This window comes from Rhinolophus sinicus, linkage group LG10 (assembly GCF_036562045.2).
Source record: "Rhinolophus sinicus isolate RSC01 linkage group LG10, ASM3656204v1, whole genome shotgun sequence".
Classification (NCBI taxonomy): Eukaryota; Metazoa; Chordata; class Mammalia; order Chiroptera; family Rhinolophidae; genus Rhinolophus; species Rhinolophus sinicus.
In genome coordinates, this window is record NC_133759.1 from 1,451,273 (window position 1) to 1,523,361 (window position 72,089).

Here is a 72,089-nt window from a genome sequence, read left to right on the forward strand (position 1 = left end):
TAACTAAAGATATAAAGAAGAGGCCACATTGAGACTTGGAGGAGGGGCAGAGATGTGAAACAGGCTGACCCGCAACCTACAGATAATGATTGAATGCCAGGAGAGAAATCTGGCAGAGGTCCCCCCTGAAGAGGGGGGGGGTCCCAGTCCCACACCAGGCTCCCCAGCCCAGGGGTCCTGTGCCAGGAAGAGGTCTTCCCATGGCATCTGTCTCAGGCCCACTACTTGTGGCAGCCAGCTTTAATTCACAGCAAGCCCATGCCTCCAGGTCCAGCACAGGCAGCAGTCAACTACATATAGCTGTGTAGGTCCTACCAGGTAGCCCCGAGCCAGTCACAGGCAAAGCTGAAATTGGCCTGCATGGGAGCTCCTCTCAAGAGACACCAGAAACAACACACTCAGAAGCCAGCTTCAGACCACACCAGAGCACTACCTGGTTAGCCCACAAGTAGCACACCCAAATGGGGATTGCAACAGGTACAACTGCTCATGGGGGGCAAAGCCTACTCTGAGGGGTCAGTCCCCCCCACAGCAGCTCAGATACTGTGGGCATAGCCAGTCCTCACAGTCAGCCTGGGAGTCAATACCACCCACTGATGTGCCAAAAGCAATCAAGGCGCAACTACAGCAGGAGAATGCACACAACACACTCATGGGACACTCCTGGAACATGCGCAGAGGAGATAGGAAGACTGTGCCACTGGACACATGACACATATTACATAAATATACCCAGCAAAGCCTGAGAGACGTAGGAGATCTACTTAACACACAGAAGCAAACACAGAGTGGCAGCCAGAATGAGAAAACACAGAAACATGTCAAAAATAAAGGAACTGGAGAAACCTCCAGGAATAGAACTAAATGAAATGGAGGATACTAACCTACCAGAGACAGAGTTGAAAAGAGTAATTATAAGAATGCCTAAGGAACTGAGTGAGAATTTCAACAAAGAGATAGCAAGCATCAAGAAGAACATGGAAACCATGAAAAAACAAACAAACAAACAAACAACCAGACAGAAATAAAGAATACAATAACTGAAATGAAAAATACACTAGAAGGAATCGACAGCAGATTAAGTGAAGAAGAGGATTGAATCAATGATTTACAAGACAAGGCAGCAGAAAACACCCAATCAGAACACAAAAAGAAAACAGAATGAAAAAAATGAAGATAGTTTAAGGGACCTGTGTGACAATATCAAGCATGACAACATTCATATCATAGGAGTACTGGAGGGAGAAGGGGAGGGGGAAGGGATCAACAACCTATTTGAAGAAATAATGACTGAAGTCTTCCCTAACCTGGTGAAGGAAACGGACATACAAGCCCAGGAAGCACAGAGAGTCCCAAACAAGATGAACCCAAATAGGTCCACACCAAGACACATCATAATTATAATACAAAGGTTAAAGACAAAGAGAATCCTAAAAGCAGCAAGAGAAAGACAACTAGTTAGTCACAGGGAGCTTCCATAGGACTACTAACTGATTCCTCAACAGAAACTTTTCAGACCAGAAGGGTTTGGCCGGAAATACGCAAAGTCATGAAAAACAAGGGTCTACAACAGGGGTGTCCAAACTGCGGCCCGCGGGCCATCTACAGCCCGCAATCCATTTTTAATTGGCCCGCAGCAAATTCCAAAAATGTATTTAGTTTACTTAAAAATATATTTAGTTTACTTAAACCAGGTGAGGCAATACGTACTTTACCTCGAGTGAGTGGCGCAGCTGTTTGTGTATTTTACTGCATGTGGCCCTTGGTGAAAAACGTTGAAAAAATTTGGACACCCCTGATCTACAACCAAGACTAGTCTACCTAGCGAGGCTATCATTTAAAATTGAAGGAGAGATAAAGAGCTTCCCAGACAAGAAAAAGCTAAAGGAATTCATTACCACCAAGCCAGTATTACAAGAAATGTTAAAAAGACTTCTTCAAGCAGAAGAAAGGAGAAAACAAACAAATGAAGACAAAAAATATGTATAATAAAATAGCAATAACCATGTATCTATCAATAATCACTTTAAATGTAAATGGATTAAATGCTCCAATCAAAAGACAGAGTAGCTGAGTGGATAACAAAACAACACCCATGCATATACTGTCTACAAGAGACCCACCTCGGATAGAAAGACACACATAGACTAATGGTAAAGGGATGGAAAAGATATTTCACACAAATGGATATGAGAAAAAATCTGGGGTAGCAATACTTGTATCAGACAAAATAGACTTTAAAATGAAGACTATAATGAGAGACAAAGAAGGACAATTGCTTTTGCACCAAGCCTATATATACACATACACACATACATACATACATACATACATACATACATACATACACACACACACATATTCACGGATGTAAACTACAGAATAGGGAATAGAGTCAATGGTATTGTAATAGCCACATACAGTGTCAGAGGGGTAGTAGACTTGGTAGGGTTATCACTTTGTGAGGGGTGTAAATGTCTAATCATCATCTTGTTTTGTACACCTGAAACAAATACTAAAATAAAATTTAAAGAAAAAAACAAAACAGTGCCCTTGGAGGATGAAATGGATAATCCATGCCTTTGAGTCCCCTTGCCTCTCGTTGGTGGCTTTGCCACATTTCATGAATTAGTAAAAATAAAACATTCACAACGTACCCCGTTTCCTGAAAACAAGACCTAACTGGAAAATAAGCCCTAGCATGATTTTTCAGGATGACATCCCCTGAACATAAGCCCTAATGTGTCTTTTGGCACAAAAATTAATATAAGACCTGGTCTTATTTTTGGGGAAACACGGTATCATGTACCTATTTTCCAGGGCATACTTCGCATGGTTCTGTCTTTTTCTGAAAAATTTATTGCAAAAAGTATGATTATGACATAACAAATATAGCCAAATCCGGTATAAGGGAACTAAAAAGTAGACATAAGTAGTTACAAAATTTTAGACATTATAAAAACTATTTCTTACTGATAGTATTGTGATTTTTTTCATGTTACCTTGGACTTTTGAGATATTATTCTATGCCCATAAGTTACTTTCACAACTCCATCATGCTCATGACTAGAGCAGATTTCCAGTTAGCTCCGTAACTAATCACCCTTTTTTGTGGAACCTCTAAGCTAGTCGCTTCTGTCCTTTTATTTTGAGATAAAACACATTTGCTTATTTCTCTGCAACAGAAAAACACCCATATTAAGCCCAAGTAGGAGAAATAAAAGGAGAACAACTCAGAAAACCACAGTTTGGAGCTGGTTAGAAGATTTTGCAGATGACCTTTATCGCAATGTTGGGAAAACATAATGCCTATCTTGGAATCAACAAATAAATACATTATGCTCATGGCAAAATTCTAAATTTCTGACTTTAGAGGTTTATTATACATGTCAGTTGAAATATGAGCCCCAGGGTAGGAGATAAAAAGCAGCACTCGTATTTGAACCCTGTTTATGAGGCTTCTCTGAGCTTTAATTTCTCAATCTATGCGATGAGAATAAAATATGGACCTCATAGGTTATTAAATGAGAAATGAGATAATGTATATAAAATGCTTACACGATATCTACCAAGCTGTGTAATAAATACGGTCGTGTTCCTATGGTAACAGAGCTATTCACCAATCTCTACAGTTGCCATGACAGGCATGATACACAACTGGTCATGATGGGTGTTGTAAACTCAGTCCAATACCAAACATTATGGGAAAGGCCCTTATTTCAGCTTTTTGGGGGCATGGCATATTTTTTCTTTCCCAAACACCTGTTTAAGTGATTTCTATTTAACCACTAAATGGGTCAGTAATCCCCCTTCTATTGCAAAATTCCATCTATGTCATCAGTAAAGGAACATGTGCACGTACACACATAAGAAATTCAGCTATGTGGCGCTTTAGTGTGCGATCATATGTGGGCTGTGTGAATTTTATCACATAGAAATTTTCTAGCCCAGCCATTGAGATCCTGGAATTAACTCTAGATTCTAGATCCAAAGTTTATTGTCATTGAAAATTCACCGGGCAATATATTTCAAGTGCATTTTCCATTTTTTATTATTGGTCTCCCAAATTTTAATCATGCATAGGATAAATAATAGGAATAAAACAGAATGCTTCAAAGCACAATATTTATGCATATTCCCCATGAAAAACACAACTGAAAGGTTATGAATAAAGTTGACAACCATCTAAAAAGTTGTTTGAATCTGGCTGGTACAGTTAAAGTATAGTGAAATCTATTACTGAGGGAAGAAATCCAGCTCACTTTAATACTTCTGGCATGTTTTCTTTCTAATAGAAAGAAAAATCATACATATTGAAAACATGTCGCCTTTATCCTTCTCTCTGTGTAGATGAAGCTTCCATGCTTTCTTTTCCCTGTTTTGAAAATGCCAATGAACACTTTAGAGAAGTGTGTTCTGTATTAGAAATTTACTAGATTTAATCAACTGGCAGGTGGATATTAATTTTGTTTCTAAAAAGAATACCTGAGGGATATTCCATATTACAGGCACTATTCCATTTTGGTAGAAACATGCAAATCATATTTTCCTAAAAAACATCTATGAAACATTTCTTATTGCTTCTTTTGGGAATAACAATTCCCTGTGATTCATAATTGTAAACGCAATTGACATTTTGAAGTTTATGTTCATGAGAATTATTTTTGGACATTTTAGGGATGTGAAGCCAGGGAAATCTAGTTTTCCTTTGTAATTTTATGTATATAACGCATGTTAATTGCACTAACATGGCAGCCATTTCAAAGGCAGCTCTATTATTTATCTTTTTTGGGGGGGCCAAAGAAGTTTGGGAAGTGAATTTAACCAGCAGAGCAACTGAAAATACGACACAGCAGAGAATAGACCACGTATGCTTGAAGAAACAATCTGTGAAGTAAATCATCATGAAGTAGAATCTATCGCCATCATCAAGTAGGAAATGTTTGAAACAAGAAAGATCTGTACCTTCAGTTAAAATGACAACAAAATGACAAAAAAAAGTGGGACTCTCCATGCAAAGGTGGCTGCTTTCGTGGTGTCCTCACCTTTATTCACCTGCTATGTCGTCTACCAGTGCTGACTCCGCTTGAAAGACTGGAGAAGGGGGCACCTCTGAATCCCTCCCAGTCCACCAGCTCTCTCAAGTGAGCTCTGGATGTTTCACTGGGAAAAAATCCTCTGCCTGTGGGGTAGAGTGTGAATCAGACAAGTACTAAAACCTGTGACTCATCCTAGTGCCACTAAATAATTGGTTAACTCTGGCCACCTGTGTTCATAGCTTGTGGGTGGTTGGTGCCACACGTTCTATTGCAGCTGCCTGGAGTTGCAATAATAATAAAAATAATAAATAATAATAATAACAATAATTGCAGCATGGTGAGACACTGCTGCTTGAGCACTGCCAAGGTCAGGGATAAAAAGGAGGAAGAGCAGTGAAAAGTAAGTGGAGACTACATTATGGTATGAATTGCACCTGGGAATTCACTGTAACCAGCAGAACTGGCGTGCAGACAGTACTTTCGGTCCCTAACCTCGTTTACTCCAGCCCCAAACACACACCCCGGGTGAACAACCACAGAGCTGAACGGCGCTTGGCAACTCTCTCCCATTTCATTGTTCGGTGGTTCTGGAAGGGCACCGAAGGCAGCTCTGGCCAGGAAACACTTGGACAAATAATACTGTTCGTGATACCTTTGTTTTTTCCTGAGTGACAGTTGAAGGTGACTTTTCCCTATACAGTCCTGCCTGTCGTTAGCGACTTTCTAAAATGATATCCCATATTTTTGTGTTCGATAGGCACAGCTGTGTCTGCCTCCAAGGGCAAACCCACCTGCACACACTGTCTGTTCATTTCTATACTGAGAACTTTATTTAGAACCCAGTGTTACAGGAGGAAAAATCAAATTGTGAGAACCAATTTTGAGGGCAATGAATTATTGAATTCTATGTGGAGTTGTGAAAAGGGCAAATTCATTTCCTTCTGATGGAAGAAATATAGGCCTGGTCAGAGTCTGAGCAGTGGGGCTGGTGGGATGTCCATCTACCTGTGGGAACTGTGTGTTCATTTGCTTCTGATTTAGTTTTAAAAAATCCAGAATTTTCTCTACCTGATATATGCCAGTGGGAAGTGGCCTGTCCAAGTGTAGAGATTGGTGTGAAAATATTCACTGTGGTATTTGGTCAGGTGACTTCATTTCTCCACGTCCCCATTATTTTATCTGACAATTTTATTGTTGGGGTGCACAAATACCCACGGTCATTTGGAGCCCAAGAGTTGTACTGTTTGGTGGTTGGGACGTGGAGTCGGTGACACCTACCAATTAGGAGAGCATCTCTGCCAGCAAAGTTAGTTTAATTCCTGAGGTGACATCGAGGGACTCACTATTGATGAGGGGCCAACATTCTCCAAAGGGTGTTCCATGGATACGGGCCCCTCAAGGTGTTCTGTGGCAACAGACGGTTGTGTGGTAGGTTCACTTGGCATGCTCGGCACGCTTTCCCCCTTCTCCTGGAGAGTCGTCATTCACATTAGCATTTAAAGGCTCTGAGAAATCCTGCAGGAAAGGAAGTCCCTTCACTGCATTTCACCCAGTGTATGTGACACTTAGTGGATCTCACGTAGCAGGTGCTTGCCCTTCGCCTCTGCAGCCTTATCCATATGGCTCTGTGTTCACGGAACTGCCCTGTGTAACATTGGGGTTCCTCCCCTCTGGCTTCTGGGGGTACAGCCGTGGTGGCCACCCTCTGGAGAAGGAGGGAGGGAGAAGGTAGCTGAGGGAAGAGAAACCCAGGTACTCAGCCCCTGGTTCTTCCTCCCAGGCTGACAGTGTCCTTCCGTCAGAGACCACACTTCCTGTCAGGTGGCCTGCTCCACACACTCTCCCTCCGGGGTCCTGTAAACCCCTCTCCCTGCATCCTGTCAGGAACAGCCTTCAGGGTACTGGCTCCCCTTTTTATTTTGCTACAACTTGCTCACGGCTTTTTACACAGTCACTGTTTTAGATGCTCCGTAAAATGACCCTTTTTGAGTATGTGTTCTGCTTTCTGCTGGAACCCTGAGTGACAAATGTCGGATCCTTTTTATGATATTTTGACGGAAATATAAATTACTGCATTTAAAGTGAGGAAAATACTTGTATGTGCAAGTACCTGGAACATTGTTGTTTGATCTAATTTACATAGGTAACTATAATTATCCAACCACCTCCCATGTGTAGACATATCCTAAAGCCATGTTAGTAAAATCAAATACCTCTAAATCCTGTGTGAGTTTATTCCACCATCGCCAGCTTTCCTTTTGTTCTTAAGAGATATTACTGTTTTCCAGTAGTGATAATAATCTAGACAGTTGAACATGAAGCCGTGCTATTTATCTATGTAGCCTACAAATATGTATAAGCAACTTCATTTGTGTGTCAAGTATTGTACTAGGTGCTGGGCATAAGAAGGTAGAGAAAATTTAATATGATCATGGAGCATCTCAGGGCAGCCATATTCCCACCACCACCACAATAAAATACCAGCCTCAGGACTAGACGGAATAATAGCGAACACCTAGTTCTAAGTGCAACAAAGCATTTATGTCCTCTGAGTGCTTTAACTCTGTTAACTCATTCAATCTCCCCAACAACCCCATGAAAAAGGTACTACTATCTCCAGTATTGTACAGATAAGAAAATTATGGTAAAGACAGATTAAATGAATCTGATGTTCAAGTTTACACTGCAGGTTATGATGGAGCTGTATTTTGAGTCTGTGCAGTTTGGCTGCAGAGAAAACGTAATTAATGACAGGTGATGAGAAGGCAATAGGAGGTCTTGACTAAGTTGAGATCCAATGGATGAAAAGATGAACAGAGAAGAGCTTTACAGAAGGCAAGGACTGTGCAAAAGTCCTCAAAAAATTAAAAACAGAACTACCATATAACTCAGCAATCCTGCTTCCGGGTATTTATCCAGAAGAATTGAAGTCAGGAGCTCAGAGATATTAGCACTCCCAAGTTCAATGCAGCACTCTTCATGATTGCTAAGATGTGTAAATGTCCACCCAGAGAGGAGTGGATAAAGAAAACCAGACAGACACATACAATAGAGCACTATTCAGCTTTAAAAAACGAAGAAATTCTGCAGCATGTGACAACATGGATGAAGCTTGGGGACGTCATGCTAAGTGAAATTAGCCAGTCCCAGAAAGACAAATACTGCGTGAGGTGCCTGCAATAGTCAAACTCAGAGAATCACAGAGCAGAATGGAGGTTAACAGGGTGGGGAGGGAGGAGAAATGAGGCATAAAGTTTCAGTTAAGCAAATACATAATTCCTGTAACATTGTACCTTAGTCACCAATAGAGTTAAAAAGTTGTGAAGAGGGTAGATCTCATGTTAAGTGTCCTTAGCACAGTAAAGTAAAATAAATTGCCGAGATAGTGGAAGGTACAAGGAGAGGCGGGTCAAAATGGAGCAGCAGCTTGGTGGTCCAGTCACCTCTACACAAAGAAGGGTCATGGGCTTGTTGACCCAACATCGGGTGTTGGGAAATGATTTCAGACCTTCAGTCTCAACCTTCTTATGTTATATTTTTAAAAACTGGATTTCATTTGATGGTAGCGTTGAGATGATTAAGTAAAAGTAAATTAAGTTTAAGACTATTCTAAAAGCACGTCCACAGTTTTTGAAGAATGTGTTTGTGACGTATGAGGCACCAGAGAATCCTTACTGTCCTGAGCATACGCGCATCCTTTTGCACGAGTCATTCTCTTGTACGCGTCCAGCATGCAGAACACCTCTCCAGCATCGGCATGCCTTTCCAGTAAGCCTGTCGCCTCTGTGCAGCCCTGAGTGTGTAGTGTCCTTCCTACCAGAGAGACAGCTTTGTCCAGTGGCATGTCTCCAAAGCAGCCCAACTCGTTTTTGATGTGGTGTCAGGTGGGACGTGCTTTGGAGGACTGTTTTTTGCTCTTTTGACCATGCTGACAAGCACAGTAAACTAAGTGTCCCCGGTTTCCGGTTCAGAAAATGCCAGTGGCAGTGCTGGCAATGCAGGGCCCACTGGCAGAGGGCACGACAAAAGAACCACTCCGGACAGGCACGGACACAGAGGACCACCGAGGGGAGGCGGAGTCTGAGGCGTTATCCACACTTTTACTCCTTCCCATGCTCAGCGGGGAGGAGAGGCATGCATTGTCCCCCACCCTGCTTTTCACACATGGCCCTGGAGTGTGGAGAAGGCCAGGAGAGAGAAGGCTAACTCAGGTGCCAGAGGGAGTGCCCAAAGCAGCCTGCCTTTCCTCCAAGGTCACAGCAAGGGCAAGGAGTGTCCCAGGAGGGGTGTATGTCATGGCAGTGAGCTGGGGTTACACCATCTTATCCCAGCCCCACAAGACCACACCCACAAACAAAGGGACCCTGGCAAAAAGAGGGTGGACCAGAAATTGCTTTGGGGGCCAGGAGCCTGGGACAGAGTGATGTCAGGCTTTGAGACAAGAGCAGAATTTTAATACTTGGATTGTGTTACCAGAATAATCGCACCGGGCTGCATTTTTCACTAAACATGAATGAAAATGATGTGCGCTGTGGCAGGTGGAAGCTCTCCCAGGATGTTCTATTCAGGTTTATAATATAATAAGACTCCACATGTCTGCATCCAGAGCCCTGGTCTGACTGGCTACCCACACAAAGGTCAAAGTTTGGGAAGACGTTTGTAAGACGGCATAGCGTGATGTACTGCTGATGGGCAATTAAGAACCACTGGTCTGGAGTCTTCTTGGAGGAAAAAGGCGTGTTGTTTATCTGGTATCACTCCGTGTAAGAAATTCCACTCAGACACGGTGATAAAAAACCTACCTCCCCCACCCCAGAAACAGACATATTTCCTTTTATGTCTAATAAAATTCTCTCTTTGCCTGGGCTGCTCTGACATTTTGATGCAGGCTTGCTTTATGCTGTCTCACAGCTACTGTTATGGTTCATATGTATGCTTCTTTTTATTGTAACAGCTTTCTCATATTTTGTCTTAATTCTCCTCTCTCTCTCTCTCTCTCTCTCTCTCTCTCTCTCTCTCTCTCTCTCTCTCTTTCTACCTATCTATTTTATTACACCAAAAGCTTTCTGGAAGTTTTCATGTCTAAATAAATTTAATAATCTTTGTTAGATTTACTTTATTTGTTCTTGATTTGTTCATTTCTTCTACTATAAATATAACTTGAAAATAGAAATTTGTAGGTAGAAGTCACACATTTATATATATACTCATATAGATTATGCAGTTATATAAATTATGTATACATATATGAAACATTAATCACATATACACATACACACAGGGGACTTTTAGTCAATTTCTTTTGTCTTTTTACTTTTAAAGGTGAACGGAAAGAGCTGGCGATGATGGCATCTGATCTGTTATCCCAATTATAGTCTCACAACACTGAGCTCCCAGCCCAGTTGGAAACACCATTTATTTGCAGTTCTTCTGCTGGTGTTTTGCTCCCAGGAAGGCAGAGGAAATAAAGAGTGCACTGCTTTTCATGTTCATCAGAGAGCTCTTCTTTTAGCAAACACCCCGCACATGAGACGTTTGCTTCATGTCTGACCTCAGGACCTGCTTTTGGTAGGTCTGTCCTGAAAGCTTGCCCCAGAATTACACAGCGCCATGAAAACACCTCTTCTGCTTCTTTTTCTTTCTCTCTGTTTTTCCATTTCAACTGAAAGTACACTTCCTCTAAAGTGCACATTTGCAAGAGGCATGCATTCCTGATGGCGGAAATAAATTTCAATGCAAATACATATTGTTCTGTGCACAGTGAAGTGACAGCTTTTGGAAATCATGTGCTCAGGCTATCCAGGGAATCTCAGATCTATTATTGATTTCATGCTTTGTGAAACCTTTATTTCAGGGCTCCCCGCCCCTCGATTTTCAGTGGATTTTTTTAGCCTCTCAGGATTACCATGCCTTTTGGGTCACCCAGGGGTTTGTCACAGAAGCTTCCTGAGTAGATGACATGTTAATATGTGACCATGTAATTGAATTTTTGACATATGTAAAAAAAAAAAAAGTTGTAAAGTAGATAAGAGAGAAAGCACTGTAAATAGATATTTAAAGGAAGGGAACAGATGGTCTCTTTGTGAAGATGTTCAGATAAAGCCAAAAAATAGCAAGCAGATGGTTTGTGCATATGGAGCAGGTGACAGTGAAACCTGAGGCTGGTGGGCAGAAGGGACAAGCTCCAACAGTTCCTAAAAGACCCAGGTTTGAATTGTCAGAAGAAAGCATCACGGACTACATGGAAACACAGAAACGCTACTAAAATGGGGCGCAGTCCATTGCAGCTTCCCAGAAACCTCCATTTTCATTTCATTGTTCTGTCAAAAAATAAATGACTTACACTTTCTGTTGAGGAGGGAAATTCTAAGTGTGAGGATAGGGCAGATAAAATACAAGTATCTCAACTTGTACACAAGAAAATTCACGCTGATTTAGGTTTAATTTTTTTCAATATTGGCTTAGCCTGGTTTATTTAATATATATATAAATTATACATTAACATATATTAATTATATAAATATATTAATATATAAATATAACTTTATATATTAATATTATGTATATGGCTAGTTATTTCTACCTGTAGGGAAAATATAGACTTTTTAGGAGAATAAAGAGTCAGTGAGCTCTTTTATCTCTTAGGTAGCACTTTCCATGATAGATAATTCTCAAAACAAAGAAACAGACAATCCTATATTTATAAAAAAAAAAAAAAAAAAAATTACACAGGCAATGCTTGAGTGATATAGCTTAAACTATGCAGAATTATATAGATTTAAATTCTCCTTTTCCTATTTAAATCTACATTCTGATCATTACCATTTTAATACATATTTTCTCCTGTTATTATATGTGAATTCACATGTGTGTATATGTGTCTGAATTTACATATACGGATTTTATCAAAACATTAATTTAATAACTTCCATTCAAGCTTTTTTTTTCTTTCTTTTTTTCTGTTAATACTAGCTCATTCTGATTGCATGGTATTTCGTGGAATGGAAGTGCCATAACCTATTTGTGGAACATTTGGCATATTTTCATTTTTGAAAATCTATTACCAGCCGTGCTTTATTGAGCAAATATGAGAAAATGTATTTACCGCCATGTGTGGAATAATGGAAGCAGAGTTGCTGGGTGAATACTGAAAAGTATAACCATTAACATTTTTTGTAGATGCCACCAAATTTCATTTGACAAATTACAGTCCCACCATGGTTATATGAGAACTCCATAACTTGATCCCCTGTCAAAAGTGGGTAAAATTCAAACTTCATTCGTTTGCAAAATATGTAAGAGTACTTGTTTAACAACAAGTATAATTTGAATTTTTATAAGATTCTTTCTTTACATCTGAGCTGAAATCTTCCCTTAACTTGGACCCATGGGTCCTGGTTCTAACATAGTGTTTCTACTTTGTTTATGTAACAACATCCCCACACCTTCCAGACAATCAAGATCTCTCTCTGAAATACTCTCTTCTATAAACGAAACACCTCTAGTTCCTTGAGTCATTTTATATTATATTGATCCTTCATCATTGCAATGTCTACCCTTTTCATGCTTTCTGGGTTTTTTTTAACAGGCAAAAGTAATAACACTGAGAAATTACTCAGAAAAGTAGTCCCATGGAAAAAGCCAGAGTAGTTCACAGAGGCCTACACAAAAGTCTGTGTGCGATAACATGTACTCATCTAAAAAGAACTTGAACAATACAGAGCAAATTTTAAGGAGTCGCACTTCTTTTTCCTAAAAACGGATCTATGTTTTCATGCATGTGACCTGTGCAATTTGAGCAAGACGGCTGCCACTCAGGGCTGTCTGTACCTCCCCCTGGACACTTGGTACATTAGTCACATCAGTTGGTCAAGGCCACCAGATTTCACTGCAGCTCTACTGATACACTTGAGCTCGATAGGCACAGCTTTCCTTCCTTCTCATCCTTTTGGCTTCTTCCTCCTAGCCACTGTGGCTTGCCTTCCAGATTGTTTTCTGTTACTCCCCGTGTCTCTTGCCGTCTTCATCATGCCAGTCCTCTGCAATTAATTTATTTGGGGTGTAAAGGAGAGCAGATTTATGTTCTGTTTCATTTAGATGTTCTTTGCCCCTGAGTAACACGACCCTTGAAATGATAGATTTGGTTGAAATTTTTGGAAATGAGATCCTTAATTCTTTGCAGGAAATATGCCTGATTCTAATTTGTAAAACTCTTTTATTTCAGAAGATTCCAGTTGTAGCCTCAAAAAGACAGATTTAGGTTCAAAGGACATTTTGGGGAGTGTGTGCTTTGAGGCAGGCTCAGTTCCAGGAGCTTACACACTGCATTGTTTTGTTAGTAACATTGTTTAGTATAAGAGTGAAACTGAAATGAGAGCTGCACTTTATATCACAGAAAGAAGAAACAACCCATTTTAAGGTTCAAACTATAAAAAAGAATACTGATATTGTACATACACAATGCCTTCCCATTTTGAACCGCTTGTATATGTCAGTTTAAATGATACTAGCCACAGGACGATGGAATACTAATATCTGCCTTTTTAAAGAAGGGAGAATTGAGTGTACAACAGATGCTGACGTCCTCGCCACTACCTGCAGCCATGCATTGACAGAACCTGGTTAAGATTCGGGTGTTTTCCTTTCTCTCTGGCTTCCAAGAAGCTGACAGGTTATTTCTTAGTTTAATTGTTTTGTCCCTGGAGTCTCAGTAATTAGAGGAAGCTGCAGTGCTTTCTCCTTATTGGTGCACATTCATGTTGTTTTGTTTTGTTAAACCAAAATGACTATTTGAGCTTTTCCAGCTTCTTTGTAGTTTGGTTAGTAAGTCAGTAAAGGAAGCATGTGTGCCTTTGTCTGCCCCAAAGAATCCTATATGTGTTTCCATGACACTGGCTTCTTCTCACTCTTTATTTTGTTTATCACACATTCTATAAATCTTTGTTTAATGAAGGAATATAGGGCTTCTACAGTACTTAAATTATTTTGTACACGGTCTCTAACTGCCCTATCTATATGTTTTCATCATCTCAAGATCCAATATTTTGATATTGTCTATTGAATACTCCTTTGAATATAGCAACCTGTTTCTGAATAAACATTTTGACTTAAAATGTTGTATTTTAGGAAAAAATGAATATGCTAAAATACCAATGGTTTTATTTTTTTTCTGAGGTATCTTTGTCTATACTGACAGAGTCTGTGTCCTTGTAAATTCTCACAGCTACATGCTTTTACATTCTATTGGTAGGCCATGTTTTGATTAAAAATTTTGCAATCGTTGAACTTCGTAGTTGGTTTTCAAGGCAGGGACTGTCCTAAGTTTTGCACCTCCATTATACTTCAAGGGTACCATAGACTTTTTCCTCTTTGCTTATTTGTAGTTCTTTATGTCTCTTGTTATTCATATAACCTCGACAGACCTTTGTGTGACTAAAGTATGTTTATGTAAATGGTGCTGTCATTCATGCTTTTAGGGCAGAAGACAATATGAATCCTTAATGCCCCCCATTATTTGGAGTTTTTTAAAAAATGCTTTCGAAAAGTAAACACTTGGTCAATAGATCTCAAGTCATCTGTACTTTGTTTGGAATATCACTTCTGAAGGGCAGGGCGTGCAGTTCCATTCATTCCGGGCACCTGTCCTCAGGTGTTTACTTTAATTATGGTTCCTGTATTGATAGTGTCCTGTTTCTTCAGATATATATATATTAGCCACAAGTAGAATCATCTAGTTTTGAGGTCTATCAGTTACCTTTGCATGAATAAGCTACATAATTAAGCCTTTTCCTAGCTTTGTCTCCTAACATACACTTTCTATAAAACAGAACTTTTTTTCTGCCACGTCAATTTTGCCTTTTGCAAATACCAATGATAATTTTTTCCCCCATAATTTCTTCATTTACCACAGGCTTTATTTATTTTTGATATTCTATTTTTAGTAGTCATTCTTTCTTTTTTCAAATTTAATCATGAGTTTTTTATGGTTCTTTTTCAATATAGTTCCTCCAGTGTGAATATCTTTGGCAGGCTTTGTTAATTCTTCATTGTTTTCTGCATTAGTAGTTTTATTTGGACCTGACATTTCTCTTACTTTGTCAATAACTTTTGGAGTTTCTCACTGATACTTATTATTTTTCTTCATAATATAATTATTTTTATATTATTCTCTTAAGTATATGTAGGAAGTGGAAAAATAGACTCCATTTATGTGACTAGCTCTTGTCTTTCAACTTCAGTAGAGTTTATGCTTATCAATAATTTTTCTTCCCTACATCACTGGCAGTGGAATGAAACCAGACATCTGTTTCTTTGCTCTATCAGCATATTTCAGAATTGGCAGAGTGGTTTGATTGAAAATTTTCTAAATGTGGTCACAGTACTTTACAGATTTTCATCTTTTTTTTTAACAACATAAATATGGATTACATTTGCCCTCTAATCATGTGTTTGTGGTTTAAGTAGATTTACCAGGACTTAGATGAGTCTGAGGAGACACTCCATTTCCCAGCCATGCATAGAAGGAAGTTCAATTATTGTCAGAAAAAAAAAAAAAAAAAAAGTCTCCCACATTCAGTGTCATGTGCTTTGCATTCTATCTGGCTTCAGGGATTTTTTTTTTTTTTTAATCTTTAAAATAGAGAAATTATTTTCCCACAAAGCCACAACAAATGGTGGTTGGGAGGATCAGATGAAATAATACATTAAACATTTTACTGCATGGCTCATCTACTACTAGTATTATGCTTAATATATGTAATCATTACTTACAATGAAAAACCAAAAATGCAGGGGTGGTTCTAATTTTTGAGATGTGATTCTCTAAGTTTGTTATATTCAAAGATTTCTCTGATCATGAAAAAGTACACGGTGGGTAGGAATGCCAAGGTTAATTATTCTTTTGTTAGAGGACCAAGGCTTGTATCAATTTGGGAAAACGGTCCAATAGTTATTGGCTTTCTCATGCCCTGCAAGGCAGCTATACATTAGGCTATTGTCATATTACAATTTTCTCCCTAAGAATTGTCCACGTTAGTTCCTGAATCTGAAGGGGGCTTGGACTTAGTCTAGCTTTCCATGTGAATTGATCAAAGGCTCAGAGATTAACTGCCAATGACGTTCCTAAAAACGCTACGAAAACAATTTTGAGCAAAACATTCGACTGAATGAAATAGGTCCCTCTTCTTTGTCACACCAGGTACCCATTTTGAATGACACTTCTCCCCACTTGATTAACCCCATAGCTTGGTATGCCCTCTAGATACGTCAATTTTAATATGCCCCCCAAATCCCCAAATTTCTCCCTTCCCCCAGACCATTCCGAAGTACAGATGGGTCTCCATCTGTACCCACTCACTTTTTCCAGTGTAGAACCTCAGAATTACCGTTGACCGCTTCCTGTTTTCATTCCGACAAATCATTTGACTCTATTGTCAAGTGCTCCTCTTCAAATCTGATCCCTTCCCTCTGTGCTTTGTTAGGGTTTATTGTAGGTGAACTTACCGAGCACCTGGACTGTGTCTGCACGTCCTGAATGACCTCTCTCCTCTCTGTTGTCCACTAACCTCCCACCTGGGATGTTCCACTCTCTCCTCTGCAGCTCCCCAAATTACTCTATATTATATCATGACATTATTTTTGTACATTAAAAGGCTTCCAATGCAAGCTCATTAGCCATTAGCAAAATGCAAGTCAAAGCTCCAATATGACACCCCTGACACATTTGTTAGACTGGGAAAACACTGACAATGCCACTTGCTGGCAAGGATCTCCCTGCTTTGTGGGCGGGAATGTAAACTGAAATGTCCATTCTGGAAATCTGTCGGGCAGTCTTTTGCACAGGTAACCACACACTCACTGGATGGCGCAGCAGTCACATTCTTGGGTATGTATCTCAGACAAATGAAAACGCATGTTCATACAAAAACCTGTTCACAAAAATTCATAGCAGCCCTAAACTGGAACAACCCAGCTTTCCTTCGGTGGGCGAGGGGTAAACCAGCTGGGGCACGTGATTATGGCAGGACACTACCCAGCGATAAACAGGAATTATTGCCATGCGCAGGACTTGCATACACCTCCAGGCCTTTCGCTAAGCGAACACCAAGTGAATCTCAAAGTTTACTCACTCTATGTTTCCACTTATATAAAAGCCCCAAAGTGACCAATGGTGGGGATGGAACAGACCAGTGTTTGCCAGGGGTTAGGGTTTGCTGAGTGGGACATTGCTATGATTAAGGGGCACTTGAGGGAGTTTATTTATAATGATGGAACAGCTCTGTATCCTGACAGTGGGGATGGTTATATCAATCGACGTGTGGGATGGAATTTCACACAACTACACAGCAAGAGAAGAAAAGGTGCCTGGAAAGCTGATGAAATCTAAGTAAGATCTGCAATCTCATTAATAGTTTTGGACTAATGCTAATTTTCCGGTTTGGACAATGTCCTTTGGTTACACAGTGACATAGGGATCTCTGTACTATTTTGAAACTTGCTCCTTTTAAGGTATTTCAAAATAAACTGTTAATAAAGAATTAAAAGGCTTCTACTGATTCCTCAAGGCCAAGAGAGATACAATGAAAACACTTACCAAGGCATACACTGTAAATCGAAGTTATATTTAAACTCCCTAAAACAACGTTTCTCTTTATTCTTGTCAGTACTTTATATCGTAAGGATGCTGTAATCCTCACAGCATCCTTATACAGAAAGTCCTTCGTGCACCCTCTCAATGGCAAAGCCTTGCTGATCTTACAATATCTGCGCCAAACCCATCCCTTGTAGTCTTTCCCAACCTCAGGTGGGGCTCCTATTACACTCTGCCCTACTTTTACTTGAGAACTTACAAATTTGCTCTTTATTTCATATTTATGCATTGGTTTCCTCCACTGGACCATGAACTCAAGGGCTGGCACAGCAAGCACCCTGCTATTCCAGGGTCAGTCCATACGAGACTCAACATTAGTTCAGTGAATTTATAAACACAATATGTAACTGATTTCATAATTTAGCCCGAAATAAATAAACATTTCCTGTGTTTTTATCGAACTGTTACTTTGTCAAGAGACAAATCGTTATTTTCTTCTACCCACTCTCAGTGTCTACTTTGCATAGTTCCTTCTGATCTCTTTTTTCTTGCCATATCAGCAAGACTTTAGTGCTTCTCAGAGATATTTTTGAAAGCACCCTTCATGGACCCAATAAACACTAATACAATCTGTGCTTTTCTATAGCCCAGGGAAACTCTATCTAGAGTTACAGGACACTTGTGAATAGAGTTAGAAATAGCTACAGTTCCCTTGGAGTTCATACCATTTTATTGGCCAGATATTACGTCCAGGGCACCTAATGCCTACTGTTATGTGTTATTATAGTCACAATTTAAAAAACATTTGTTTTATATAGACACTCTTAGGTCAAAATCTCAGGAAGTCGTTTCAGATTATGTTGTTTTTACATGATAGAATCATTTCATAGAAATGACGATAGTGACAGGATGGAAGACATATTCATTTCTGTAGTACTTGGCTGTAGAAAATAAATTTGGCAGGAAGCAAACTGGGTATGAAGCTGGCTGCCACAGTTGGTAGTACTGCATTGGTGCTCACTGATTCCACATTTCTACTCCACGCGGTCTCCAAAGACTTGATGATTTTCCTCCCATCATCAGACAGCCGAGGTCTCCGCCTTCCGTGATGACCGTTTTACTTTACTAAACACAGAGTAAACGTAACAGGAGTGTTAACCAAGTCAGTGAGCTTGAAAATGACATCCGCCAGATTCCACACCTTCCAGCACCAGGCCATGTGAAGGCTCGGCTGCCTTTCCCTCCCGTTTTGTGTCCTTGCTTTGCTTGTCGCACCCCAGACTCACTGGGCCTCTTTCAGCTCCCTTCAACAACGTGACTGAGCTTGTGCTGGTGGTGTTGGGCTTGAGCGGCTTTCTCTGCTCAGAACACAGCTCCAGGAGCTCCACTCGTGGCCTTTTCTGTTTTTTCAGACCTTAGTTCAAATGTCACTTTCCCAGAGAGACCTAGTCAAGCTCAGGTAGCCTCCCTAAGGTACCACCGCGTGCTGGCGCCAGCTCAGGACGGCTCTCTGGAGTCGGTGACGCACAGCTCTTTCCGATTCTGTGTTCAGCAGTGTCACGCTGGAGCTTGGAATCACTGGTGCTGGGATTATTTACATCATGGACAATGACAAACACTACAACCCAGGGCTCTGTGTTTTTCTCCTTGGAGAGTTGGCCATGCCATCGAGCAATATATAACTCTTTTAATTCTCTTTGTACTAGTTATTACAGTCATTGGTCTTTTTAAAAATCTGTACATGTATATACCTACCTATTTTGGTAGAATATAAGCAGCATGAGAACCGAGTCTGCTCTCTCCCCAGTGCCTAGAATAGCACTTTCTACGTGGCAGGTGTGCAGCAAATCTTTACTGAATGAATGAATCAGCAGGCCGCACCTACCTGTTGTTTAGTAATGGTGATTTTAGTAACATTTAGCATCCATTACTTGATATTTTTCCTATATAATAAGTATTCCTCTGTGAATAATTTTCTCAAGTATGGTGTGTGTGTGTGTGTGTGTGTGTGTGTGTGTGTGTGTGTAGCATATTATTAATTTCTCTCAAAATCAAGTGCTCACTTCAGGATGGGTAGTTACATCTGTGTTACCCTTGCATGTCAACTTCACTCAGGAAACTTTAAAATCGCTAAACCATCTAAGAAATCTCTCTAATTCTTTCATGTCAAAGTTAATAATTAAATGTTTAATACCTCTTTAAGCTATGAAACTAGCAATAAAAATGCAATATTTTCACCCAATTTTCTCAATTAAAGAACAATCCCAGATGTTGTTTAACATGAAGAATTGAAGTGATCTGCATTTCATTAAAACCTGAGCAGCAGTAAGAGATTTTTAACGTGTTACGTAAAGAAGTTCATTTAACTCTTTTCAATAAGGGATTACGATTTTCATTTCCCTAAAAGCATGTTGATCATTATTAGATGTTAAGCATACTTAATATGAACCCCCAACATAGCTGTGTATCCATAGCTGTTAAGTAGCTCATTATCAATTGAAATTTAAATGTAAATGCGCGTTCTGTCTTTTTTTTTTTTTGGGGGGGGGGGAACTGGACTTTTCCTGTTATTTTGTTTTGCTTTGTTTTGTTTTTAATTTACTTACTTTTGTCCAAACAATCATCAGTGTTAAAATCCATGACATACAAAAAAAAATATTTGAAAAGCAATAGTTATACTTCAGTTCTGAAAATTTATGTTTAAATTAATAAAGAAATGTAAAATATTAATATTTGTTGCAGCTGTGTTAAATTTTATTAAAAGTATACTTGAGCATGGTAGGTAATGGATCAAAGGCCCAAATTTCCTTTAAGCATAATGCTCAGACCTCCCAGTGTCTTCTGCTCTCACTATAGGAAGAGTTAATGTGGCATTTCTATTTTTAAAAATGGAATAACATCATTTGATGATCTGAGGATTTAAAGAGAAAGAAATATTGAAAATTCCAAGTCTGAGATACTATTCTACTCTCCTTATTTCACCTTTTGTGTTGTTAACAACCTCCAAAGTGTGACCCTGTTTGTGTGAAGACATGTCATATAACTTTCTGTTACTTAGTGCACACAGAATCAGAGCTGAAATCCAGTGTTAGAATGGCCTCTGGATCCTGAGACCTGGCTTAGCTGCAAGGTAAGACCATGACTTAAACAGCCTTCAGTCTCATTGGTAAGCATCTGATAAAGTTGTTTACTTTTCCTTTTTAGGACCACAATTGCTAACATGTAATTCCAACCTCATGCCCCAGGAACAATGAATTTTACTAAGAAATCATCGTTCTTTATGGCAAGTCAACCACGGCACACAGCTGCAAATATTCATCGAGCCCATTAATACATGCTGATAGGTACCGTAGAGGATTCAAATACGAGTCAGAGGGATCTTTATAACAGGAAAACTCCAGTCTAGTGTAGAGGTTAAAATTGACATGGGTGATAAAGAAGGGAGGAAGGAGAAGGTGGGTGACAGAAAGGACAAAACAGTACAGAATATTTAGGGGACCATTGTATTAAGACAGTGCAAACAGGGATTCCTAAAATGGAAGAAAGAAAAATATGACAAGCATTTGCTGACTGGAGATTACAATTTGTTTTAAAGTAAAGCTAAGTCTGGATTCTAAGTTGTTTAAAATCAGGAGCAAGGAAAGGAGTAGCTTTCATGGAATGTATTCATGGAATATATTCCTCAATAGACCATGAACCTCTGAGTATGGACGACACAGAAAGGAGAGAACCCGGTGACAGAAAACGCATTAAAGGAGCTTCTGCAGTCCAGAGAGGGAGTGGAGGGTGTAAGAGGCATTAGTAAGGAAAGAACAAGAATCATCAAATTTAGTGAAAGATGTGATGGGGTAGTCAAGGCAGTACAAGAGTCCAACATGGTTTTGAGGATTTGTTACTAGATTAGAATTGTCAGTGGAGAGGATTTTGGGTCAAGGTGACAGAGAAGGTAAATACTGTGCTCACCTTCTCTCACGACCACATCAAAATTACAACTAAACTACAGAACAACCATCACTGAGAATCACCTAAAATCTTGCTGAACCAAAGCCCTACAACTGCAGACATGCAGAAGCAACCACCCCAAGACAGGTACGAGGGGCAGAATGGGAAACAGGCTGGTCCCACACCCACGTGTGACCATTAAAAATCAGAAGGGATATCTTGGCAACAGAGACCGCCCCCCCACCCCCGAAGAGTGAGGGGTCCCAGCCCCTTCCCAGCCCAAGGGTCCAGTGCTGAGAAGTCCCCATAATTTCTGGCTGTGAAAACCAGTGGAGATTGTGACAGAGTGAGACGGAGAACGGCTGGAGACCCAGGTGCTCCTCCCAGAGGGCCCACACATGGACTTACCTGCTGATGGAATCACTGGTTCTGAGCTCCAGGGCTGGGGCTCCAGCTGGAAAGGTGGCAAGGACATTCGGGGAGGAACTGAGTTTTCTGACTTCAGGACGAGAGCTGGAGGGACAGCTTCCTCCTGGGGGAAGGAGCAGTCAGACTCCATTGTTTCTTTGATGAGAACCTCCCCCTCCCTACATGCAGACACAGGTGGGCACTATATTTCAGTCTCCATCAAATCACCATTCATTTGCTCCACGCTGGTGATTCGGAGACCCAGCCCTGCTGGGTGACCCAACTTTCAGGCACACCCAAACTGCTTCCAGTGGCTTTTTCGTACAAACCATCTGCCTTGGCTCATGCTGCAGACTTTCCTACTGTCTCTCAAAGGTTTGCAGAACCCAGCCAAGCAGCATCTGCCTTGAGCATGTCCCGTACCTCTGGCTGAGCAGCCCTAAGCCCAGCACTAGCGGCAGGCAGCCTTGGTTCACAGCTTGGCCTCTCAAGGCATTTTCAAGCACGGCACAGAAAATGGCCATCTGTGGATATCTTTGAAGCTTCTGCCCGGTGGCCCTGGGTGGGACACAGACTGCAGCTGAACTTGATCTGCAGTGGGTTCCCTCCCAGGTGACCCTGCAACTGGTGACCCCAGCAGCTAGCTTCTAAATGAGCTGGAGCATCACCCAGCCACCTCCAAGGACGACACACCCAAGGGGCAGATTGGGCAGGCACCTGAACCCTGCTGAGGCATGTCCTGCTTTGTAGGGTCAGCCCCTGCATCACAGTTCCTACACTATTGTCAAGGCCAGCCCTCACAACCAGTGAGCCCAGTCCCTCTCACTGACAGGCAAACAGCAACCAAGGCTCAACTACAAGAAGAGGGCACAAACAACACACACAGGGGACACAACTGGAGTGTATGGTTCAAATGACCAGGAGACTGCACCACTGGGCCCCACAGGACACCTACTACATAAAGCCACTCTACTAAGACTGGGAGACATAGTCGCTGTACATAATACATAGAAACAAACACTGGGAGGCAGCCAAAATGAGGAGACAAAGAAACACGTCCCAAATAAAAGAACAGAACAAAGCTCCAAAAAAAGAACTAAACAAAATGGAGACCAATCTACCAGATGCAGTTTCAAACACTGGTTATAAGGCTGCTCAATAATCTCAGGGAGAACTTTAGCAAAGAGATAGGAAATATAAAAATGGAGATAGAAAACATAAAAGAGAACCAGTCAGAAATAAAGAACACAATAATGGAAATGCATACATTAGAGGGAATCAACAGTAGATTAGATGACGCAGAGGATCGAATCAGTGAGTTAGAAGACAAGGTACCTATCAACAATTACTTTCAATGTAATGGATTAAATGCTTGTCATGGAGGACGGCCTGTGGGGTCTCTGCTCCTGCTCCCCACACAAGAACGCAGGATATGGTGAGGCCAAAAAGGAACACCCACGGAGCCATAGGTAGGGGAGTCATACCACTATATTCTCTCTGGCGGCACTATACTCTCACTGGAGGCTGGATCCACACTGTCCGCAAACCGCCATCCACGCTTGCCAGCCCAGCCGCCATCTTCCTGCTAGCCCCCATTCTTCTCCCTCCTTGCTAGCACAGCCACAGCAGTTATATTAGTGGCCAATGGCTCACTGGTTACAGCTGACGGCCAACTAGCCACAGCTGATGGCCATCCAATCACAGTTGATGGCCATTTACTACCTGAGCCAACACCTTTCTAGGTGAGGCCGAGAGCCTGGAAACTGCTTTCTGGGGCTCTGCCCCCACAATGCTCCAATCAAAAGATAGAGTAGCTGAAGGGGTCAGGAAACAAGATCCTTACATATGCTGCCTATAAGGGACTCACTTCAGATCAAAAGACACACACGGACTAAAAGTAAAGGGATGGGAAAGGATATTTCATGAAAATGGAAACAAACAACAACAACAATAACAAAAAACCTAGAGTAGCAATATTTATACCAGACAAAATAGACTTTAAAACAAAGACTATAACAAGAGACCTAGAAGGACATAATAATCTCACTTCTGGGTATTTATCTGAACAAGCCGAAAATATTACTTCAAGGGGACGTGCTCATCCATCTGTTGTTTGCAGCACTGTTTACAATGGCCAAGATATGAAGGTAACCTTGGTGTCCCTGAGTGGATGAATGGATAAAGAAGAGGTGGTACATATATACAATGGAATATTACTTGGCCATATAAAAGAGTGAAATCTTGCCATCCGAGACAACATGGATGGACCTAGAGGGTATTGTGCTTAGTGTAGTAAGTTAGACAGCGAGAGACAAATATCATATTATTTCACTTATAAGTAGAATCTAAAAACAAAATAAACAAATGAAACAAAAGCAATCTCATAGATACAGAGAGCATTTTGATGGTTGCCAGATGGGAGGGAGGCTGGGAATAGGTGAAAAAGGGGACGGGATTAAGACGTACAAATTGGTTGTTACACAATAGTCACGGGGATGCAGGGTATAGCGTAGGGACTATAGTCAATAATATGGTAATAACTATGTGTTACAACTATGTATGTATAACAGGTGGGCACTATTGAATGAGTATGATGTACACCTGAAACTAATATAACATTGTATGTTAACTATATTTTAATAAAAATCTTTAAAAACAGTATTGCCATTGAAATACTAAACAAGTCAAAATGAAAAACTGATGTTTAGGTGGCAGATGAAAAGGTCTTTACACTGTTGAATTTAAGTTGGTGAAGGTACACTCCAGTGCAATGTGTTTCCCATGTCACTGGTTTTCAGATTTTGGAGTCAGCTATATTCACTTGTATTTACATGTAACTGGTTTTTGTATAAAATTGTTTAGCAAGGGTTGTGCTACAGGTCTATTCACCTACCACCATGGGCAGGTTATTACAATTCCTGGACAGGTGATTTACGTGCTTGGGATGGGTAGTTTGTCAATGGCTTCCAAACTTTTGAGTGCAAAGCCTTATGAGTAACAAAATGAGAGCGTGTAAACTCTAGCACGGTATTTGTTTATAATTATAGTGTGTATCTGTACACTATTTACAATATGATGTGAAATTTTCATAATCTATATTGAACATTGGATGAGATAAAATAGGAATTAACAGAATTTTTAGCATCGAATCTCCACTCTTGGATTACTTTTGGGTGCAGCCCATCTGGAGACCACTGACTTGGGTGTGGCATTAGTCAAAGAAGTTTCTATTGATTCACTTGATTGTTACAAAGGCCAGGAAATAGAACACTCAGGTTCCCTCATTACAGAGTCAGAACCAACGTTAGCTCACTATCAAATAAATGTTTATCTCTGGAACCACACTAATAATTCCTTGTATGAATGAGATATTATCCAATTTTACTTTATGTATTGAATGAGGGTAGGTCTCCATTAGAGCAAGTCACAGCAGGATAACATATTTTATATATTGAAACTATATAAAGAGTGGATACTTGCCATTTTTTTCTTCTTCAGGAAAACCATCATTTTATGTGATTCTGGTGAGACTGTCAATAAAACAACTCTGCCCTTCCAACTTCGTATAATTTTTGGCAAAAAGTATGCATTTAATAAATGATAGCAATTATTACTATTGTTTTGATAATTACTTATTAAGATTTGTTGAGAGTCTCATCTTTACTCTATGGAATAAATGAGGATTTGACAAACTTTTTCTGTGAAGGGCCAGATAATCTGTTTAGAGTTTTGAGTGGGTTGTGTTCTCTTTCCAACTCCCTAACTCTGCCGTGCTAGCACAAAAGTGACACTCGTGATGATACATCCACGAGTGACTGAGGTTGTGTTCTAATAAAACTTTATTTATGAGGTGGGCTGGAATTCATCTACAGGCCATAGATTGCCAGTCCCGAGAATAAAGTATATAACATTAGCCGAATGTCAGTATGCACAAGTGCATAGTGTGTGAACGCACACATATGCACACATAGTACCTGAAACTATTAACAACTTTCACGTATAAAAAGGGTGTCTGTTTTCTGGCACTTGGAGCCAATCCCACCCTCACAGGCTAAGGGAGAGAAGAAGAATTAAATATGCTGGTTCCATCCAATGTCTCTTCCTCTCATTGCTGGGTTCTAGGTGACTCATGGCTCACGTTTTGTGCTTCATGAAAATCAAAGCAAAACTTTGATCCCCAGTAGTTCATGTCCAACCAGTCAAAGTTAATACACTAGGTGAAGATCCTTCTTGCCTTTCTTTACAAATGAGCCCAAACTGGATCTTTAAAGCATAATTTCTGCATCAACATAGCTTTACTGCACAGTTTTTCTAGGTCTTCAAAACGACATAAACACGCGTAATATTCAAACATTGGTGATTCTTTTAGTCTACAGCAAGTATCTTATTCTGGTGTGTATTTCAGAATACTTCTTAACTACAGTAGGGCCATGAGTTCTATCAACTTATTTGTTAATTTAGAATAAAACCCGTCTTCTAGGTGGAGGGCCTCAGAGGGAAATCACCTGTTGTCATTGAGCGTTTTCCCACAGTTGTGTGCAAGCTGCTCGCCTCGTGCCACAGCTCTCCTCACTCTCGTTTCTCAAACAGACAAAAGAACTTGCATTTTCTTGTGGTCTCTTAGGGTTTTCTGTTAAATGATTTATCTCCCACCACTTTTGACTTAGAGAAGGCAATGCTTTATTATCATTTCTATCTTAATAAAAAAATTAAAAAGACTAGCACATTTTTCATGTTAAAAATATATTCTTTCTCTATATATTTTCTCTATTTATCCCTCCTTCTTTCAATGTGTATTCAAGGCATTTATTCCATTATGCATACAGACCTTTGTTATAACAACATTTTTTCCCCCAGTCCTTGAAATAAATGCTTAGCGAGGCAATCTTTCCGTTGTCCCAGGACACGTAGTTGTCTCCTTTCTGTCATCAAACACCAATCGCGGGTTCTATCTCAATCTCATTTATTAATGCTTTGTCATGGGTGCTGCTCAGAAAACTTTGTCTGCAATTTTGTCTCCACAAATTAGTGTTTAATTTTCTACAAAAAAAAAAAAAAAAAAAAAAAAAAAATTGGTGCATTTTGTAGCTCAAGGTAAATCAATTGATTCTCATCACAGAAAACAATTACAGGGATGGCTTATTTCCTTGACAGATTGCTTCTTATATGTATAGTAATCAAGAACAGGAACACAAATGAAGATGTAATTACGACTACTACATAGTGCATTGCTTGCTTTTCTTTTTCATTCTTTTCTTTTTATTCATCGTCAAATCAAACATTGTCAAACTGAGACAATTTTATTAATGGGGTACAGGTTAAACTTTCCATGGGAAACTAATGATGGCTGCCACTTCCTTCTCACTCTCTGTGTACAAAGGTGAGTTTATTTCCTCTGTCCTTGAACGTGAGTTGAGCCTTGGCCTGTGTCACCAGGATGACGTAGTAGAAGTCACACTGAGCCACTTTCAAGAGGGCTTTCAGCTCCCATTTCCTCCTACTGGTGACAGAGTGACCACCTGCCTCATAAAGAGTGACCCCCTGGAAGTGGCCACGCTGTGGGGAAGCCAAGTTGGCCACATCCCCGTGTCACTTAATAATGACCTGCTTGGAATCGAGTAGGTTCTTAATTCAGATACTACCTTCAAAAAAGAACCAAGGTAGTTTACTAATTTATTTTTTTTTTCATTAATTTTATAGCACACATGTTTTGAGTGCAGCTATGAACACACATAAAAAACTAGCTGTTTTGGTGTTTCCTTAGATTTGCTCACAAGTTTTACACAGCTGTCAGCTGTAGGGCAGCCTGGTGGGTCCTGGGATCACCCTCAGTTCAGTTGCCCCGTTTCTGATTGCATGGAGATGACTTACCTGTAATTTCACTTTAGCTCTTAGCAGTTTTCACGTTGCTCCACATCATTTGATTTGTGAATTATGGGAAGGTTAGAGGATGTGGCCTTGGCAGGAATCACTACGTTTAGAGAGCATATTTCTTTTCTAAAAAAAAAATAACAGTTTTACCTAGAAGGAACACCGAGTGTGATTACAATCAGGGAAACAGAGAGGTGAACACATAAAAGTAATGATACATTACAGGTGATCTGATAGAAAAATGTACAGTGTGAAAATTTGGGACATAAAGCAATGCTAATTCTATCCAGTGCCATGGTATCCAGTATACTCTTTGTATATTATTATAATAATAATTATTATTATTACATTTTATGTATATCATCAACAGTAATAGTAACTCTCCATATGTTGAACCCAAATCAAATGCAAGTGGCATAGTACATTGCTTCTACCTGAGAAAGGAACAGGAATGATGAATAACAGATTTCCAAAAGTTTCCATCCCAAACTGACGATCTCAGAGTGGTATGGTACTCAGGCAATCCCATCTCTCAGGGAAAGGAAATGACTAGATTATAAAATGGGATGCCTCCTCCAAAAGCAACTCTTCAGCCATAGTTTCCTGAAGCATCATGTGGGAAGCTAGAAGTGTGTCGGGTTCCTCTTTGATGCCTGAATTCTACCCTCAGGAAGCATAGCGTTATCTTCCAACAAAAATGCCGTTGTTCCCTTCACTGATGGAAATTCTTGCTGAACGAGCTTGTCTCATTAAAGCAGTTCTAACAACAACACGTCACGACTGCTAAGACATGTCTCTGAGAAGTGTCTCTGTTCTGGTCAGCCTTTCCGAATGGAGTCATTTGTAATTCCACTTTAATTGTGTGTGTGGAGACCAGAGACTTGAAAACAATTTGAATCCTTTAGTTTTTGAAATTTTACTTCAAATGTGCTCTCTTTATTTTCTCATAAGTAACATACTATAAATCTTTAGCCCAGCACTTTTGGAAATTATATCAGAATTGGAATTAATGATCTGAATTCAATGTGTCTTCATATCTAAATGTTGTAAAGTTAAAAACCACCCCACAGAGCGGAGAAATTAGTGGAGGTAGGATAAAATGAATGAATGCACGTAAATCTGTTAGGTAGCATTTAGGTTGTAAACATTACGCAAAAAAAGCATCTCATTGTGGCATAAGTTTGAGAGCCAAGCACCAATTAGGAAATCCAATAGATTTCTTCATTGCAGGACTTCTCAGAGCCTTAGATATGCTGAAAGGGTAGTGTTCTGTAAAGGTAGGCAGCAAACAGCTAAATTAAGAAAAATGAAAATGTGTTTAAGTAATCAGCTTGTTCCCCAGGGCCTCCCATAAATCTGATACATAACTGATACTCAGTATATGACAGTTGATTGAACTGAAATAATCCCTGAGTTTCAGTTCCTGTGCTACTGCAAACTAGTTTTTTCACTTGAAGTATAAAACCTCCTCTCTGAAACTATTTGTTATGTAACACAAACCTTTAGAAAACACAACAACAAAGCAAGCACACAATAAACAAATATCAAAAAGCTCTGAAACTCTAGCCAATTAAAGTGCTGAACATTTTCATCTAAACTTTCCTTTTATAGCTTGAGATCCAGAGAAGAGTTTCTTGCTCAAATGGGCAAGTTGTGTCCAATACAGGAGAATGACAAATACATTTAACTGTCTCAGTGTTTCGTCCCACCTGTTTTATTATCCCTTACTGTTTTCTATGTAAATTATGCTTAATGTACACTGTCCTCTTTTAATAGATTTCATTCTAGAAGGGATATTGTGTTATATTTTGTTTTTAAGCTCATTCCAAGTAAATTATAAATATCTCCCTATTGTTTTCATTACAATGGAAAATAAATGTAGAAAAATATTCTGTTTCCCATTATTGAATACTTATGTACCAGGTACTGTACATATTTAGTACATTTCTCATAATATCTAATTTTATTTAATTTCCCCAGTATCGCATGAGATAGATATTACCGTCTCTATTTTCTTAATGAGAAAAAAATTTAGGAACGGAAACATTAAGAAAACTTTCAAAGACATAAAGCTACAAAATTACAGAGCTGAGATGCAGACTGGTTTTACTCTCACTCCACATCGCATACCCTTCAATAACAAACAATAGAAATTGGAAACATAAAAAAAGTTCCTCTCCCCTCCTGGTTTCATTATTTTATTCTGAGACATCAAGGGAATGAAGCAAATGTCTTCTACAGTAAAATCCCTCACCTCATCATGAATGTGTACACTATTCCAGCTTTATTCCCAAAGTGATGGATGAGCTCAAACAGACACAAGGTGAAGGATTGGAATATTAATATCTGAGGTCTCAAACAGTTTTCTCCATCCTCTGACAGCACTGAAGAAGCTTAAACTAATGTTAGCATCAAGGTCTTCAAAAGGTCATTCATCGTGGGGAGAAGGGAGCAATACTGACACCAGCATCTTCCCTCTTACTTACAGCTTTAATGCATGTCTATGTCCAATATGTAGAACCCCAAAGAGCTAATAAATATTACTTTATAATATTGCTTATGAATTTTACATATTCATCCTTTATTGTTCCATCAATCACTACATTTATGCCTGCCTTCGTTCAACGAACGTTTACTGAGGCCCTATCATGTGCCAGCACTGTGGTAGGCTCGGTGATACAGCAGTGAACAAAAAAGACAAAAATCCATGACCTAACAGTGTTCACATTTTGATGTGAGAGAGATGGACCATAAATAAAATAAGTATGTTAATTTTATAGCACATGAAAATGTTCTAAGTACTGTGGGGGGAAATAACTCAGAGAAAGCAGATGTTTTCAGGGACAGAGGTAGATTTTAAATGGCGTATTCAGATAAGGACTTACTGGAACAGTGACATTTGAGCAAATGCATGAAAGAAGTGAAGAAATGAACCCATTGGATGTTTGAAGGAAAAGCATTCCAGGTGGAGGAAACAACAGGGTGACAGTGCGTTGGAAAAGAAGAGACATGGAAAGCCACCAAACACAGTGTGTCAGAGGTGGCTCTACTCGCCTTGAATGTGGTGGAGCTTCTGACTGCCTTGCCCAACAGAATATCATGGAAGTGACGCTGTGTGACTCCCGAGGAGAGGGCGTAAAAGGCATGCACCCTCACTGCTCTCTTGGGGTCCTGGGTGGACCTCTGTTTGTTGAGTGTCTGTGGGCATCTACCACCATGATACCATTTCTATTTTAAGTGGGGACTTTTCTATACACACTGAGACTGTATCAATCTTTACCATTCATATTGATAGCGCAAAGGGTCATCAATAATGTCGTATTTGTTTCACATGCTACATACATGTAATTATACAAGCTGTGGAAATAAATGAGCCCAACCATCCTCGAAAGTAGGCTTTACTTTACAAGAGGTACAATTAAGCTTCACTTTGCTGATTTCTCTCTGCTGCATTTCCCCATGTGTTTATCTTAATCAAAACACAGATGTCACAGTCCTGCTATTTTACCCCTTAAGGGTGCTGCTGTTATATAATGTAAAATCTCAAAAAAATTAATGCACAATAATACACACATACAACTAGTTTTGTAAGTAAACGGTTGAAATGAGCTCCCCAAGGACTGCATTCGCTATTAAATGTTCCCTTTTCAAATGAACAGATAATTAATATGCCTCGTGGCTGGATATAAAACCTGCTTCATTATGCAAGGCCTGGGGATTAAAACCATCCTTTTCTCTTCCAATGTACGAAAGATAAATTTAAGTTTTAACTTTCGTGTTTTACTCATTAAGGATTGATAATGTACACAATGCATGTGAAAGCCAATCATCTAAGAGCAGTTACAGGTTCACAACAAGATTGAGAGCAAGGTACAGACACTCCTCGTTTACCTCCGGTGACCATGGCCCATCTCTCCCACTGCCAACAGCCCCTACCAGAGGGTACATTTGTCACAACAATGAACCAACATTGACATGTCACAATCACCCAAAGTCCACAGATTACCTTAGAGTCTACTCTCGGTGTTGTGCATGCTATGGCTTTGGACAAGTGTGTAATGACATGTACCCATCACTGTAGTACCTTACAGAGTATTTTCACTGCCCTAAAAATCCTCTGTGCTCTGTCTGCTCATATCCTTCAGAATTGAAGGACAATTTCACAAGGTTAAGAATTCTAGGTTGGTGTTTTTACTTGTCCTTCTCAGCATTTTAAATATTTCACCTCACTTTCTTCCTGCTTCCACAGTTTCTGAGAACTCAGATGTAATTGCTATCTTTGCTCCTGTATAGGGAAGGTGTTTCATTCCTTTGGCTTTTTCAAGATTTTTTTCTTTAACTTTGATTTTCTGCAGGTTAAATGAGATATACCTAGGTGCCGTTTTTTGTTTGTTTGTTTGTTTGTTTGTTTGGGTTTTTTTGCATTTATCCTATTAGTAATCTCTGAGCTTCCTGCATCTGTGGTTTGGTGTCCGACCTTAATTTGGGGAAATTCTGCGTTATTATTAGCTCACGTATTTCTTCTGTCCCAGTCTCTTTCTTATCTTAACTTTTTGTTTAACATACGTGTAGTGGGAATACCAGGATAAGAACCCACAGTTCCTGGATACCTTTCTTCCTTTTGTTTATCAGCTTTGGTAGTTTCTATTGAGGTTTCCTAAGCTCATAGACGCTTTCCTTGGCCACGTTCAGTCTACTAGTAAACCCATCAAAGGCCGTTTCATTTCTATTACAGTATTTTTGATCTCAGGCATTTCTTCTCTGTTCTTTGTGTTTCCATCTGTCTGCTTACATTGCCCATCTGTTCTTGTATGTTGTCGACTTTACCCTTCAGGTCCCTTAGCATATTACTCATAATTGTTTTAAATTCTCAGTCTGATTATTCCAACATCACTAAACGTCTGAGTCTGGTTGCGATGCTGGCTCAGCCTCTTCAGATTGTCTTTCCTGCCCTTTAGTCTGCCTTGTGGTTTTTGTCTTAATAGCTAGCATGATATACCAGGTAACAGGAAGTGCTGTAACCAGGTTTCTGCTTCAGTAAATTGCTATTCTCTGTTTTTACCCAGTGTCTCTCCAGTGGGGGTTGGGGGGGAGCAGTAGTTTGCACTGTGCCCTCTTCTCTTTTATGGATCCAAGAAAATTGTTGATTTTTCAGTTTGTTTATTTAGCTTTTCACTTGTTGTTAGGATGCAGTGACAACGTCCAAGCTCCTTACATGCCAGACTAGAACACAGAAGTCTTATCACTGTTATTTTAACAAGCCTTACATTATTGCCGGAAAATTCAAACACACTTTCACACTTTTACAGGTTATTTGTATATTTTACGCAAATGCATGTTGATATGCTTCCCCCGTGTTTCTACAATGTTTCAGTTTCTTATTCATTTGTCCAAGCTCTTCTATATAGGATGGTAGTCTGTTTTTTACACATGGTGCAGGTATCCCCCTTCAGATGACTGTCCTACCAGTTTGATTATGCTTTCTTTCTGCACACAGTAAACACAGTAGAACACTACACTTAACAGCAGGTCAGCAAATACACTGGTAAAATATCTCACTGTTTCCCTTTAGATTAGAACGTGAGGAAGGACCTCGCCAATCCCACACTTTCTTGAGATCAGACACACACACACACACACACACACGCACAAAGTGTGTGCATGTGTTTGTGTATATATGCATATTTGCGTGTATGTGTGCTCCATCTTTGGAACTGATTTGTGTAAGTGGGGATATGAATCTCCCGCACTCATTGACGTGTCCCCTTTGTCACAGGTAAACCGCTAGGTCAGGCCTTTCCCAGCACGTGGGGCATACGCACACCTGCTGGCTCTGTGGGTTCTCTCCCACCCACATACTATGCCCGTCTTTCCTTTCCACAGTGGTGTCCACTCCTCCCTGATCCTTACGTCCTCAGGTCCTGTCAGAGCTGCGCCTTCACACTACGTGTTACGATATCTCACACTGAAGACCACCCAGTGGCCACACTCTCCTATGATGTTGTTTGTCCCCAGATGGCAGAGTCTCTGCCTTGCATTTGACACTTACATGGATATTCGGTAAACTCTGTCAACCCAAACCAAACCCTACTCTCAAGGAGCTTATATTCCAGCCTTAGTTTTGTCTGCTCAGATCCCCATAGAGTGCATGGCACACACAACGCACTCATTCCATGTCCGCGGCCTCGTTATAGTCTGTCATGCTGTGCAAGCCAGATGGTGTGTTCAAATGCAGAAATCTCACTTTTATAGGTTTATGGAAACATGGGCTGATCGGAAACATGAAGTTACTGAAAATTACGTTGCACTAACAGTTGTTGAAAGAAACAGTTATGCTTAGTATTAAAAAAGAAAGAAAAAGAAAGAAAGAAAAAAGGAAGAAAGAAAGAAAGAAAAAGAAAGAGAAAGAAAGAAAGCTAAGTAGGAGGGGGGCAGAGATGACAATCAAGTCAAATACCTCAAGTACCTTGGGAAGCAGATTTACATTTTTCTATGTAGCCCCAGGGTCATAGAAGGAGGATGTAGGAATATTTCACTTCACGTCACTATAAGGCTATTTTTCCCGCTGTCCTGGGAAGTGTTTAACACCTACTTTTGGAGCGATTCAAGCAGTCTGGCAACCCATCAGTGAAGATGCTCTAAAATGAATTGAAGCCTTGAATGAGAATAGAGTGTCTAGCAGTGGTTCTCAAGATTTCTATGTTAAAGAGTAAGCTTTTCCCTACTAGAATTATTGGCGAGGATAAAAGGACTCAAAATTACACTAACTGTATCATTAATAAACAGTAGTGGAATCATCACCAGACAAAAAAAGTGTTTGAAAGCAACCGTAGTTGTCACTGACCTCATGTTTCTGACCCTTCATCATCAGATGACTTTTGACTAAAATAACTTATTTCCTTGAGTGCAGTCTTTCAATTATTCACAGTTGGGGTAAATAAAACATTTTCAGAGCTCTGTTGCAATGTTACTGTGCTTGTTCCCTGAAATAAGAATTCCTCCAAACAGTGTTCTGTTTAACAGGCACCGCCAGTAACAATATACGTTTATTTGGGACAAAAAATACAATATCCACATTAGTCAAAATCTGGAGCTGCAGGTGCATCACTACTCAGGTGGTCACATCTCTCTGTTTGTAATGTCTGACCTTTGACCTCAACCTGATTTTAACTGTACAATTAATTAATTAATTAACATGTAGTAAAGGAGATACAGCTTCATGATGGCAGCTGTGTATTTTACATTTAAACTCTTTCAAAGTTTGGATGTATTATTGGAAAACAAAGCTATGTCTAACAGTTCTGAAGTTCAAGTAGGTATTTAGTGTCATAACCCTGAAGAAAATTGAGTTTGGCCTGGAGAATGGCCAAATCCGAGCGAGCAGTTATTGTTCGAAAGTTTCTGTGTTAACTCTTCCAAAAAATTGAAGAAGAGACAGTACTCCCTAACTCATTTTATGAGGCCAACATCACCCTGATACCAAAACCTGGTAAGGACAGCACAAAAAAAGAAAACTACAGACCAATATCTCTGATGAATACCGATGCAAAAATCCTAAACAAAATTCTAGCAAATCGAATACAACAATGCATTAAAAAGATTATTCATCACGACCAAGTGGGGTTCATCCCCGGGGCACAAGGATGGTTCAACATACGCAAATCCACCATTGTGATACATCACATAAACAAAATAAAGGACAAAAATCATATGATTATATCAATTGATGCAGAAAAAGCATTTGACAAGATACAACATCCATTTATGATTAAAACACTTAATAAAATGGGTATAGAAGGAAAATACCTTAACATAATAAAGGCCATATATGACAAGCTCTCTGCTAATCTCATAATTAATGGAGAAAAACTGAAGCCCTTTGCTCTACGTTCAGGAACACGACAGGAAAAAAAGAAAAAAGAAAGTTTCTGTGTTTTAGTCCCGGAGCCTGGCAGATTGCGGGGCTACTGTTATACGGTAGGAAATGGAAAACGCTCCTGACATTCTCTCAGGGAAGGAAAGCCTCCAGCTGAAGGGCCGCGTAAATCCGGGCTGCTGAATTTACTAGTTCAGTATTCATCTTCTTCATGGAGAAAACAAGTGGGTATCCTCTGAAACCTATGGAAATCGCAGAAAGGTTGCGGTGCATCCCTTTGAGGCCTCACTTGAACTAAACACTGCTTTCGTTCCTTGGGAATAATGCTTCCCCTGGGTCCCAGGTACCACCTGTCCACGTCAAAGCCAGAAAACAACAACGTCCCCTTTGCCAGTCCTCTCACTCGGAGAATGGAACAGGGGGCTCAGTGTGGGGGCAGGTGACAGCCTTGGCACTGATTCGGCTTCGGAGCCTTTTGTTGAAGGCATTGCTGGTAATTGGACTATTCTCAGTAACTGGACTCTTCTCAGTGCAAAGTCCACCAGGGTGCATCCACCACTGATGGAGGCGACCTGGAGGCTGCTGGCTAGCTGCAAATGCAAAATGGGGTGGCTTTTCTGGGAGCTCAATATACATGGTTAAATGTGTGTGACTATTACACAGCTACAGAAAGAGTCACATGCCAGTTTATTTGCTTATGGTGTTTTGGAAAATGGAATCCTTCAGAGAGAAAGGAAGAGAAAGCACAGACTTTCAACTCCGTTGAATTTAATGAAACTAACCAGAGACTGGCAACACAGCAAAACCATGGACCTGATGAGACAAAAGATGTGACACAATAGGTATGGGGACCCCTGGCTAGTCCTCCGTTATCTGAAATGACAAGACAGTGACCCGTCAAGTTAATGACAGTTATTTTCCATAAAGTCTGGATGGTATGACAGGCAGCATAATGGTAAGCTTTAGAATGTACATACGGTCACTTATCTTTTTTTCCCTCACGTTATCATAGAACACCCCGACTGTCCTGCTAGGAAAAAATCTAGTACTGTCTCTGTCCTTTTGTCAAATGGAGCAAGACCCTGAATTTGAACAGTACCCGGACGCCACTGTTTCTCGATGCGGCACAATGACTGTCAAGAGGCTGGTCGTGACGCCTGCATGCTTATCTGCTGCTACTGGGACAACCCCAGTGGCTGAAGGCCCGGCAAAGGGGTGCCATGAGGACCAGCGGACGTGCAGCACGATAGCTCTGCCAGCCCCGCAGCACTGACTGCAGAGTGGAGCTGAGCCAAGCTGCAAGCTGGAAGCCCGCTGATTACATGAAGGAGCCTTCCTCATTTCACTCCAGGGGGCAGTGCCATTACTCTGCTGTCGCCGGTAGCCTGGGTGTCTCCCTGTGCTGACCACCTTTTACTTTCCAATCGGTTATGTCTAATTTCAGGGTGATGAATGGCCAACACATATCAAAGAGGGCAAAATTTGACATCCAAAGGCAAAACAAAAACCAGTGTCTCTGATTTAAAGATAAACAGAAACAAACAAGCCCCTGAAAATGATAAATGATCTATTGATTCAATTATCTGCCTAAGTTTTTATCTTCATGTGTATGTATGCTTAAAAGTACCAATATATGAATTCTTTTATTTTTATTGGCATATAATTGATATACAATATTCTATTAGTTTCAGGTGTACATCATGGGGATTTGAAATTTATATATATTATGAAATGATACCCAAGATAAGTCTAGTTATCATCTGTCACCACACAAAGTGGGGTGGCCCTGGCAATGTGCACCGCAGGACACATCAGTCTGTGCCCACCTGAGCTCCAGTTGTCCCACCAAGGTGGCCCTGGTGTTGTATTCCCTGAGACCCCCAGCCTGCGCCCAGTCCAGCGCCAGCCAGCCTGCCAAAACTGCCAGCACATGCAGTCTACACAGGATTTGCTCCTTCAGAAGGCCACACTGTTAAGATCAGGAGACGTAGATGTTTTGCCTAATTCATAGAACCACATTAGGGGAAACAAGATAAAGTACAGATGAATAAGTTACAAATGAAAGAACAACATAAAACCTCAAGAAAAAAATAATTAATGGTAATAAGTAAGTTACCTGATAAAGACTTCAAAGTAATGATTATAAAGATGCTCACTGAACTCCGGAGGATGGAACAAGGCAGAGAGAAGTTCAATAGAGAGAAAATGTAAGACAGAAAGAACCAATCAGAGTTCAAAAACTGAAGAACAAACAAAACAAAACAAAATCAAAACACCAGAAGGAATCAACAGTAGCTTAGATGATGCCAAAGAAAGGATCAGTGATCTGGAAGACGGGGATCTGGAGTGGGCACGCAGTGCGGATTCCTGGGCTGCCCCACGCCAGGCCACCTTGGCATGACGGCTGGAGCTGGGGCATGCTGACTGAGGCCTCCACACTAGAGAGAGTCCAGCAGTTCCCCACCTATTTCGCAGATGCTCTAGGGTTTGTAAATGGATCTCCTTCACATACAGTCTAGCTGTGGATTAAATTGCTATGGATTTTTGTTGTTGTTGTTGTTGTTCCCCAGGGTGGGTGAGTCTACACATGGGCCTCTCAGTTATGTCTCTTCCTATAGCAGGTTTCCACGTCAAGCGTGGGTGCCCATTGTTACTATGTCTCCTTCTCCCCTACCCATCTCAAGGTCATCCCTCTACCACTTGTTGTGCAGAAGCTGCTCAACCAGCTCTCAGCTCTTTTTTCAGGAGGAATTCTCTATATGTGGGTGTACACTCTTGGTGTGCCCATGGGAGCAGGTGAGTTCAGCATCTTCCCATGCCACCATCTTGGACTGGCCCCAACAAGATATAATTCTAGTTGGCAATTTTCATTTTTTAAATCATTTCAAATATATCCTGACACTCCCTTTTGGTGTGCAAAGTTTCTGCTGAAAATCAGCTGTTCATTTTATGGGATTTTTCCTTGTATGTGACTAATTGTTTTTCTCTTGCTTCCTTTAAGATTTTCTTTTGACAATAACTTTTGCCATTTTAATATAAATATATCTTGGTGTAGATCTTTTTGGGTTCATCTTGTTTGGGATTCTCTGTGATTCCTGGAACTGGATATCTGTTACCTTTCCTAGGCTAGGGAGGTTTTCAACCATTGTTTATCCAAATAAGTCCACCCCGCCCCTCTGTCTTTTATCCTTCTGGGACCACTAAAATGCAAATGTTAGTATGATTGATGTTGTCCCAGAGGTCCCTTAAAATATCCTCACCTTAGTTTCTTTCTTTCTTTCTTTCTTTCTTTCTTTCTTTCTTTCTTTCTTTCTTTCTTTCTTTTTCTTTTTCTTGCTGTTCTGATTGAATGATTCCCACTATTCTGTCTTTTTGTTGTTTTTTTGTTTTGTTTTGTTTTTGTTTTCTTTAACAAAACAGTGAAAATGCTGGACTTTTGGTAGCAGAGGTATGTTGAGGTAAACAAGAGGTAATTGATAAAAATTAATCGTAATGTTAATGCCACATAGAATTTCTTACTAAGACATGTGCAGTCACACCTAGCTACATAAAGCAGCTTTTTCTTTTCCCCTCGGCTACACAGTCCCAGTAGTACACACAGTAAATGGGAGCACACTTCCTAAAATATGTCACGGGATTCATCTTCATTTCACTCATTTTAACTAAAGACATAAAATTAGACTTTCCAGTAAAGAACATGATAGATAGATGGATAAACAAACAAACAAACAAACTTTTAAAATACTCTCTTCTGCCTCATCTTGTGTGTTACCAGGTAGTATCCCTATATCCATTTTCCTGTTTTTAAAGTGTCACCTAACTTATGCCTGGTAACTATAAACAAACTTGTTTTATGCTGTCACTTTAAAAGCTTTGGGAAATGCTTTGATTTCATTTCACGTTGTCCAACGCTGTTCATGCCTTTCAAGCTTCTGCCTATCTTTTGGAAGTGTCTGTCCAACTAGATCTCTGCCACAGGCATACTCTGCAAGGACATCTTCTGCTGCCAGGTGTAAAAATGAGGCAAGCACCACAGTTATTTTTACCCTTTAGGAAAAATCTTCTGTGAAAACTCTGATTGCATTTCCTTTGTAGGACTTCCTGTCATATTTATTAACCAAAAGGTTTGGGTCAAATCAGCTACATGTACTCTCTGTACTTTATCAGCAGAAGGATTCTTTGAAACATTAAATTGCACAAGGCTGACTTCTAAAGTGCAATGGTGAAAAAAGCCACGTACTAGTAAAAATATGAAAATGGTGATTTTCCTGGGAAATGTATTTTTAATAAATTAAACATAAACTTAATTGTCAGACCTCGTATTACATTTAAACTCATTTGTTCTTGAGACTGGATTGTTTATAGATGCTTGAAAAAATGTTGTTCGTGTGTAGAGATAAGCAAATTGAAGAATCATAATTACCCATGACAGCGTTTTGTGCTTCCTGGATTTTTAAAGCAGTCAAAAAATATCGGTGAAATCAAGCATGGAGGAAATATTGCATTATTAATAGTATACTTAAAAGTAAATAAGACCTTGAATGTCTTTATAAATCATTTTTAGTCAACAGAATCTTTCAAGCATCAATTTAGTGTATTTTAAGATGCACATTCATTATCTCTGTATGTCATTTTCCACATCTCTCATTTTTCTTCTCTATATTTTTGTTTGGGGAAAGATGGAGAATGTAGAAGTGATCTCTCTCACTTGGACAGAGTCAAATTTTTATGGTTAAATCATGGTCTGCAAATTATAATTTCTCTCCCATTAGCCTTTGGGACTCCAACTGCCCCTATACTCAATGATTAAGAGAGCCATACACCTTTTTCTTCCATCTCCTGACACCAGAAACCTTAGTTTCACCTTCTGTTCTTCCCATTTCCACCTCTTACCACTCAGAAAGTCCTCAATTCTGCTTAAAGTTCCCTGACTGGGTCCCCAAACCCTCCGTTCCCACTGTCACCTCCTGAGTTCCGGTTCTTAAGCCCATCACCACTACCCCTCCTCCGGGTTTCTCAGAAGCTTCCTAAAATTTCTCTGTGCTCGTTTTGTCTGTCTCCTAAACGTAACAATCATAGCTGCCTTTAACTTACATATATTATGAGCCAGGCCCTGTGTTAAGATTTTATACTATTGCATTCAATCCCTATAGCAAGCAAACCCAGGCATAGATATTATCCATCAAAAGCCCAAACTGAAGGTTGTGTAGGGTTTAGTTGTAAGTGAAAGCTGTGGTTGGGATGCAGCTGCATCTGTGTCTGAAGTGTCAGCTCTAAACGTCACCACATGCCCCTTGCATTGTTGCCACAGGAACTTTTTTGTAAACGATAACGTTGAACATATTCTATTATTCTGAGTTCAAATCTTCTGTGGAGCCCAATTTGTGTCGGTTTAAGGATAAATTCTTTAGCGTGATCTCCAGGTCCTTAATTATCTGATTCTCTTCAGGCCTATTCTCTTGCCAACCATTTTCCCATTGCTCTTTATATTGTGATTATTCAGGAATATGGGATCTGCTTATGGCCCCTGCCGAGAACATGACTGTGTCTTTGCCTCTGCCTGGAAGCTCCATATCTTAACATTGTCTCCTTACCCTGTGCCTCAGCGCTGAAGACTTTTTGAGCTTCTGGGAGAGCTGGTGCCTGGCTCCTCTGGATGTCTTCACCTTAGTACTAGGAACACACACCTCCCACAAAGGACCTGCACGCTTTCTGCCATATAATCGCCAGGACCTAGCACTGTGCCCTACGCACACGGGAATTAAACACACATTTTTTAAAAAATGAATGTAAACACACTTCTTTACCACAGGAATTTTTGAGTCATTGATTCTCTAAACAGCCTTACTCTCTTTTTCCATTTTGGAGAGATAGGTACAGTTTTTCCAAACTGACCCTGTTTGTCCAACATAACCAGTTCATTTGGTCAAAGCATTTGGACTGGCTTCTCTGCCTTCAAACTCATCCCTTTGCCCACGCAGAAAGCTTAGAGCTTATCTTCCTTTGTGGACCTGTGCTGGGATCTAACTACTAGATTATTGGATCCCTTCTTTCAAAGCCACCCTTTGAGTTATCATCAAGATGATTTTTCCCAGTGACACATGATTCTTTGTGTGCACATTTCCTGCCTTTGACCATGTTTAAAACTGGTCTCTTCCTTTTTAAAGCTATTATCATTTACTTCATTTTTTTTTCCTTTAGGCGCTTATTTGAAAATTTCTGGCTGTAACACTTTCTTATAATTTCTATTTCTATCCCAGGTTTCTGCTTAAGCTCAGCGTTGCATTAATAAGGCTGGGCAGAATTTCAACAGCATTTAATCTTACATTTTTAATTATTCCTCACACTTTACTGTCTTGACACATTTACTGTAATAAAGGAAAATCATTAATTCACTTAGAAATATGTGTGAAAACTATAGTTTTCTTTTGATTAACTTTCATATTCCTCATTACTTTGCTGTTAATTTGCTAGGCATTCGAGAGAATAAGGGTGAAGAACACATTTTTTTCCCTTTGCTCACAAAGAACTGTCTTAGAAACCAAATGGGCTGAAAATGTATTTGCATTTCACCTCTCAAGGGGAGGATGATAGTTCTTCCTGAAGATGTTTTCTGGTCTCATCCACACATTTCTTCTCGCCTGAACCCATGATATCCTTCTCTACTTTTGTTGAAAAAAATACCTTAAGATTATAAACAACAGAAATTCACTTCTCCCCAAAATCGATGACATAAAAATGGCAGCATGAGGTGAGCCTCTTGAAATCTCCCCTGGAATCTGCAACAAATTGAACTATTACTCCACAAAGGACTCCCTGCACAGCAGACAGGCAAGACTAAGGGGCACACTACTGAATTCACCTGAAGGTGGGCAAATTGCACGAGCAGGGGAGGAGGGAAGGGAGAAGTGCGGAGATGGAGCTGGGTGGGCGCAGGACAGAGACCTAGCTCAGTGCTCTGAGCTCGCTGCATCCCAGAACTACCGCAGCTTGGGAGAGGGAAGAACTTGGACTGCTAGGGCTCTGCTTATGGCCCACAGGGCTGAGGGGGCAGCATATAACACGGCTGAACCCAACCCTCACGGCAGAGACCTCGGAGAAAAGACTGAGGGAAGAAGGCTGAAAACAGTGGTTTAAGCCCTCACTGCCGAGCAGAGAACGGAAGCCTTAGGCACTGAGACTAGCCGCCCCCTCCCTCCCCTCCCAGAGCTCGCCCTGCCCCCACCTGCCCGGAGCTAGAAGCGGAACAGTAGCAGTGTCAGACCAAAAGAACAGAATACTTGCAGTTCTGAGAACTGTGGTCCGCAGACACAGACTTGCAGCCCAAATAGTTCCGGCAAAGGGGAGGGAGCTGTGGAAGCAGGACCGGCTGTGGTGGTGGTTGCCACTATTGCTCTGGGCCACCTCTCACAACCCACCCCACCCTTGTCCCTACCTATCTGGGCAGATTTCTGCAGGAGTAAACAGACCTGCTAAAATGTTGGGGCTCTGAATCTGGTGCAAGAAGAGCTTTGGAACTTCAGAAGCTCTTGCCGTTCCCCCACGGAGGTGGCGCCCTATGACCCAGGCGAGCTGTTCACAGAGGAGAAGCCCACCTTCCAGGGAATCCCCCCATTGTGTGAGAAGCCGGAATAGTGCGGAGAAAATATAATGCTACAGTGTGAGAGAGAATAAACGGCTGCAGTTGGAGAGAAAATAAAACATTCTATCAATGCCTACTGGAAAACAAAAGAAAGACATTTTCCTATCAACCTGTTGCAGAACCCACTCCTGTAGATGTCTAGGAAGAGAAATAATAAATCATTAATTGCCGTGAATAACCAAGGTAACAAGGCAGCTCAGAAAGAAAATGAAAAGTCTCCAGAAAATGAACTTAAAGACATGGAAATATGTGACTTAAATGACAGAGAATTCAAGATTGCAGTTCTTAAAAAAACTCAACAAGATGCAATAAAACAGACAGGCAGTTTAATGAACTCAGAAACATAATCAAAGAACAAAATGAACATTTTACCAAAGAGGTTGAAATTTTAAGAAAGAACCAAATAGAATTTCTGGAGATTAAGAACTCAATAGAAGAAATGAAGAATGAAATAGCCAACTTAGGTGGTAGAGTTGACAAGATGCAGGAAAGAATCAGTGACATTGAAGATAGAAATCTGGAAATGACACGGATGGAAGAAGAAAGAGACTTGAGACTTAAAAGAAATGAAAGAACTCTACAAGAACTTTCTGACTCCATCAGAAAGAGCAATATAAGAATAATGGGCATACCAGAAGGAGAAGAAAGAGAGAAGGGAACAGAGAATATATTCAAACAAATAATCAATGAGAACTTCCCAAACTTGTGGAAAGAACTGGCTCCTCGAATCCAAGAAGCAAATAGAACACCTAGTTACCTCAATCCCAACAGGCCTTCTCCAAGGCACATTGTATTGAAGCTGTCTAAAACCAATGACAAAGAAAGAATCCTCAAGGCAGCCAGGGAAAAGAAGACGGTAACTTACAAAGGAAAGCCCATTAGATTATCATCAGATTTTTGAGCAGAAACTCTATGAGCCAGGAAGGAGTAGAATCAAATATTCAAACTATTGAAAGAGAGAAATTATGAGCCAAAGAACATATCCAGCAAAGATATCCTTTAGATATGAAGGAGGAATAAAGACCTTTCCAGACATACAGAAGCTGAGGGAATTTTCTAACACATGTCCTGCACTACAAGAAATACTAAAGGAGGCTATTCGATCAGCATAAACAGAGACAATTTGTGGCAACCAAAACATAAAAGGAGGGAGAGTAAAGGCCTGAACTGGAATATGGGAACGAAGAAAATAAGCGTGCTGAAGATAATGGAATACTCTAAATATCAAACTTTCTCATACATAAACTTAATGGTAACCACTCAAAAAAAATCCAGAACTGAAATATATAACATAATAAAAGAAGAAACCGAGGGAAACATCATAGAATACCACCACACAGAAATAATAGACAACAACAAAAAGGCAAAGAAACAATGAAGACACAGTCTTACCAGAAAACCAAAGATAGAATGACAGGAAATCCTCACATATCAATAATCACCCTAAATGTAAATGGACTGAACTCACCAATAAAAAGGCACAGAGTAGCAGATTGGATCAAAAAACTAAACCCAACCATATGCTGTCTCCAAGAGACACATCTCAGCTACAAGGACAAGCATAGACTCAAAGTGAAAGGGTGGAAATTGACACTCCAAGCAAATGGTATCCAGAGAAAATCAGGTGTAGCCATACTGATATCAGATGAAACAGACTTCAGGGAAAAAGGTCACAAGACACAGATGGACATTTCATAATGGTAAAGGGGACTATACAACAAGAAAACATAACAGTCATCAATATTTATGCCCCCAACAAGGGAGCACCAAAATATACCAAGCAACTACTAACAGAACTAAAGGGAGAAATTGACCAAAACACAATTATACTAGGGGACTTAAATACATCATTGACAGCTATGGATAGATCATCCAAACAAAAAATAAATAAAGAAGTAGCAGCCCTAACTGATACATTAGATGAAATGGACATAATTGACATTTATAGAGCATTTCATCTTAGAACATCAGACTATATATTTTTTTCTAGTTTATAGATGGAACATTCTCAGGGATAGACCATACATTGTGACATAAAACTAACCTCAGCAAATTTAAGATTGAAATGACACCAAGCATATTCTCCGATCACAAGGCTTTGAAATTGGATATCAACTGCAAAAAGAAAGCAGGAAAAAACACAAATACATGGAGACTAAACAACATACTTTTAAAGAAGGACTGGGTCAAAGAAGAAATTAGAGGAGAGATCAAAAGATACATAGAAACAAATGACAATGAAAATACATTCTACCAAAATTTTTGGGGATGCAGCAAAAGCAGTTTTAAGAGGGAAATTTATATCATTACAGGCCTATCTCAAGAAAAGAAAAATCCCAGATAAATAACCTCAGGTTACATCTTAAAGAATTAGAAAAAGAAGAACAAATGAAACCCAAGGCCAGCAGAAGAAAGGAAATAATAAAAATCAGAGCAGAACTAAATGAAATAGAGAACAAAAAGACAGTAGAAAAAATTAATGTGACAAAGAGCTGGTTCTTTGAAAAGATTAATAAAATTGACAAACCCTTGGCTAGACTCATTAAGATACAAAGAGAAAAGACACTAATAAACAAAATCAGAAATGAGAGAGGGGAAATTATCATGGATGCCACAGAAATAAAAAGGATCATCCAAGAATACTATGAAGGACTATATGCCACCAAATTCAATAACCTACAAGAAATGGACAAGTTGTTAGAAGCACATAGCCTTCCTAAGCTGAATCATGATGAATTAGAAAATCTAAATAGCCTGATCACCAGTAAGGAAATTGAATCAGTCATCAGAAACGTTCCCAAAACCAAAAGTCCAGGACCAGATGGCTTCACTAGTGAATTCTACCAAACCTTCAAAGAGGATCTAATACCTGTCCTACTCAAACTCTTCCAAAAAACTGAAGAAGAGACAATACTCCCTAACTCATTTTCTGAGGCCGACATTACCCTGATACTAAAACCTGGTAAAGATAACACACACACACACAAAAAACTACAGACCAATATCTCTGATGAATACAGAAGCAAAAATCCTAAACAAAATTCTAGCAAATGGAATGCAACAATGCATTAAAAAGATTATTCATCACAACAAAGTGGGGTTCATCCCAGGGGCACAAGGATGGTCCAACATATGCAAATCCATCAATGTGATACATCACATAAACAAAATAAAGGACAAAAAAAATATGATTATATCAATTGATGCAGAAAAAGCGTTTGACAAGATACAACATCTATTTATGATTAAAACACTTAATAAAATGGGTATAGAACGAAAATACCTTAACATGATAAAGGCCATATATGACAAGCCCTCAGCTAATCTCATAATTAATGGTGAAAAACTGAAGCCCTTTGCTCTACATTCAGGAACATGACAGGGCTGTCCCCTATCACCTCTGTTTTTCAACATAGTGTTGGAAGTCCTAGCCAGAGCAATCAGGCAAGAGAAAGAAATAAAAGGCATCCAAATTGGGAATGAAGACGTTAAATTGTCACTCTTTGCAGATGACATGATGCTATATATAGAAAAACCTAGAGACTCCACCCAAAAGATATTAGAAACAATAAACGAATACAGTAAAATTACTGGCTACAAAATCAATGTACAAAAGTCCATTGCATTCCTGTATACTAACAATGAAATCTCAGAAAAAGAAATTAAAAAATAAAATTCATTTTGCAATTGCAACAATAAGAATAAAGTACCTAGGAATAAATTTAACCAAAGATGTGAAAGACCTATATACTGAAAACTATAAGACATTTTTGAAAGAAATTGAAGAAGACACAAAGAAATGGAAAGACATTCCGTGCTCATGGATTGGAAGAATCAACATAATTAAAATGGCCATATTACCCAAAGCAATATACAGATTTTATGCAATCCCCACCAAAATCCCAATGTCATTTTTTAAAGAAATAGAACAAAAAATCATCAGATTTGTATGGAACCACAAAACACCCCGAATAGCCAAAGCAATCCTAAGAAAAAAGAACAATAATGGAGGTATCACACTCCCTGACTTTAGCTTGTACTACAGGGCTACAATGATCAAAACAGCATGGTATTAGCAGAAAAACAGACACATAGACCAATGGAATAGAATTGAGAACCCAGAAATAAAACCACATAAATATGGACAGATAATTTTTGACAAAGAAGCTAAAAACATACAATGGAGCAAAGACAGCCTCTTCAATAAGTGGTGCTGGGAAAACTGGAAAGCCATGTGCAAAAGAATGAAACTGGACTGCTATCTGTCACCATGTACCAAAATTAATTCAAAATGGATCAAAGATCTAAGCATAAGACCTAACACAATAAACTGCATAGAAGAAAACATAGGTACTAAACTTATGTAACTTGGGTTCAAAGAGCATTTTATGAATTTGACTCCAAAGGCAATGGAAGTAAAAGCTAAAATAAATGAATTGGACTATATCAAACTTAAAAGTTTCTGCACAGCAAAAGAAACCATTGACAAAATAAAGAGGCAACCAACTGAATGGGAGAAGATTTTTGCAAACAACACATCTAATAAGGGGCTAATATCCAAAATATATAAGGAAGTCATACAACTCAACAACAAAGAAACAAACAACCCAAATGGGCTGAAGACCTGAAGAGACATTTCTCCAAAGAGGACATACAAATGGCAAATAGACAAATAAAAAAATGTTCAACATCACTAATCATCAGAGAAATGCAAATAAAAACCACAATGAGATATCACCTCACCCCAGCCAGAATGGCGATCATCAACAAGACAAATAGTAACAAATGTTGGAGAGGCTGTGGAGAAAAAGGAACCCTCATACACTGTTGATGGGAATGCAGACTGGTACAGCCGTTATGGAAGGCAGTGTGGAGGTTCCTCAAAGAATTACGAATAGAATTGCCATATGACCCAGCAATCCCTCTCCTGGGTATTTACCCACAAAATCTGAAAATGTTTATCCATAGAGTCATGTGTGCTCCAATGTTCATTGCAGCTTTATTTGCAGTGGCCAAGACATGGAAACAACCAAAATGTCCTTCGATAGATGAATGGATAAAGAAGTTGTGGTATATATACACAATGGAATACTATTAGGCAGTGAGAAAAGATGAAATAGTACCCTTTTTGAGAACATGGATGGATCTTGAGATTATAATGCTAAGTGAAATAAGTCAGACAGAAAAAGTTGAGAACCATATGACTTCACTCATATGTGGGATATAAAACTGAAAACAACAAAAGAACAAGACAAACGAAGGAACAAAAACTCATAGACACAGACAATAGTTCAGAGGGTAAAGGTGGAGGAGACTCTAGAAGAGGGTGAACGGGGCCTAGTACATGGTGATGGAAAGAGAACTGACTCTGGGTGGTGAGCACACAATGTGAGATAATGTAATACAGAATTGTACACCTGAAATCTATGTAACTACTAACAATTGTCACCTGAATAAACTTTAATTTAAAACAAACAAACAAACAAACAAACAAACAAACAAACCAAAAAGAAATTCATTTCTCATAGTTCCAGAAGCTGGGAAGTCCAAGATCAAGGCGGCGGCACATTCAGGGTCTGGTGAGAGGCCGCTTCCCAGTTCATGGATGGCATTTTCTGTGTCCTTTCCTGGCAGAAGGGGCAAGTGAGCTCTCTGGGGTCTCTTTAGAAGCACACATATCCCATTTGTAAGGGCTCCACCTTCCTGATTTATCACCTCCCAAAGCACCCCCCTTCCTGAGGCCATCACATTGGAGGTTAGGTTTCAGCACATAAGTTTTGGGGAGCACAAGCGTTTGGTCTGCCGCACTGCCATTTCCATTTGTAAGACAGCTTCTTGTCCTTTATGAACAGGAGCCTTCATTTCCCTTTGGAATCAGGAGACAATCATCTGAAATACACTTTTACAACACCAGCTCAACTCAAACATTTTTTGAATGCCACCTCTGTCAGCAAACAAGAACCACGTTTGGGTAAGCAGGTCAGGCCCCTTGTCCAGAGTTAGCAGCAAGTGAGGGGCTCCTGGAGTGAAACGCAGGCCTTCAACCACGCTTGGCAGTTTCTCGTTTGTGCACAAAGTTAATTGGTGGTGAAGCGGAGGTGAATACTAAAAAGAAAGAAGTAGGACTCTGTGGTTTTTACACACATAATGGAAATAGCCACGTTGGGAAGATAGCAATATTATAGTGGGGAAATGAGAGCCAACGTGGAAAACATATGAGAGCTAAGCTTTACAGATCACTGCACATGCCACACACTCTTGCAAATCCTTTTTATAAACCAATAAATAAAGTCCTCAAAACAACCCAGGGAGGGTTTCTATTACCTACATTTTACAGAGGAGAAGATGGGCGCCCACAGAAGTTAAATACCCAACTGAGGCCTGCTTCTGGGGGAGCCAACCTAAAACACAGAGAACTTACACTCAAACAAACCGTTCTAAAGTTCACGAGAAAAGAGAAACAGTGTTTAAACATTTGAAGACAGAATGATTTAAGTGCTCAGATTAAAACAAAACATTTTTCTTTAAGATTTTAGAAAAGGTGCACTTTGATCTGTCTATTGTGGAGAGTTATACATATTGTTTTAAGTCAGTTCTGGTCAAGCCTCCCCACATAACAAACACATCACAGCCCTGAGAATGTTCCAGGTGTGTCTGTGGCTGCTGGCTGCCATTCTGACATTGGAGGTTTACGTCTAAGACTCTAGTTCTTATACAGATACCCAAACTCTGAGGGCTGGTAACATACTATTGATAAAATATAAATACTGCAAAGAAGTTAAAAAATCCTAATGGGTTGGAATGATACATGGTATGGGGACGTGCTCTGGGAAGTTGTTTGAAATGAATTAAATGAGTATAGTGCCTCTCCCTTCCCCACAGTACAGGTGTGTCTTGTCCCATCCCCTTTTTTAGACATGATTCACTGGGATGAATCCTGTGCCAGATTGCAGGGCTAGGAGCCAACATCAGTTACTCCCATGGGGACACTGCCATGGGTCTTATGGTGTCTCTGCATCCAGTGACTTTCCATACAGACTTGCTCATGGAGGTGTGCTTCTGAGTTTTCTGGAAAGGGGTTTGTAAATGACAGCAGGTTTCAAAGATTTTCCTGATCCCCAAAAGGTCAAGAACTACTGGAAAGCACGGGAAATGTGAAACATAAGATCTAAAGAAAATGGGAAGAACTACATTTTCCCTGTAAAAGATAAAATCTTAAAAATAAAATGAATTTTAGGTTAATTGTTAGATTTGTATTGATAATTCTGACTTTTTTCAGATCCCAGTAAACATTCTCTTAACCGAAACCAGTATCTTACAAGCATATCTCTCTCTCTTGTACACAGCATTGGCCCAATATTTTCTAAACCACAGTTATTTTTAAATGTCATTGTGGTAAATATACATACCATAAAATTTACAATTTTAACAATTTTAAGTGTATGGTTTAGTGGCATTAAATATTCACATTATTGTGCAGCCATCGCCACCATCCATCTCCAGGGCTTTTTCATTTCCCCAACCTGAAACTCTGCCCCATTCAGCAATGGCTCCTATTCCTCCCTTCGGCCCAGCCTCTTTAACCTCATTATCCATCCCTATGACTCTGAGTGATCTAGGTACCTCATACAAGTGGCATCATGCAGCATTTGCTCCTTTGTGTCTGGCTAACCCACGATTATTTTAATTGTGTTGTATTCAGTAGGGTCCATGATGACAAGAATTGTTCTCGTTTGCCGTTTGGGGTTAGCACCCAGATATTGCCTGATGTGTAATGATTTTCAAAAATTATTTCTAGAAAAGATTCTCCACATAACCTGGTTCCTACGTTGTTAGGACTCTCACATCATCTCTTGTGACTTCTGAGAGTTCAAAAGCAGTGTGCACGAGGTCCACGACAGCCTTGGATTGAGACAAACATGAGTTCTAGTCCCAACAATGCCACTTACTGGTGGTGTGGCTTTTGACACGTGTCTCATTCTAACATCCAGTTACCTCATTTTAAAGATGAGGAAATAATAGATCTAGCTGAGAAGCTGCTGTGAGAATTAAGTGAGGGAATGCCTCCATCTACTTGATAAATATTTATTAAACACTTATTGTAAGCCAGGCAATGCTTACAGGGTAAATAGTACAGAAAAAAGCTAATACCTTCGTGGAGTTGGCAGTACCTGGTACATAGTAAATGCTCAGTAAATGTTCATTGTAACTGTTAATATTTCCCAGAATTTGATCCCTACTTTGGAAAAAATAAAGGTGTTTTATCATATCCACCCACATGTTTTAAAATCTAAGCATTTTCTTCAGTCTTTAAATATAGTACACAAATCAGAATGTTAAAAATTATATACACGTTGGTAATTGCCTTATTAACCAGATAAGAAACTTCTAGAACTCCAAATATTGCTGAATTAACAATATTAAATAATAAGACAGTAAAAGAGCATCAGGGTGAGTCCCTTTGTTGAGAAGTTCTGAAAAAATATAATCCTGAAGGTGTGGCTGACAGCGAGAAGCTACACTCTAAAGTGCTGGAGGTCCTTTGATTGGTTTCTGTTTGAGAACTTGAATGAGTCTAAGATGGTCCTCATGTTTTATAAAAGGACAAACCTGAAATAAGACTGCTATTATTTCTTTAGGTCTTTCTTACTGAGGTTTCTTCTTTGCTTGAGGAGGTGAGTTTTCTATAACAACATCATACCTCGAGTTGGATCACTGGGTAGTTACGGGGTAATCTCGGGCTGAGGGAGAGATTTTCATGACAAGTTTTGTAATAGCCTTTCAGTGTTTTCCAGAAAGAAAATTCCACAGAGGATAGAAAGTTTATATTTTTCTTTGGCTATAACACATCACAATAAAAATGACATTCTGCTGATATTTAATAGTCATATTTTCTACAGGAAAACTTTAAGTGCTTTGATCTATATGACAGTGACACGGTGTAGGAATGTTAAGGCAAGGAGAGAAAATGGCATTTAGGTAATATTTCCGTGAATAAAAAAGAAAATTTAAGCCTAGGAGCCAGAAAGTCAACTGGTAATTATTGTCATGACCTAGTGTTTTGTTTTTTCCCTGAATCTCTTCAGTTTTACACAATTTTGGCAGTTTATAAGACGATTCTACTGTATATTTCCTTCTCTTTTGATTTGAATTAAAAACATTTAAAACTGTGGATTACCTAAATTCCACAAACCTAATTCTTTACTTTGTGAAGAAAATATTGTCTGCTCGTGGCCATCCATAACCCATCCTTCTGTGACAGTTAATATTGTGTCAGCTTGGTAAAGCCCTGGTACCCACACATTTAGTCAAACACTCATCCGAATGTCAATGGGAAGATATTTTTGTAGATAACATTAACATTTAAATCAGCAGACTGAGTACATCAGATTTCTCTCTGTAATGTGGACAGGACTTATTCAATCAGTTGTAGGTCTGAATCTTTTTTAAAAAAGACCAGTTTCCTAGAGGAAGCACGGATCCTGCTGGCAGACAGCCCTTGGTCACCAGCTGTGGCACTACCTCTTCTCTGGGAACCCACCCTGCAGACACAATGTGAACTTGTCAACCTCCACAACTACCTGTGTCGATTAAGTAAAATAAATCTCTCATATACATGATTGTCTCTTTTTTTTCTAGGGAACCCTGACCAACACACCGTGGGTGCATGACCCATTCTCGAAGCAGAAATGGCTACATAGGCCTTCTCCTTGGATGACTGACTGGAAAGTGCTTGTTGCCAGGTCTGTACCAGCCACAGTTCGGGTATATCCAGGAGCCTGGTTGTGAAAGAAGTAGATCAGAGAGGCTGAAAAATAGAGCGATATTACTTATCATAATCCTACGCTGAAGTTTCTGGTTTCACCTGTGTGTGTATTAATATTTTCATCCACACCGTTTTCCTATGGTTGACATCTGGTGACATAATAAAATGTAGTCATTAATACTGATTTATGTTTTTTTTCCAATCAGATGAAACAGATACTCTTTAAATCTAATAAGGACAAAGGTTACCAAGAAATTAATATTAAAATTTCAATCATCTTTTTAGAATCCCACACATGATGGCAGCTAATGGGTTACAAAAAAAACAAAAGATTTTATCACAGAAGAGAGATTATAAGGGCATCAGATAGCTGGTCCTCCCCCCACACACACAACATACACACACACATACAAAGGTTTTCTGCTGGCCCATGGGGATAGCCATTTGCAGGGAGGATGGGTATGCACTGAAGAAGCTAAAGAAACCATACTGGATTTCCACCATTCGGGAGACAGAGTTCAGAGTATTAGGATTGAACCTAAAGTAAAAAAGTAACGTGAAGATTACCCCTCCCCAGATTCTGGTTAGTTGTGAACAAATAATAAGGCCATTTGCCTGCAGACTGTACCACGTATCCCTTTCAGAAGGAGCCATGCCCAGCTGGACTCACGCCACCTAAACTGCATGCAACGGTAAGGAAACAACGGTACGGAAATCAGTCTTGGCTTCCCAGCTGTTTAGACCCTGTGCCTGTTCACTGTGATCATCTGCAGCCGTCCTGATTTTTGAAGTATTAGCTCATTGAAGTTCAGGTACAATGCAGTCTATGTATTCACACACCTCACCATGTCACACACACACACACACACACAAACCTGTTACAGTTTGCTATTGCCACATAGCAAATCGTCTCAAAGTCACTAACTTAAAGCAATAGGCATCTGTTACTACTTCTCAGGCCTCTGTGAGCTGCCTGTGGGGTGGCTGTTCTGTGGGCGTGGGCGGGTGATTGGTTTGGACCTCACTTACAGGTTCTCTGACATCTAGAGGGCGGATAGCTTGAAGTGTCCTCATCACAGAGGCAGAGGTACATAAACACCAGCCCCATCATCCAGACATTTCAAGCCTTGACTGTGTCACATCTTCCAACTTCACATTGGTCAAAGCAAGTCCCAAAGCGACACGGAGAGTCAACCGAAGGGGAGGGATGCTGCAAAGTTACAGGACAAGGTTTGGATGTATAATTTCATTACTGGGGGGGGGGAGTGAAAGCTTCAAAGAAACTCCCACAAACACACTTAAGTGTATTTATGTTTCTCCAAGCTGAATATGTGTTTATGGATTCTTTTTTTTTTTAAATTTATTGGGGTGACAATTGTTAGTAAAATTACATAGATTTCAGGTGTACAATTCTGTATTACATCATCTATAAATCCCATTGTGTGTGTGTTTATGGATTCTTAAGGATAACTTACAAAAGCAAGAGTGTGGGTGTTTATGATTACATTGAGTTTATTGATATGCAGAAATTCAAGGATATAGCCAATAAAATATCCATTTAGCATCTTTTGCTGACAATGGAAAGCAGTACATGGATCTCATGAAACGAGGAGGAACTGCTACAGAAAAGCTGCAGTGCAGAGCTATGTGGAGAGAAAAACTGTCCTTATGCCCCCCTAGCAGGTGTGTGGATTGTGTTTGATGTGAAACTCCGTCAGAGTGGAGGCCCATCAAGAGACAGACTCTTCTCGCAGCCTTTGGTGGGATGTGCTAGAGAAAAGTCACTTTTTGTGCCCAATGACTCAATTTTACACCTCACTTTGTGGACTACACATCTGGCAAGAGCAACTAGTAGGATTTAGGAAAGAAAAGGACCTAAAACAACAACAACAACAACAAACTTCTGTAACAAGATGTCATCTGAGAGTAACTTTTGATTCCTAAAAGAAAAATGAAGTTGTTTTCTTCTACATAATAGCTCCGTATATGCATTAAAATATTTTACAAAGTATTTTCACACATGTCTGGTTGGATATTCATACAGCATCATTAATAGAGACAGAGATTTGTATGCTCATTTGCATATGAAGAAATTAAAACTCAAGTCAATGAAATTAGGCTTGATCTTAGCATACCTAATAGTTAAAGATGCATTTGACAGCAAATACAAAATAATCCAGTTCAAATTGCTTTAAACAATAAAAGGGATTAATTGGTGCATGTAAACAGAAGCCAAGAGGCAGACTGAGATAACCCCTGACTTAATGAGAGCTGCACGTTTCTGTGATTGCTGTGGGTCTTGTTCCAAATACTGGTTTTAAATCTTGACTATATTCACAAGATGCCCACCGGCAGGAGGGAGCCACAAGCTTCTGATTTGCATCCGCTGACTGAGCACTGAGCCTACTGCTCAGGGACCCATCCCTGGGCCATGGCACACTGAGGTGACGGGTCAGTGCCTGGATTACACAAACCAGTCTGAGGGGCCATAGGTTGGAGGTTATCCCAAACTCATGGCGCTTATTTTAGCCAAGGTTTTCCCTGCTGCTGGAGAAGAGTGTATTCACCCAAACTGAATGGACAATACAAACAAAGGGAATCTGGGGGGTTAACTCAAGATGAGAGTGGAGGAAGAGGTTTAAAACTCATAAATAGCAGATACAAGATTAAAATCTGGCCGTCACATTCTTTCTTCGCTGACTTTTTCACGCTAAAATAATGTCTCTTCTATTGATGAGCACACATTTGTAAGGGGTTGGCTTGTAAACCTACCTTCTTTCTTGTATGTAAATAGCAAGATGGTGCCCATTTCTTATTATAACAAGGTGATAACTCAGAGAATATTCTTAGTTCTTGACCCTTTGTTGAGATTTTCTATAAAATACCAGTTCAAGCAAAAGTTTGGCTACTTCTGAGATATGATGTTTCAATATTATCATATATTCTGATATTGTATAATTGTAATTTTTACTGTTAAAGTCCTTCATCAGACTGAATGGCCATTTATTTGATTGATGCAGGTGGACAAATTCTTATATCTTTAATGGCAGCTTGATTTGGAAAACATCAAATTATGAATTAAAGAGCCATTTTCTCTGAAGATTGTTCTTCCATGTCAGCAAATGCATGTTTTGTTGGGCATAAATCACCAAAATGTTTGTGGATACCTATATGTTATATAAAACATTGTTAATGACGACCATCATTGCGCCAACATGGTTTTATGCTGGACAACTTAAGGACACTTTCCAGTCCAAAGCCTTCAGCCACTTTTCAGAGGCTCCATTAAATTTTCCAGGCAACTTAGAAGACCATTTAGTAAGTTATTGCCTCCTGGCACCAAATGATGATTTTATGGTTTAAAGAGATAATGTCCTTAAATTGCCTGACTTAACTAAAATGCCTAATTACACACACACACACACACACACACACACACACACACACACACACACAGAGAGCCTCGCTGTAACTTCAGCAACTGCATTTTACTGTACGTCAGAGCAGAAGTGCTAGGGTTCCCAGGACGTGTTCAAGTGGTAATGATTCAGTTTGTAACACTAAAGGGACTGCAGAGACCATGTTGTCAAGTGTCCTCCCTGGACACCGAGGACGTGGGGCAGCTTGTGGGGGATCCCTCACCAGGCTGATATTCTGGAAGGACGGAACCCTCAGAACTCTAAACCATGCACAATTTGAAGAGTAACTATTTCTCTCTTTTCACAGAAAATAAAATGTTCCCAAATTATGTTTGAGGACAGAAGAACGAGGAGCCGTGGGTCCAGGACAGCTGCCTAAAACGGACCATTGCTGCACAAGAGTAACAGCAGTTCACAGAGCTCTGCATCTTTTTCAAAAAGATCGCATTTAATTTCCCAAGAAAAGGTGTGGTTATTGTACAGGTGACAAGAAAGAGCCAATGTCTCCCCAAACCTCCGCAGAGCGGTGAGCGCGCGGGGCCGTTGTTGGGCCGACGCGGTTGTGACGTTGTTCCTCGCCCCCCGCACCCACTCGCGCCCTGTCCTTTGAGACCCTTGAGGCGCTGTCCTTTCCCTTCCTAGAGCTGACATTTTCTTTTGACCTTAACTTCTTAATGTTCCTGCATTTTCTAAATGCTTCATTTTTCATGTGTTCAAACATGGAGTCTTCTAAATAAGGACACCTGTCATGCTGTCAATTCGCAGTAAAATCAGCACCAGCACCGTGGCCTGAACGTGACGACACGCTGCTCGGCCTGGTTACGGTCGTTCTGATAATACGATTTAAACAGTAAAGTAAGTGTTGTTCCCGCGAGTCTCCCAATGCGTGTTTTTGGTGTCTGGCCTTCTGCATGCGCCTTTTCTTTTTAAGCTGCAGCCTTCTTGTTTCTCTTGTCCCTAAAAATACATAAATAAAAACATATAAAATCTTTCTTCCTCAAACCCCTATCCAGTTCGCGCCCCTTCCACTCCCTTCATACCCCACATTCTTGAAGGATTACCCAGGGTTTGCTGCCTTTGTTGTAATTCGTTTCTGACCCGATCAATCCACTAAAACTGGCCTCATTGCGTTAATAATGATCTTTTATTTCTCAGATCAAAGTTGTTTCATCTCTTGTTTCATCTCTCTTAAACATCCTTAAGTTATTTCATCTCTGTAGAGTAAATGACTCCTTTCTGAAAGTTTCACTTTAGAAAGAAAGGTTTTCTTGGCCTCTCTCCTACGTCTTAGACCCAGTTCCCCTCACTTCCTTCTCCCTGCCACGCATGCCATGTAGACGTTCTCTCACAAGGGAGTCTTTAGATGCTTAACCTTTCCCCGGCTCCAGTGCCACCTATGCAGCCGCGAGCCCCACATCCATGTGCCTGGAGCAGCGATTCTCAGCCAGGGAGATTTTGCTCCCCTCCCCTGTGACACGTATCTGGAGACATTTTTGGTTGTCACCACTGAAGGAGTGTGAATGCAGCTGGGATCTAGTGTGTAGAGACCATGGATGCTGCAAGCTTCCTACGGAGCACAGAACAGCCTCCTCCAACACAGGAATATCCAGCTGGAACGTCACTCGTGCCCAGGAGGAGCAACTCCTGTCCAGACCTCACCTTTCCTCAACTTCCAATATATATTCAATTGTGTAGCTGATGTCGCCACAACAAAGGTGTTTCCCGGAGGCTGTGAACGTCACATGTCTATCAACACATTCAACATCATGTGCACCCGAACAATTAATTCTCCCACATTGCCTGGTTTTACATAAGGAGCTTCCCTTTTTAATCTCCCAAGTATATAACTTATTATACAGCTGGAACGTTCTTTCTGATTTAAAATTATAATTGCAGTTTCCACCTATTTCTTCTGTTTATGATAGCAACTACTATACCCACTGTAGGGCTTTTTGTAAACTTTTGCTTTTTTGGGGAGTCCTTTCAAACTCATTGTGGAATGGAGGTCACACACAGATATTTATACATGGGAAGAGATGTTAAACTGTTTTGGGAAAGTGTTGTCCACTCCATCATTTCACTGTCAGCATGTCAATTAGATACGTCACAGTTTTCAGTAATCAGACTAACTTATACAGCTCTGTTACAAAGGAAGACTTTTGAAAAGTCATTAACGAAGCCCAGATCACCAACCACTTATGTTTGAGCACACACACACCCCACAAATACATTAAAATCTACACACATATAGGTATATATAAATTGTCCGCCGATGGTGTAATATACATGTAACACCGAGACCTACAGATTTAAATCGTATTTCTCAGAGACTCCTTGGCTGCACAGAATGAACACTTGGCATATTATCTTGGAATCTGCATTGCAAACAAGCGCCAGGTGATTTCATGTCAGCTCAAGTCTGAGAACCAATTCCTCTGCCAAGGCCCAGGCCGGGCACCAGGGAGGCCCGTCCACCTTCCTAGGTGGCCGCTGCGGTACTGAGCAGATGCCACCCCCTCATCAGCACAGCACAGCTGCTGGCGGAGGATTAGAAACTAACTCATCTGCAGGCGTCACTCATCGTCAGGCAACCAGTTTAGACACTGGTTTTTGGCTGCATGTGTTACTGAGACAACATTGAGAATCTTCTGGCATCACCCAGACTCAAACCCTGTGGATGCTAACAACAGTGCTTGTGCCCTAGACGCCACAGAATAGATCCCAGTGTCAAGGGACCACTGTGAGATTCGAAGGTAAGGGCGTCCTTAGGTGTTGACGGACATTTCCTCATCTGAAGGCAAATCACTTATCCACTAGCGGTGACGTTTTTCTCAGCCGTCCCTGCTCCGTTCTCAACCCACGTCCCTATTTTAACTTTACTGACTTGTGTATTTCACTGCTGCTTATACATTCATTGTCATACTTGGGGCTTCTAGGAGCACGAGCTCATCAGTGCAGGGTGACAGCATGGGGGTCCCTCCACTGGGAAGCTGGGACCTCTGTTCTAGCCCTGGTCTGACGCCAAGGAGCCACATCTAGCCTAGGTCTACATTTACCTCCACCCCCTTTCTTTAATGATTTATGTTAGAGAACATAAATCTCAATATTTTTTTGAAAGAAGTCAAGATATGAACGTAGGACTAGCGCGTGGCAATGGGTGTGCCAATTCTTCCTCACTTCTGACCTGGCATTTGTTAAATGTACAGTATCAGCCAACTTGACGACTACATCTGTAGACAATACCAATTGTCCTTAAAGGGATGTAGATAAAATGCTCCTAGATACAGATAAAGGGGTTAAGAAAGGACGAATACGCGGAGGAGCCAGGAGCCCATTCTAAACCCTTTATTTCATTCCATCTGCAAAAGCACCCATGACGATATATAGTGATTGCTGCTTACTACTCAGGAGACAAAAGTTCGGAGACAGTGAATAGCTTCCTTCAATTACATTATTGCAATAGTTGGTGAATTGCTGTTTCAATCCAAGACTGTCAGGCTTTAAGCCTAAACTTTTCCCACTAATATTATGTATCAGTCTGGGAATAATGGTAGTGAGCTCGACTGAAAGTTTAAAGGTGTGAAAGGGAACACTGATAATAGCAAGATAAGATACATAATATCTATGTTGGTAAAATAGGGCTGAGTATGTTAGACCTTGAATGTCAGAGAAAGGATTAAGAATTTTTTGTATTATGCATTTATGTGTACATGCACGTATGTGTATTTTTACATCGCATCAGTACTAGAAAGTATTGGTGAGAAAAGGTCATCCTGTTCCAAATAAAAGTATGTGAAATGAAGCCAAAGGAACATAAACACATATGCAGAGGTGTGCACATTCAGACATAGATGTGTGTGCATATATATCCATAAGCATCGGACTTTCTTTTTAGACAATGTCAGTTTTGTGTGGGAAGGTGACAATATAAGGAGTTTGTTACAGGAATATTGTTCTGGCTACATTATATGAGAAGATTTGAGGGGTAAACATTTGAGACTTGGGACTCCCATTAAGGGCCTCTTGAAATGACTGAGACAAGAAATAGCAAGTCGAAGCTGGGGTAGAAACCTCGGGGATGGAGAGGAAGGCATGGATGGGAGAGGCTGAGCCATAATATATGTATAGTTCATATAATCAACGTCTCTGGACAGTTTCCAAGTCAGACTCCCCTTGATGAAATCCCAGAACATTATTCTTAAACACTCATACACTTCTCAGTATGAGAACTAACCAGGTTCTTCCTTAGGTGCTGAAGGACCAAGTAAAACTCATCCAGCTTATTTAAAAAGTCAAGTTTAGGGAGGCGACTTAATTGGGCCACTGGAGAACTATCCATTTACGGTCCGAACCTCCTCTGTTTAAAGGACAACACAGCCAATGGGAATGCCCGCCCTACATTTGGGACTATGAATCTTTGAACCAGGTTACTCTAATTCCAACCACCACCTGCATCAATGACGACAATGCCATCTCTTCCCTGCGAGCCCCAGACACATGCGGCTACATTGCACAGTGTGCAAACTGCCCACTAACGTCAATGCAACGTATGACTCCTGCCGACACGGTGGCTGCATGATTATTATTACGATCCCCTTGGCTGCCTCTTGTCACCATGTCACCCCTGGCTGGCAATACTAGGAACGAGCTATGACATATGCAGAATCTTAAAAGCTAGGGGGAAAAAATGTGGAGGAAAAAGAAAAGGAAACGATATTAACCACCGAATACCCTGCTGTGCTGCTTTGGTTTACAACAGATGAGAAAGCAGAATTCACAGTTTGGAAGAGAGAGTGTTGGCGTTGGAGAAAAAAAAAATTATTTAAGTTTTAATGGACGGTGGATAAGTGTTTTAAATTACGTGAACATTCAATTTATAAGTTAATTCTGGAGTGCCTACGCAAGAAATCACATAATCTAAAATCATTCTAATGAGTTTGGCCACGACTAAATTTACAGTTAAAGGAGAGATGTTACTTTAAATTTGGCCTCATTTTTGGATCATGAAACTTCGTAGATGGGTCATACACACCATGGTGCTTAATTAACGTAATGGGCCAAAACTTCATTTTGCATGAACTTGATGGGATTTGTGAAAATATTGCGAGTGGAGGGAGCAGGAACACAAGTCAAGATGAGACCACCAGGTGGCGCTGAAGGACTGCCTTTCTCCACCTGTCACTCAGTCAAATCAGGATTTATGGATGTCAGGAAGAAGCTTAACGCCGGACATTTGTTTCCAGAAGGGCGGCATTAAACGTATTTAAATATATTAGGAATACTGTACTAGTACTAACGATAGGAATTAGTTTGTTTAGTGAACCAGACCTCAATACACAGGAATATTAGGAGACAAATGTTATCAAGTAACAAGGACAAGATCAAAATGCTGTTGAGTGCTTATTGGATATGACACAGATGATTGTCTCATGTTAGTGATCTCCATCCTCACAACAGTCTTACAAGTAGGTATTGGCATCATTCCTTTTGGAGAAGAGGAAGGGGAAACTCTGAGACGTCAACCAAAGGTACCCGGCTGTTTCGTCCCAGAGCTGATGTGCTAACCCACCACCTGCTCCGAAGCCTTACATTTTGACGAGTGTGTCCATCTGCCTCTGAGAGCAGCACCGCTGGCGTTGCTAACGTCAAGACGTTTGTTTCCGTTTTGAACAACTGGATTTAAAATTGAGGGGAAATTTTAAAGTTTTAGTCAACATGAAAGTTGTGTTGAATTTCCTTCCTGGTAAAAGAAAGTGGCCAAGGGTGACGGGCAGCTACATTCAGCAATAGACAGAGAGAGACTACAACAGGAAGTATAATGCACTCTGTGAACTCATCTGAAAATGGCTGCCTGCCTGGCATGGCTTCACCTGGGCTTCCCAGTAGAAGCATCTCTCACTTAGCCTCCAGGACTGTCGTTCTTTTGACTTTCCAACTTTGAACCACACATAACACTGAGTAACACTCGTCCCAACAGAGATTCCAGATCAGCAGAGGATGGAAAATACACTCTTATTCAGAGGACCATCTTCTTTGTTTTGTAAAAACCTGTTGGGACGAAGTTTAATCACAAAACAGAGATGTGATTCAGCATGGGAAAGAGTCCCTTCCCCATTCTGACAATGGCCTTAATCTTAATTACTTGATCCACTCCAAGGAAAAGTCAGATTAATGTACCTGCTAGAACAACACCCAGTCTGTCTAATTAATGTAAATTGTGAAATGTTCAGGAGGTGTTAGAAAACAGAATGTGTTTATTCCTGTAATTTGAGAACATCCTAATTAGGGTGTATTCTCGCAGAAAGGGTTCCTCGTGCACCATCTCTAGGAAAACCAGGAAGATGTTCATGAGAAAAACCAAAGGGCTTGGGCTGAAATCAAATTGGAGATGCATTGTCCTGAACAAAGACACAGGAGATAATGGAGCCCGTGACAGCACGTGTGCTGCTCTCACATGGGATCAACTTCCCTGGTTGTCCACCGTGTACGCTAAGGTTAGAAGTGCAGACAGGCCGTTGAAAATCCCGGCCTCCATCTGATCATTAGCACGACACTGCTTTCCACCAACACTGGCATCACCATCACATCAGCATCACCATCCAAGTAGTCACACACCTATTTGTTTAAGGTGCTGTAACGGGAGAAGTTAAATAGGCATTGTCCCTCTCACCTAGTGTTAACATCCAGATCAAGAAGATGAACAGAGGTATTCATTTGAATGCACACTTTGAGAATATGAGTTTTGTTGATGTCTAGTATAATATTAGGGAAGGTGGTGCACACAGAAATACAAACGTTCTCTTCTAATGATTTTGCTCATTTATTTAATATAGATCTATTGAATATCAGCTATGTACTAAGACACTTTGCCAGCAAGACGAACAAGATTGTCACCTTCAGAAGCATTGCATCTAATGGATAAGACAGGTAAGAAATCAGGAAAGAGTAACACCTGTGAACTATGTTATTCTAGGAGTAAAAATGGGTATCATGGGAATAAATAAGCAAGGCCCTGGACTCTTATTTTCTGGGAGTGTTTATGAAGGAATATTCCAGGAAGCTGTGATTTCTAAGTCAAAGTTGTCCAGAAGAATGATGTTGCCTGGGCAAAGGGTGAATGATGAGATTGCACTTTCAGTCTGCAAAGCCCCGGAGGTTAGGGAGTGAAGAGATCAGCCAGGAGCGCAGAGCTTGCTTTGCAGGGTCAGAGTCAAGATGGTGGAGGAGAGATGTCTGGAAACGAGGCTGGGAAGGCAAGCAGGCTCGCATCCTAAAAGGCCTTCTCTTGCTGTGCAGTTAGGCTTTATCCTATAAGTATTAAGAAGATTGCAGAGTTTAAGCACAACGTCCTTGAGGTTTGGAGCGGTCACAACAGTGCTGTGTGGTGAAGGACAAGAAGGAAGAAAGGGGTCGAGGAAACCAGGTGTCAGGCTGTGCCCGTACTTCGGGTTAGAGGTCGCAGTCCACAGACTGACGTAGCAGCAAAGGAGATGACCCAGCTGGGTGGCATGAAGAAACGTTCCAGAAATAATCTGAACTGGATTAATGATTGAATACACAGGGGGAGCTACAGGGTAGGATTCCCTGAAACCCAATGTTTTATAATTTATTTGTAAGACAGACTGGTGGTTTGTCATGTACCATTTCAAAGCAAAATTAATGTGACTGAATAAAGATGCTGATAAGGAAAATGGGAATTCCGTAAGTGTTGGAGGCAACTGAAATTGTATCAACAGATTTCTAATTATCTGGGAATCACTTCTTCAACTACTTCAAAAATTGTGACCTACGTGAGAATCAGTAGGAAAGCAAAATTGATTCAGCATTTTCTACATGGCTAAACTTCATTTCACATACTTGGGGAGATTCTCATTTCTGCTAACTTAGTAGGTCTGAGGGCTTGTGGTCTGAGACCCAATTATAACATCATTCTTAATTACTTTAAGGAAGCAGGATGGTAAGAGGCAGGTACCTGACAGCAGGCACACGACGAAATGACAGCTGATATTTATTCTCTTGTGCAGGCTTTTCGGAGCCCTTCCTACACATCCAGCCCTGGGGTGCGGCACCATCTGGGGACTCGGCAGGTGGAGATTCAGCGGGCAAAGAAGGAAGAGGAAAACCATATAATGCAGATGCAAAAAGAGCATCATTTAGAATTGTTTGTCACAATCCCGTAGTGTACAACCCACACACTCAGCGCAATGTTCTCAGTGACGACAAGTCTTTGAGAACAGAATGGAGTACACCAGATTACACGCTATGAAGGGGAGGGAGTGTAAAAGCATTCCATCAAAAATGGCTGACCTCTCATTGGTGAAATGCAGAGGGTGAAAGCTTGTTTTTCTTGAACCTTTTATTTAGGTGAGGAAGTGTTCATTTGTCTTCATTTTCTTCTGTATTTTAATCTTAAAATGCACCCCAGTCATGCAAATTCTGTTGTAGTGAGATTCGTTTTTATGGAGTTGAGGAATGTTGAGAAGCACTTTTCAGCTCAGTTTCTTGAGGATTGTGTGGGAAATTTGGGCATTTTTTGCTAGTCAGTTTTATGGAAGAAAAAAAGTGGGGGCTGCCTTCCCATGGAAACTCCACCGGCCCACAGAACTTCTGACATGAAATGGCAGAATTTCCAGAAAAGAGTCCGACTTTTTTGATTTAATGACCAAACTCCTCCCCCACCAAAAAGTGCATCTTCTGACTGTCTTGATTTCATCACTTTCGTCCACTCTTACCATGTCGTGATCTGGCTCTCATCCCAGCCCTGAAACAGCTCTCTCCAACGTCTCACGTGATTTCTATTAAGTGAGAACCACAGGATTTGACCTCTTGGCAGCATTCAGCATGCTTTGCCATCAGTGTTTTTAGAAACACTGATAATTCTCTGTTTTTTCCTGATAATACTTATCACAGCTTTAAGGGCATGTTTATGTGATCACTTGAACAGATGTGTCTCTTCCATCAGACAGCACCATTGATAAGAGAGGTCCTTCCATTGTGTTATTAGCACCTAGGGGCTGCCACATAGAAAGAGTTTGATAAATATTTATGGATCACATGAATACTTTAGGCTGGTTTTAGGAATATGAGACGGGAGAAAAGAGAATCTTCCCCATAAAATCTGAAGCCAACGTCTATGTGTTGGTTTCACTGTACAAGTTTGACAATTCATTAGGAAACAGCCAATAGCTTTAAGATTCCATAATCTTATTAAATCTTACCTCAAAACATGAGGTAGGCATCATGATTCCAATATCTCAATTATAATCAATGGTGACAGTCACAATATTTAAAAATGGATACAGCATGCACACTGAAGGACCAAATCAGTCACTGGCCATAAACAATTGGCATGACCCTACCACCCGAGCTGCTGAATATAAGCTTGCAGTGGGCTGACATGTGCCCCTCCAGAACACTTATTGCGAAGTCCGAGCCCTCACAGTGACTGTATTAGGAGACAGGGCCCCTAGGGGGCAATTCAGGTTAAATGAGGTCCTACAGAGTTCCCATCTGATAGGATTGGTGCCTTTACAAGAGGAGGAAGAGGGAGACATAGGTATCTTTCTCTCACTCTCCCCACGTGTGCTCAGAGGAGACTGTGTATTGGCCAGGAAGTAAGCCCTTACAGGAAATTGATCCCTACGGAAACTTGATCTTAGTTTCCAACCTCTAGATCGTTCAGAAATAAAAATGCCTGTTGTTTGAGCCACCTGCTCTCTGGTATTTTGTCACGGCCGCCCAAACAGACTGTGGGGAGCAATGCACAGTTCTAATGAATAATAACACACTAACTGCCCAGAATCCGGCACCCGTGTCACAGACAGGACGGCATGGGTTTCTCCTGCAAAGCCTTAGGTGAGCAGGTTCTATCGCTTTCTGTCACATCTGCTTAACACTCAAGAGCCCATTGACTAGAACGCTCTCTGGATATCCCACCCAGCTCTCAAATAGTAATACGTTATTGTTTGTAGTATTGTGTCTTCTGGTAAAGCCCACGTGGTTAAGTTTGTTTTCTAACATAAAGATGATCTATGAAAAAGCAAAAAGTAAAAGCCTTTACTATTTCCATGCAAGGAAGAGTATGCCACATGCCGATGGCATTGTAGTCACTAAAGTATAGTTCTGTAAGATGCTCCACAAAGGAAAAAAAAAATCCCAACAACTCATAGACATAGACAATTAGACAATAGTTTAGGGGTTACCAGAGGGTAAGGGGGGCGGGGGTTCTAGAAGAAGGTAAATGGGGTCTAATATATGGTGATGGAAAGAGAACTGACTCTGGGTGGTGAACACACAATGTGAGATATAGATAATGTATCACAGAATTGTACACCTGAAATCTATGTAACTTTACTAACAATTGTCACCCCAATAAACTTTAATTAAAAAAATAATCCCCTTGATCAGGCAAGTGTGGGGAACGGGGCTTTGTTAAAGCAAAGTCCAGGGTGGTTATTTCATTGCTGGACGTCACGGACACATCCACACACCAGTGTGTTCAATAAATTTACCAATAATTTTAATTGTGAGCCTGAAAGCATAGATATACAATGCACAAGTTTCCAGTAACACTTGACAAGGGGATTCTTGTTGCATGTAATGCAAATTAAAAGCCCATGCAATTGCTGTTTGCAGGATACACAGCGTCTTCAGTAAATCCTATTTTTAAATTACATTTATTGGGGTGATATTGGTTTGTAAAATTATATAGGTTTCAAGTGTACATTTCTAGAATACATCATCTATATAGCACCACCCAGAGTCAGTTCTCCTTCCATCATCATATATTTGACCCCATTTACCCTCATCTACCACCCCTCCCCACTTACCCTCTGGTAACCACTAAACTGTGTCTGTGTCTATGAGTTTTTGTTTGTTTGTCTTGTTCATTTGTTGCTTTCAGTTTCACATCCCACATATGAGTGAAGTCATATGGTTTGTGAGTTTTTCTGTCTGACTTATTTCATTCACTCAGCATGATATTTTAAAATGAAGAACCTTATGCAAAAGGAAGAATCTCTGCCTCAGTAGATTTCAGAGCAGAAAAAGAAAACATTCTAAATATTTCAAGCAGGAAAACACATCACACCTGGAATTAGGTGCTGACAAATTTTTGAAAAGATGGCCAGAGTAGAAGATGGGTGGGAAACACTGCCACTGAGTCTTTAGGTTACATCCTGTAAACTGCTCTCAGAAGGTCAAAAAGGTGCTGCTGCCATTGTGACGTCAAAAGAAAGTTACAGGAAACTAGGAAGGGAGCCCTTGGCCTCAAGGTGGCCACTGTCAGAGGACGCAGGGTCCAGCCAGCAGGGCCAGTGCTGCAGTCAGCACCCAGCTTCCGCTGCTGGAGGAAGACGCCCGCCCCTGTCACATCCTGCACACATTCACAGGTGCACCTCACTACAGATGCAAATGGGATCCAGAGCCCAGAGACATCATGTGCAACAGAGCCCCTGGCACCCAGCTGGGAGACACGCCACGATGAACCCCACAATTCTGGATTTCTGCTGATTTCATCAGTGAAACTCCTTGTAAACCAGTGTTCTGAGATGTGAGTCGTGTTTTCACTCCCTCTTTCCTCCTTCCTTCAGGGAAATGAGGACGATCTATTTAGCACTCATATGTGCTTGGAGGATCCGTGGGCACAGAGGGGCTTCATGCATATTTGCTGTGAGAATAAATGAATAAAAGTCGTCCAAGTTACTAAGTGACTGAAATAAGAGGTGCAGTGGAACAGAAGGCAGTTACTAAATGAATGGTTCTGGTGTGGAATCTGTGGGTCGGCTTGGCTTCCGTGCTTGGCCCATTTGCCTCATGAATGAACTCGTTTAAAAATTACATGATGACCTATGTCAGTTACCTTAGTGTTCCCTGCACAGTGACACTGGATCGAGCTGTACTTGCCACAAGGCACTCATGAAAAGAGACTCGCATGCTTACGGGTGTGCAGATATAAAGAGACTCGCACGCTTACGGGTGTGCAGATATAAAGAGACTTGCACACTTACGGGTGTGCAGATATAAAGGCCGGGATGGAAACCAGCGACGGGTGGTGCAGCCCCATGACCTCTCCCTCGCTCTCATTTTGCCAGTGGCACAGTCCCCCATGGGACTTGATGTGCTTACTTCTCATGTAGATGTGCCTGACAGCTAACGGCCTATCAGTGGTTCCTCCTGGAACGTAGCTCCTGGAACATGCATGTTCTCTAGGACAAAGCCAGGCTTAAATATAGGGCCTCTCGTGCCATGTAAAGAGTATTAAGGCCAGTTTGTGCATGTGTGTGTCTGTGTCTGTCTGTCTGTGTATGTATATGTGTGTGTTTGGGTCTGTGCATGTATATGTGTGTGTCTCTGTCTGTGTGTGTGTATGTGTGTGCGCGTGTGCCCCCGCTTATCTCCCAATAGACTATTTTATGGTAAGATCCAGGCAGAAGGGGGGAGATTCTGCGTATGACAATCTCAGGGATTCCTTACGTAGGTGAACCTTCTAGGAAATCAGAACATTCTCCTGAGTGGATCCTCTGAGCCAACATAAGGTTACATTCTGATTTTTTATTTTAAGGAAACTTAACTCCCTACCTAATCTCTGAATAGCAGTATGGCCCTGGTTTCCCCGTCCCCCATCCAAGAAAAGTTAGAGCGCAGAGAGATGACAGACACCAAATCTCACAGTAAGGTCACACTGCGGACGTGACATTACTAGGCACCCCACCTCCAACACACCCCATACTCAGTTGCCCTGTCACTGTCGGGTCTCTCAGAGATGAATGTGGCACATGGGAATATAAACGATGACATTAACACGCCTGCCTGAGGGGATTCATTTCCTACATGGTCTGCTGTCACCATCTCTTCTCTCCCTTTGCTGCTGTGACCTTGGAGCCAAGCATCTCCCCAGATGTGTGACCCCATAGCAGAGAAAACAAAACACACGCGCACACAATACTGTGTCATACCTCTAAAATTTCAGGGTGTCTGTTTAGGAAGCTCATACTTGCTACCCTGACAAATGTACCTTTTATAATAAAAATTCCGTAAACAGGCTAAAATCTGCTTCTCCTTTTCTCCAACACCTGTCACCCAACAGGCAAGGGGCCTGTCTCAGTGGGACCAATCATCTTTGGTCCTTTGCGCGCCAGGCACTCAGAAGCCTGGCATCTGGGATCTGCTTTGGAAGGCAGGTGAGGGGGGTACAGGTGAGTAGGATGAACAGCCTGGAACCAAGAGGCCTGTTCAATAATGCAACACAAACAGATGAAAAGGAAGGAGGAAGCACGCACTGCGCAGGTAATCTCCGTGGCTGGACGTCGTTGGTGTCCTAATATCCTAAGTGGGATTGCTGCGGTGGCGGAGGCTCTTATGTTTAATAGACTCATGAGTCACTTTTGAGATGAAGCACAGTTTATACTTACATAAAACATGCTGCAGCTGGTACCCTGGCACTCTAAGAGAGCATTTCCAAAAGGGTCCCCAAAGCTTTCGGGACTGCGTTTAAAAGATGATTACAATAATACTAAACTCCCGGATTAATGTAACAAATAGAAGCACAGAAGATGGACTATTTATTACTTTCTCTCTTGGGGGAATATCAGCAAAACATGTTTTGAAAAACACACTTCACCCCGGCAAGGATAACTGCTCCAGGTGTATGGATGCTTAGTGACCACTCAGATAGTCAGTACTTTGCACTCAGTGCTCAGTCGGGGCCCGTAAAACGAGAATTTTGTTAATGAAGAATTGTCCAGGAGAATTGGCTTCATTTAGATAGCAATATTCTTCTCTGTAGCCTTCATCTTATTTTAGGAAACCCACAGGGGTACATCACGTCAGAGTTCAGAGTGAAAGGCATCGTATTATTATTCCCCAAGTCTTTACAAATGTCCCCTGAAGCAGAAAGATTAAATTATAAGGTTTTGATTTTTCCACTGTTTCAAAGCACAAACCTCTAAAAGGGGAACGTTAATACTCTTTTAGAAGGGCATAAAACCACTTTTAACTTACATGAAATGCCTTGAGTTGGTATAATTTGCTCCTCAGATCTCAAAGCACTTTGTCATATTTCACTGAACTTGACTTTCCCCTTGGGGCAAGACAGGCTGACAAAAAGGAAATCCTTTGCACCGCTTGCTTTCTCAAGCTACTCCAGGATGAAAAAGAGACTCAACGGGTCTTTGTGGCCTTGTGATTCTTAGCAGGGACCATTTTCTGTGCCTTTGTTTTAGGGGACTGTTAGGAGTGGTCTGTACATACACAGATAGAGAGGATGGAAAGTGGGGTGATTTTAAAGTGAGAACTATGCCTTTTCCAAATCTACTCTTTCAGTCCTGAAATCTATGAGTCACTAAAGGTCAAACGTTATCACACAAAGAGTGATCTTTATTTTGGAAAATTGTGGATCTCTCAACACATGGAGACAGTTACCAACAAGTATTCACAGCACTTTATCCAGATGCTCTCTGGAATGTGAAATGGAGATCATAAAAATTACTACTTCATCCTTGTATTTCAAAGATCAAATAAGATGAAATTTGTAAAGAGCTTAATATAGGGCATAGCACAGAGTTAAGAGGCAGGCCTGAAAGTAGTGATCCTGTAAAAGACATTACTTGCACCCCATAACCTGTTTGCATCACATCGATGGAGTTTAATGTATAAAATCTGACAGTTAGTACTTCCTTCCTTTTCCCTCCTGCCCGCCTTTCTTCCCTCCTTTCTTCCTCCTTTCCTTGCTCCCTTATGTTATTTAATTCATGCAATCAATAATATTTAGTGAGCATCTATTTATAGACACTTTGGACAAAACAAAGATCAAGCTAAACACAATTATTGAAACATGGAATTTATATTTTAGAGGACAGAGACTGATATCAAACCATAAATTTCACAAATGATTAATGCTAACTGTGGTGAGTCTTATGCGGCCCATGGCACAGGTGGCATTGGCAGGGTGTGACCTGGTCATCTATCCAGAAGAGGGCAGACTCACCAATATATGGAGCTTTCATCAGATGATTTTCTACATTCACTGCTTAGCGATGGACGTACAGTAGTAGAAAAAACAAACAAGCCTTTTTCCTCATGAAGTTCTTGTTTTAGTTTTCAGATTGTTCTCTAAGGAACTCTAAGGATCTCCCAAATGTCTGCAAGTCCCATGGGCCATGTCAGGAGAGGGCATATGCCGAGGCTGCCCAACTCACACACCTACTTCAACCACCAGTCTTCACTTCACACAACACTAGTTGACACAGACGTGTGAATGTGCAAATACTGGAAGAGAACCCTTGCTTTGCACACTTCCCATGTGCTTCTGCTGTGCACTCATGTCAGTTCACTTGGCACCGTACAAAGTGGAGACTATCTGTGTGACCTCTGATGTATGTTAGACAAAGGGCACACTGTTAAAAAGAAATGATGGTCAACTGTTGGTTAAGTCCTCACCTGGGAAATAGTTTTCCAGTAAAACAGTGCTCCCAAGAATGTGTAGCTCCCAAGAAATAGCCTATTCCACTTACACTTCCTGGCTACAAAGTGCATTTT